The sequence below is a fragment of the Castor canadensis genome, chromosome 12 (assembly GCF_047511655.1).
Source record: "Castor canadensis chromosome 12, mCasCan1.hap1v2, whole genome shotgun sequence".
Taxonomy (NCBI): Eukaryota; Metazoa; Chordata; class Mammalia; order Rodentia; family Castoridae; genus Castor; species Castor canadensis.
The window spans coordinates 22,569,435-22,637,563 of record NC_133397.1 but is presented as its reverse complement, the minus strand read 5'-3'; the positions used below and the strand labels follow the sequence as shown (position 1 = coordinate 22,637,563).

At 50.1% G+C, this 68,129-nt stretch overlaps 1 protein-coding gene and 1 long non-coding RNA gene across 2 annotated transcripts; one reads left to right on the top strand and one right to left on the bottom strand.

The window, feature by feature from the left end:
- Positions 1-25,237: 25,237 nt before the first annotated feature.
- On the bottom strand, positions 25,238-62,287 carry Kcnk3 (potassium two pore domain channel subfamily K member 3). The gene is made up of 2 exons (XM_020155200.2): positions 61,866-62,287; positions 25,238-28,524 (listed from the first exon to the last, which is right to left on the bottom strand). Exons 1-2 carry the CDS (start codon positions 62,146-62,148, stop codon positions 27,587-27,589), a joined length of 1,221 nt encoding a protein of 406 aa, XP_020010789.1. The 5' UTR covers positions 62,149-62,287; the 3' UTR covers positions 25,238-27,586.
- LOC141414773 (uncharacterized) lies at positions 40,644-55,441 on the top strand. The gene is made up of 3 exons (XR_012439628.1): positions 40,644-41,067; positions 51,107-51,219; positions 55,291-55,441. It is a non-coding gene; the product is annotated as an uncharacterized lncRNA (long non-coding RNA).
- Positions 62,288-68,129: the final 5,842 nt, after the last annotated feature.

Sequence of the window (68,129 nt, the reverse complement as noted above, 5' to 3'; positions counted from 1 at the left end):
AGACTCAATGGAGATGGTGTTAAAAGTGGGGTCCTGGACAAAATGTAAGAGGTGACCAGATAGACAAGGGAAGGGCTTTCCTGCAGAAGGGAATGGAATGTTTGATGGCTCAGAAGCATGAGTGAATGTGGAGTGTTTCTGGGATGTGCAGACCATTTCAGAACTTTACTTCACTGAAACTTGCTCTTTTCAGTCAGCAGGGAAGTAGACCCACAGGAGGTGTCTTCTGAGTTTCTTGTCTCCAACAGCATCTCTAGTTTAATGTGATTTCAAAGGTATTCATTTATCCAGAAATGAACTGAGACCCTGGGGAAGGATGAATGAAGCACAGATTTGTCCCAAGGGACACCATGGAAGGCAGTTCCTATAAGTACCAGTGACTCACTCAGTAGGGATCTGGGCCATTTTCTCATGTTTCCAGGGCAAGGGTATTGTCGTGAAGTAAACATTACTAATGATGTTGGTGTCACCAGTCCGGCATGATGTCACTAGCATTACAGCGTGTGCCTCCATAGCCACATCATAAAATAAATTTTAATTTGTCGTGATGTTGTAACTTTTCATCAAATGGCTGTCTCTGAAGTCTAGTGCACAAGAGGATATATTGACAAACACACATGGAGCCCACTGAGTGTCAGGCCAAGAGTCAGGTATGGGGTCCCCAAGAGTAGCTAGACAAGGTCACTGCCCCCAATGAGTTCAGGATTCAGTGGAGGAGAGGGGAGAGCATGCCATTCGTCATGCATCCATGTGAGAACATGTAAGATGCAGAGAGAGTTGGAGGAAGGGATGGATTTCTCAAAGGGGCTGGGAGCCAGGAGATGACAGTGGCAGTTGGAACTGTCTTGGACTGGTGCTCAGAGCTTGACCTCTGTTTTCACAACAGCCCTGTTAACTGAATCAGGTGGATTTTTCCCACCACACAATATGACAAACACTGAAACAATGAGTTTTGCAAGAGAGAAAGTTTATTTGGAAGGTAGCCAAACATGAAACTGGAGACACAACTCTCACATCTGCCTCCCCAAAGATAGGTTTTGGTGATAATTTATGGGACAAAGAAGTAGAGTGAAAAGAATGCTTAACAAGATGGATGAGGTAACTAATATTCTCAGGCTTACATTCTAGTAGGGTGAAACAGTATACTAAAGCTTTCAAAATATAATGCTTGAATTCTTAGCCAGAGTAATATGGCAAAAGAAATAAGTAAAATGGATACAAATAGGAAGTAAAGAAGTCAAACTATGAAAAAAAAAGTAGAGTGGTCTGAGGCACGGGAAAAAGGTGATTGGAGATAAAGTAGGCAGTGGCCTGCAAGTGCCTAGTCAAACTTCATAGGTCTTCATAGAGTGCAAGTTTAAAACAGGCGAAGTTAGCATGATCTGAAGGTGGAATTTTGGGCCTCCTGACATCACAAGCTCACCCATTGAACACCTGTGTGGGCCCAACTGAAGAGCTGGTGGTTTCAACAAAAATGGCCTTCAAGTCTCTCAAAAGTAACTAGGCAGCTATTATCACCATAACACATGTATGAGAAGCATTATCTTCAGCAGAGCTAACGGGAGACTAATAATGGATGGTTTATCTGCATGAGTTCCCCAGTTAGTGATTTTTAAAGCTAACCGGAAGCTAGTAACTAAGGGAGAGCACAAGGACAGAGTGAGAGAATTAAAAAGTGCAAAGGGTTGATTAGTGTGAATGACCCAAAGCCATCTGCGTTTGTCACCTGGCAGTTATCAAAGTTCAGATTCTGTCCTCCCACGGAATCTTGGAGACTCAGTTTGTACATTGGATACAAATTTGCATCATCCTTTTGGAAGTCCCTATTTCTTAAGTAACATATCTATAACCAGTACAAATGTTCTTTCTTTCTTTCTTTCTTTCTTCCTTCCTTTCTTTCTTTCTTTCCTTTCTTTTCTCTCTCTCTCTCTCTCTCTCTCTCTCTCTCTCTCTCTCTCTCTCTCTCTCTCTCTCTCTCTCTCCCTTCTCTCCCTCCCTCCCTTTCTTTATATCTTTTGTGCTGGGGATTAAACCAAAGGCCTTGGGCGTGATAAAAATATACTCTACCACTGAGCTACACCCCTAGGCCACAGTTATTAATATTTAATTCTTGGTCTGAATCTCCACCCTACTAAATTCCTAGGAAGACCTTGTATCCTTGAAGATACTGCTAAGGAAAATCAGTGAGAACTTAAGTGGTTGGGGCCTCTTTTCTGAGCTTTAGAAAGTCAGGGTGGGGGGGCGCTTTCTTTGTGTGGGGATCTTGGACTCAGAGGGTAGTCTTCTAATTGCTTAGATTTGGCAGAAAGTTGAATAAGAACAGCCTGTATGAAGTTCCAAATTACAAAGGGAAAAAATGTAGCAGATTTTCAGCAAGGCAAGGAAGTTTACTGAGTGTTAGGGTTGCCCCTGCTACAGATTCCCCAGTGGGGAGGGGGAGTGGGAAAAGATAGAACTTTCTGCATGACCTTTAGTTACAGCTCTAGTTGGCTTTTATTCCTGCCAGGCAATAGCAGGGTAGTGGGTTTTGTCAAGTGGGAACAAGGAAACAGAATAGGAAAACAAAACAAAACAAAACAAAAAAAAAAACTGGCTAGCTTCAGGTCACTTTTCTATTAGGGTGAAAACAGAGGGAATTTATTTTGTTGACTCAGGTAGACTGAGATCTACTGTTTTCAAAGGGAGCGGGGAACTGCTCTGACTGAAGATCCATCTGCTTCCATAAAGCTTCAGTTTGACTACATGGCATTTAGCATGAGTGACTCCATTTTTGATCCAGTGTGGTCTGTTGGAAAGTAGTGCCAAAGCTCAGTTCAAAACAATGTCCTATTACAATTTTTGTTTAACAGCCTCTGAGTGACAAAATCTTCATGTGTTGAATGATATTTATTCAAGTTACCCCTGGCTAGGGAAAGAGGGAAGGCTTCAGGCTGGGTCTGCTACTTAGAGCAGTGACTTGTGTTTGGTTGTGAGACAAAATAGAGAGAGGAGGAGACGGAAATTAAAATTAATAAGCATTAAAAGGGCCAGACTCAGACATTAGAACCAGGAAGTAAAAGCTTAAAAAAGCCAGAGTAGCTCCCTTCCCCCATCTACTTCTAGAAGTTCTAGGGGGACATAGAGGGGCTATCTGCATCTGCCTTCCCCTTTGAGATGTTAAGAATTGCAAGGCTCCTTATATGGTTAGAGAGGCAGAAAAATGGAAGACAAGGGTTGCAAAAGGGAAGTTCTAAAACTCTCCCATTTTCCCTGTATTTAGGATAGGCCTAGATCCTACCACCATGTTTTAGAATAATAAACAGCACCCATCTTAGTCACCACAACCATTGTCTAATTAGGGGTTAGTATAAAACATGGCCATATGTAGTCTCCCAATTTAGAAAGTATAAAGACCACATAGAAAAACCAATGTTTCTCCCCCCATATTTCTCCTATTTTATTCTGTTATACAAATAAATCCTTGCTAAAATTTCCACCTTGGAATGCTTTACATATGTGGAACTCAAGTGCCTGTGATTGTACATGGAAACTGGGAAGCTGAGGGAACCTTTTCAGCCCTTATCCAGTAATAGTTGTTTAATTACTTAGAGACCTGCATTTTCCTATCTGTAAAATGGTAATAATATTCATGGCTTGTATAGAAAGGAAGAGAGATGTGGATATGTACTGCAAGGCATTCAGAGAGAATTAGTACAGCTGTTATTAAATCAGCATCCATTTGGTAGGAGGTACAAAGTTCTCTTGCTGCACTTTAAAAAGCACTTCTCATGCTTTTCATAAACTTAATCCAGCTTTCTGGACTGTTCTTCCAAAGTCAGGGACATTTTGAACAAATTTGCATGCTACCTTCAAAGAGCCTCTAATTTCTACAGTCAAATAAAATGCTTACTGCAAGCCCTGCTTTTGTATTCAAAGCTTACTGCCAGCCTGCCCGGGGCTTGTCTGAAAGACTGAACATTTTCCCAATCAATTTAATCACATTCGGGATTAGGAGAGCATTACTTTACTTTGGGAAGGACAGAGATAGGTGAACAAACAGCCAGGTCAGACTTGATTTTCTAAACAAGCATTTGCTGTATATTTTTGGGTCATTTTCCTCCTATGTAGCCTGCCCCCTGGCTAGCATGTGACTTCCTTCTGGGCAGAGCTGGGTGCTCTGTCAGCTCTCTCCTCAAGGTAGCATTGAAAAGCAACCATGTGAGGCTGTGGCTGAACAGGGGAGCTAGGGGCTTAGGAGGAAGAAGGTTGGGTTAGGTCCTGGGGGAGAAACTGGGACAAGTGAACCAGGCCTGACAGGGTAGGTCATGGGGGAAGGGAGTATGGACTGTCTACACAGCAGAGAAGCAGAGAGGCGTGGATATTGGCTCACTATCTCTTTCTGCCTGACTTTACAGCTGGTTTCTATGGTGACCAGAGATGATTAGATTAGAAGTCACCTGCTCCCTCCAGCTTCAGACACTCATATGGTCATTCTCAAGCTTCTACTCTCCTTTCTTATCATCTTCTTTGTCCCTCAGCCCTACCTCCTTTGCCCTTCTCAATCAGTGCTGATCACTAGCCTTGGGGCTGATCATTCTAGAAGCTGGTGTCTGGCTTGGTCTTCAGGGAGCAGAATCAAGGCAGATTCAGATAAAATGCAGACTCCCAGTTACATTTGATTTGGGATAAGCAAGAGATCATTTTATAGCATAGTGTCAATCACTTAATGACTGACACATTCTGCAATCTGTGTTATTAGGTAATCTCGTCATTGTGGTAACATCATAGACTGCTAGTAACAGGTACTTATAAGCTGCTTTCATTGAAAACCAGACTCCTCAAATGTCCAAGTTAACTAAAAGCAGGATAAAAGCTTGGCATCCCTGCTTCCATGTTGTATCTGTGTTCTTTGCTCTGAGCCATTCCCTCCAGCAGTCACTTTGCTGCTAGCTGGGAATCCAGGAAGGACAGGACTGGTGTACAAACATCCCTTGATTGGAGAAGCTCCCCCCACCAGGAAGCAGTGGCTTTCTTATTGAAACAAGGTCCGACCTGACCAATCCTGAGCTAATGAGCAAACCCACCTTTGACCACAGAGCACATCTCTGACTACTGTTTAATAATTCTGCATATCTCTCACCCCGTACTCCTAAGTGTTCCCTATTTAAACCTAAATCTCAAGTCTATACCCAAAAGATAGACTGAGGTGCTTACTTTGTCTCTTCCTGTAGTGTGGTGTGCCATGCTGAGTAATAAACCTCACTTCTCTGCCCTTCACCACTACACATCTCTTTATTTGGTATATTGGGGTGGACCTGGCATGTGGAGATTTTGGAGTTGGGCCTGTGGCCAAGAATGGTTACATACTTACACAAACTAGGATGGCTTCAGCATCACTAGGGATATAATCTGATACTAGAAGGATATTATCTTTAGTCCATCATTGACTGAAAGGTCATTATGTAGCACATAGCTGCATAAGTATGTTCCTAACACTGCTTGAGACATAATTATGGTACAAAATGATTCATTATTGATTTGAAATTTAAATGTAACTGGGCATCCTGCATTTCATTTCTCAGTCTGGCAGCCCTGCTAGCCTGGCACCCATCTCAGTGCCCCTTCTCAGAAAGGGTGAACCAAGACAGAGTCTGCCTTGAATTACCTCATCTCAGGCAAGTGTTTTCCTTTGAATATGCTATTGACTAAGTTCATGATGTTTGATTCCTTTCTGTTAAGTCTCTAAATTGACACCAGTACGTTTGGATGTGGGTCTCACCCTGGGAGCTTTGGGCTTCTGTGTTTAACATTCTTCTGGAGGGAAGGAGATAACCCACTCCTGTTGCTGGGGCCAGGCATCTTTAGGAGATTCTGAGAACCACACAGCTGGAGAAACTTCTTCTCTTTTGCATACAGGGTATTCCAGATTCAACAAAACCTATATAAATATTCCCAGGATAACTTCTCACCTAGTCTAACCCCTCACATTTCAGAGTAGGAAACCCAGGCCTGTTACCAGAGTTCTAGGCCAGAGGCTGACTCTGGGGGGTGGAGAGCAGGGTCCAAAAAAATCAGGCTGAGACACTTACCCCATGAATCAAATGGAAAAAATAATGGTGAAGAGCAGGAAAGGAACTTTGATCAATATAGCTAAGCCAGGAAGACTAGGGACCAGTGTCCTTAGTCTTGTTTTCAGAGGGACTGACATGAGCTCCCAGATTATATATGGATGGACGGAGGGAGTGGTACAAGAAATAAGCATAGTCAAGTGTCTTGGTCAAACTGTGGCCTGGTTGATCATTATCACATGATTGGTCAACAGGGGCCTTGTCCTCAATAAAAAGTTTCTTTGCTCCTGTCACAAGGTGTTTACTCATCAGACCTGTTGTTCCTGGAATTCAAGGTGACTTCAGGAGCAAAGGAGACAGGTACAAATTGGAGGCAGAGATAGATGACAAACTTTTATCCTGCTTTTAGTTACCTACTGGGCATCTGCAAGCAACTGCAGGCCCAAATGGAGACTCAGTGTTTTTAGCAAAGCAGCCTCTAAGTCCATGTTATAGACAAAGAAGGTAGGTGACCTGCCCAGGTCAGTAGGAGTGACTTGTAGCCTGGCACACACCAGTAATCCTAACACTGGGGAGGCTAAGGCAGAAGGACAGTGAGTTTGAGGATAGCCTGGACTACACAGGGTGACCCAATCTCAAAACTAACAAACACATAACAAACAAAGTGGTTAGGGATATAGCTTAGTGACAGAACACTCTAGCATGTACAAGGCCCTGGGTTCATCCCCAGCATCTACAAAAAAGGCAAAGTAAAGCAAAACAAATTAACAATAGCGAGTGACTTGTGAGCTGCTTGACTCCATGTGTTTATTTGTTTGGATTCAGTTTTATTTATTTATTTTAAACTTACTAATAAAAAATCCACTGCCCCTATAAATGGTATATTACTTCTAAAATAATACAACCTGTGAACAGAGATTTTTAGTACAAAAATAGTGCACTGCAAGAAAGCATAGAGAAAACCCTTCATGACATTGGTGTAGAGAAAGATTTTTTTGGATTAGACTCCAAAGGCACAGGCAACAAAAATTAAAATGGACAAATGAGGGTTTATATCAAACTAAGGAGATTTGCACAGCAAAGGAAACAATCAACAGAGTTGAGAGGGAAAAAAAAAGAAGAGGGCTGGGGTGTGGCTCAAGTGGTAGAGCACCTGCCTAGCAAGCATGAGATCCTGAGTTCAAACCCCAGTACACCAGAATAAAAAGAAAAAACAACCAAAAACAGAAGGGCTGGGGGTGTAGCTCAGTGGCAGAGCACTTGCCTAGCATGTGCAAGGCCCTGAGTTCCATCCCCCCAAAAATTCTGGAGTGGATGTGGAGCAAGGGGACTGTTATGCACTGTTGGTGGAAATGTCCATTAGTACAGCCACGATGGAAAAACTAAAAACAGAACTCCCATATGATCTGACAATCCAACTACCAAAGGAGATGAAATCATTATACCAGAGATACTTGCACTCCTGTGTTTATTGCAGTACTATTTGCAATAAAATAAGGAATCAACCTGGGTGTCCATTAACAGAGGAATGGATAAGGAAAATGTGGTATACATGCACAGAGGAATATTATTTAGGCACAAAAAGATGGAAATCCTGTTATTTGCAGCAACAGAGGAGGGGCTGGAGGTCATTATGTTAAGTGAAATAAATGAGACACAGAAAGACAAATCCCATATATTCCCTTTCATTAGTGGAAACTAAAAAGTCAATCTCATAGAAGACTCACTGGAGACTAAGAAGGAATTTAGGAAGAAGTTAGATATGGGGCCCCAAAACAGTTAGAGGGTGGGATTAGTTCTGGTTTTCTGTAGCACAGTAGGGTAACGCTTAGTTCCAACAATCTGTGATGTATTTCAAAATGACTAGCAAAGAAGACTATGAGGTTCCCAACACATAAAAATGATTAATGTGTGAAGAGATGGAAGTACTTATTATGCTGGTTTGATCATTAGACATTATGTACATGTGTTGGATTACCATAATGTACCCCATAAAGATGAATAAATAGCCTGTCTCAGTCTTTTACAAAAGACATTTTTGAAGTATTTGAGAGAAACTGAACATGGTCTGGGTAGTGAGTTATTGCTTATCTTATTAATTTAATCAGCTTCTTATTGCTGCTATAACAAATTACCATAATACAATAACTTAAAACAGCACAAACTTATTACCATATGCTCCTTGAGGGTAGAATCTGAAATGCAGTTACTGGACTAAAATCAAGGCCCAGGCAGAAGTGTGCTTCTTCTGCAGGCTCTAGGGAGAATCCATTTCCTTGCCTCTTCTAGCTTTTGGAGGCAGCCTGTGTTCCTTTGCTCTGGCCCATGTCACCCTGACTTTTTGCTTCTGTAGTCACAAGGTTTCAGACCCTGACCCCTTTGCTGTCAAAGAGCCTTTGCCATTATATTGGCCCTTCTTGGACAACCCAGAATACTCTTCCCATCTCAAGATCCTTAACCACATCTGCAGAGTCCCTTTTGTCACTTAAAGTAACATAGTCACAGGTTTGGGGGATTAGGACATGGATATTTTTGGGAACCCATCATTCTTCTACAGTTGTGAGAGATTACATTAAAAAAAAAAGTCCTTAGCCATTAAGAGAGTGAAGTAATTACAGGTGAAATGTTTGGCTTTAAAATACTCTAGGACTTGGGGTATAGCTCAGTGGCGTGCTTAGCACATCTACAAACATGGGGCGGGATTTAGAGAAACCCTTGTCCACTTCTGGCTGCAATAGGAAATGGTGCAACTGCTTTGGAAGTCAGTCTGACAGTTCCTCAGAAGGTTAAGCAGAGTTACTGCAAGCCCAAGTAATTCCTCTCTGATGCATCTACCTAATGATAGAACAGTAATGCTGCCATTTTGTAAATCAGAGGCCATTGTAGCCTCAGGTCTTACCTCACCTGAGGCTAAAATAGAGCCGTTCCCAATAAACAGCCCAGCCCTTTAACAAAATTTCCCGCGCTCCCAGACAAGATCCACCCAAGCTCCACCCCCATCAGGGACCCCTGCGCATGCGCCAACCTCTTACCCTCCCTCTTCTATAAAAGGCCATGCCTGGCCCGGACTCTCTCTCTTCCTGTGCCGTCTTTCCCGGGTCAGCCTGGTGGCTCGTGCCTGCCATTAAATCCTGCTCTTGGACGTGAGTTTTTCTCGTGAGCTTTCGTTGTGAGCTCACACCTAACACCTAAGAGAAATGAAAACACTGGTCTGGGCTGGGTTGCGGTTCAGAGCTGTCTAGCATGCATGAATGAAGCCCTGGGTTTGATCCCAGTGCAGCAAAACAAGCAAAATCATTCCTTCTTCCCCTCCCAAAAAGCCTTATGAGTCCACTCAAAAAAGTGTGCATAAGTTTTTGTAGCAGCATTATTTATAATAGTCAAAAAGTGAAGCAACCCAAACGCCCATCATCTGATGAAGGAATCGACAAAACGTAGCATATTTATCCAATGGACTATTACTCAGCACTAGCAAGAAGAGAAGAACTGATACATACTACATCATGGCTGAACCTTGAAACCATTATACTACGTGGAAGAAGCCAGTCACAAGGGACCACACACTGTGTGATTCCATTTATATGAAGTGTCCAGAATAGGTAGAGGTATAGGGACAGAAAGCAGATTAGTGGTTGCCTAGGCCCGGGAAGTTGAGGGGTAGAGGTGAGAGGGGGTGAGGAGTGACTGCTGATGGGTACTGAGTTCCTTTTGAGGGGGACAAAATGATCTAAAGTTAGATTGTGGGGATGGTGGCAGAACACTGTGAATACACTAAAACTACTGAGCTGTTTACTTTATGGGGGTGAATTTTATGGTATGTACCTTAGTAAAACCAACAAGAAATTCAATACAAATAAGGCTGTAAACACAAAAGCGGAAAGGCCAGTGACTATAACCAATCAACAAAAATGGAAGGACCTCTTAGGCCCATGAAAAGATGGTTTATAATAAGAGAAATAGAAGTAAAAAGCACCACGAACACCATTTCACCTGTTTAATTGGGCAATTTTAAATGGAGTGTGATTAACGTGATGCTGGCCAGGCTTTAGGGGGACTGCACACTGGTGATGGAAATCGAGGCAATGCAACCGCTGAAGAGGGCAATTTGGAAATGTCTATAAGAGTCACCGGTGCACACCCAGTGCCCCAGCATGTAGCTGCCATGTGCTCCTGTACCATCAGCCATTAGACCTGTTTTACATGAATAATGAGGCCTACACAATTCAACTGCTATCATGATGGGGTCTCTGTTATATTAGATCAAAATGAATTCTAACTGGCAATACCAGCAAGTCCACTTCCAGGAATTTATTCTAACATGTCTTCCCACAAATGTTTGTTGGAGCAATGGATATTCAAGAGTCATGTGTCCATCCAAAGCTTTGGGAGCTAATATCCATCAAAAGGAGAATGGTTAAATAAACCGTGGCACCGCTACACACTGTCACGTTATGGGGGGGCAGTGTCACTTACAAAGGACTGTGGGTGTTCTTTATGTGCTGATGTCAGTGGTGACCTTGATATGGTGTGAGGCACTGTGTATGACATGCTACTGTGTGTGTAAAAGATTACAGTATGTGCATAGGGCTAGCGGAGTGGCTCAAGTAGTAAGAGCACTTGCTTAGCAAGTGGGAGGCCCTGAGTTCATACCCCAGTCACCAAAAAATAAATAAAATAAGACAAAGTATTTGTGTATACTTGTTAATATACAGAAAATCTGACCAGACATGTAGAAATTGATAATTGGGTGGTGGCGGGCTGGGGTGAGAGACTCATTTTTAACTACATGCCTTTTTTTTGTGCTTTTGTATTTTTTGGCACCGTAAATTTACCTATTCAAAATGCTAAACAGAATAAAGGATGCAGGGCCAGGAAAACAGGGGCATCTATGAATGGGACACTTTCTCTCTTCACAACTACCAGAATCAAGAGCTGGCTCCAGATAGGCAGTTTCCCTAGAACCAGGGAAATCAGAGAAACATGGTCTTGCTGTCTAAAAGCTGGGCTGTCCCGGAGACTGGATTCTAACTTGCTGTGCACCTTGACACTGGTCACTTCCCCTCTCTGAACCTCAGCTAGACCACCTGACTTCTAAGGGCCTCCCAGATCTCAGGCTCTGGCAGTTTGGCCTCAGTGAGGGTCACTAGCAGCCACTAGATGGCGTGCTGATCCTGCCAGTAGGGGAGGGACTCAGCTGGGCCACATCCATCTTTAATAGCTGGTTGTGGGTCACTTGAGGGAATTTCAGCATCCAAAAGCTAATCCCCAGTAGCAGGCATTATAGGGTCAGGGCTTCAGGGAGATGCAGAAAAACAAAAAGTGGTGCTGAGGGTTCAGCTTCTCCAGGGATGAAATGGGGGTGAACGTTAGTTAAGTGTCCTCAAACAGGATTGGAGAGCAGTTCTGCTTAAGAGGTTGACCAGATCCCAGGCCTGGTGGGAGGTTTCAGAGTCCATGCCAGCTTGGATGCCTTCTACAGCTGAGGCAGAGATCCTTGAAGGACATGGGCCGTGGAATCAGAGGTGAGCAGATCTGTTGGTCTCCCTGAGCCTCTGTTTCCCATCTGTAAAATGGGTCTAGTAGTCATAGCTACCTACCTTATGGGGTTAATCTGTCAAATATGATATTGTGTATAGTTCTAGTAGTCTTTGTGCTTGTGATGTAGCTGTTGTGCTTCTAAATCATGGAGACAGAGATGCCATCTCTACAGAGTGTGCCCCCTCCAGGGGATGGTGCCCATGGCCCACCAGGAGACCCGACGGCTTCTGGGAGGAAGGAGCCCAGACTGAGGGCAGCAGCTTCCCACACTGCTTGCTGCTTGAGGCTCCAGAGCAAGTCCCTGGCCGGCTGATGCAGACGTTCCCCAGATTTTTCTTTTTATGGGGACATGTGAGGAAAGTAGTGCATATCTTTGCTTAAAGACAGTCTGTCCAAAAGCTATAAAATGTAAATGCTATGGAATAAAGAGGGAGAATGGCCTTTTAAAGAAGTTTTTTTTTTTTTTTCCAAAGCCTGCATTGAAACTGCTGGAAACCACTCGGACTGTTGATGTATGATGTTTAGTGACTCCGGGCAAAGTGACCTCTTCACAGCAGAGATGGGCTTTTGCTGGAGGAGGCAGGCGGGAAAGATGCGACAAGGGGATGATCTTGCCTGAGTGAGGATGACTGTGTGGGCGAGGCATCAGCTGGAAGCCTCTCTTCTGTTTCCCAGCTGAGCACAACTTCCGGGGTGTGTGCCTGGAGAAAGGGACACCTTTTCCCCCCCACACACAAAAAAGGACTGTTTGCTCCCCACTGAGGCTGTTCCTCCTGGAAGGGGTTCTTCCCAATCCCGCCAAAGGCCCACGTCAGCTTGTTTTGGGCCTGGTAGGGCAGAGTGGAAATTATTTTCCCTTCTCTAAAATCCTTTCTTGAAAGCAGGCTTTATTTCTTGAAAGAGCCTAAGTACTTTTTTTTTTTTTTTTTGAGGTACTGAGGGTTGAACTCAGAGCCTTGCACTTGCTAGGCAGGCACTCTTGAGCCACACATCCAGCCCTTTGTGCTTTGCTTATTTTTGAGGTAGGGTTTTTCTTTATGCCAGAGCTAGCCAGAACTGTGATCCTCCTATTTGTTCTTCCCACCATAGCTAGGACGACAGTGCCATTATGTCCAGCCGTTGGTTGAGATGAGGTCTTGGGAAATTTTTCCTCTGGCTGGCCTTGAACCATGATCCTTCTGATGTCCCCCTCCCCAGTAGCTAGGATTACAGGGCTGAGTCACTGCTCCCATCCAAAATCCTAGTCTTCATTTCTCCCAATCAGTGCTTCCAGAATGCTCCTGTTAAAATACAGCATCCCAGTGCCATTTCCAGGGCTCTCCCCAGCTGGGTCTGACCAGCTGGTCCTGGCAGGTGGAGGGGGTGGCTGGAGCTGCCTCAGCACTGTCTGCTGAGGCCATCCTTGTGTGAGAGGACTGGGGTAGCAGCTGCAGGGACAGTACTGAAAGACCCCAGAGCAAGGGATGGAGAGAGCCAGTTGAGGGCCCATGAGGACCCAATGTCAGGACAGGTGACTGAACAGAGGAAGGCAGACAATTCCATCCCAAAGCCAATAGCAGCAGGTAGCTCAGGTTAGAGGGAGGCAGAGGGAGTGGAACAACACCGAATTTTCAGTCTAGGCTCTGATCAGTCCCACCTGGATGACCTTAGGCAAGTATTCAACCTTCCTGAATTCTCACCTGTAAAATGGAGTCAGTGACTCCTGCCTCGCTTAGTACCTGGCTTCTGCAGTGGGACTGGTTCTCCTTGTGTTACATCATTTTGGCCTCCTTGGCCCACTGGGAACAGGCTTCAGAGAGTCCCTTATGCTGTGAAGGGATGGGGTGGGCTAAGCTTGGGTCCTTTCCATAGTGTCCTCCCTCTAGCTCCCACTAAGGGCTCCCATGGTCAATTTGTCCAGGCCGCTCCCTAATTCTTAGTCTCTTGGTTCAGAGCAGCAGGAAGCAGGCTCATGATTACCTTCTCCATCCTTCTCAGGCTCTACTTCCTGATGGGGAAATGAGGCAGGCTGAGCTGCCTCCTAACTCTAGGCCAAATCTTGTATGCTAATTGTTTCTGCCTATGGCTACAATGGAGCAGGGGATTGTGAGAGCCATGCCCTTGTCCGTGGTCCTACTGTGGAAGAGGTCTGGGGCTCACACTGACTTCCTGACAACTCTCAGGGCATACTCACCAACAGGTGGCTTTGTGTGATTGCAATAGTCAGATTTTGATCATGAACCAAGAGGCAGGAAGGGGAGAAGTCCTCTCCATACTTGTTAAGGTCAGCATGGCTTTCTGGCCCGGCTTGGCTCTGTTCCTTTTTTTTGAAGGACATGTTGCTTCAGCTTTCTGCCCTAAAGATCCTCATTCCTAATGGAGGGGTAGGATGAGGTATCTCTGTTCTGCTTTTCAGTAATAGCAGGCCCACTGAGGTGGGGACAGCTTGGTCCTTCTGAACCCCTGAAGTTCCATTCCGAATACTTTTTGGGCTCTTTTGAGACCAGCTAGGATGCTAAAGCTCCCTCTTTCTAAGCATTTTAGCAATGGACTTTAGGCAATTCCACCAGCCTGTCTGCTGTGTGGAGCACTCATTCCTAGAGCAGGCATGATTTTGATGGCCTTGATGGCTTCACAGGTTCAGAGAGTGGATGAAAGCTTCGACTGTTAAGTGCTGAGCCTGACGAATTACCCGGAACAGAATAGAGTGGGAAACAAGGCAGCTGCGGCTCATTTTTGATGTTTGAAGTGGAAAGGGCCTGACAGCAGCAGGGCCTAAGCAGGATCTGACCCCAGAATCCTGGGAGCCCCTTCGCTTGTCCATCACCCAGGGGCTGACCCCACAGGAGAGACTGGGGGAGACACTTTGGCCTTCTGAGGTTCCGTAGCTGTTAGGTGGAGGTGGGAGGAGCCAGGTGGACAGGTAGTATCTGCCTCTCCCAGCCCCAGCTCACTCAAGCTGTTCCTTCAGATTAGGTTTGTCTTCTAGAGTTTTGTAAAGTAGGAGTCCCACAGTCTATGCTCTTAAAAAAAAAGAATATATGGAAACAATTCCATTTACAATAGCCTCAAAAAAAAAATCAGATACCTAGGAGTAAACTTAACAAAGGACGTGAACGACCTCTACAAGGAGAACTACAAACCCCTGAAGAAAGAGATGGAGGAAGACTACAGAAGGTGGAAAGATCTCCTGTGCTCATGGACTGGTAGAATCAACACAGTGAAAACGGCTAGACTTCCAAAAGCAATCTACATGTTTAATGCAATTCCCATCAAAATCCCAATGACACTCATCACAGAGATTGAAAAATCTATCCTAAAGTTCATTTGGAAACACAAGAGACTGTGAATAACCAAGGCAATACTCAGCAAAAAGAACAATGCTGGAGGTATCACAATACCTGACTTCAAACTATACTACAGAGCCATAGCAATAAAACCAGCATGGTACTGGCTCAAAAACAGATATGAAAACCAGTGGAACAGAATAGAGGACCCAGATATGAATCCACATAGCTATGCCCACCTTATTTTTAACAAAGGCACCAAAAACATACGATGGAGAAAAGACAGCCTCTTCAACAAATATTGCTGGGAAAAGTGGTTATCTGCTTACAAAAACTGAAACTAGATCCATGTTTATCACCCTGTCCTAGTATCAACTCAAAATGGATCAAGGACCTTAATGTCAGACCCAAAACTCCAAATTTAGTACAGGAAAGAGCAGGGAATACTCTGGAAGTAATAGGTATAGGCAAGGACTTCCTCAGTAGAACCCCAGCAGCTCAGCAGCTAAGAGAAAGGATGGACAAATGGGACTGTGTAAAATTAAAAAGCTTCTGCACAACAAAAGAAATGGTCTCTAAACTGAAGAGACCTCCCACAGAGTGGGAGAAAATATTTGCCAGCTATACATCAGACAAAGGACTGATAACCAGAATATGCAGGGAACTTAAAAAACTAGACTCTCCCAAAATCAATGAACCAATAAAGAAATGGGCAAGTGAACTAAACAGAACTTTCTCAAAAGAAGAAATTCAAATGGCCAAAAAACACATGAAAAAATGCTCATGATGTCTGTCCATAAAGGAAAAGCAAATCAAAACCACACTAAGATTCCACCTCACCCCTGTTAGAATAGCTATCATCAAAAATACCACCACCAACAGGTGTTGGCGAGGATGTGGGGAAAAAGGAACCCTTGTACACTGCTGGTGGGAATGCAAGCTAGTGCACCCACTCTGGAAAAAAATATGGAGGCTTCTTAAAAATCTAAACGTAGATCTGCTATATGATCCAGCAATCCCACTCCTGGGGATATACCCAAAGGAATGTGACACAGGTTACTCCAGAGGCACCTGCACACCCATGTTTATTGCAGCGCTATTCACAATAGCCAAGTTATGGAAACAGCCAAGATACCCCATTACTGACAAATGGATTAAGAAAATGTGGTACTTATGCACAATGGAGTTTTACTCAGCTCTGAAGAAGAATGAAATCTTATTATTCTCAAGAACATGGATGGAACTGGAGAACATTCTGAGCAAGGTTAGCCAGGCTCAGAAGACCAAAAATCGTATGTTCTCCCTCATATGCGGACTTTAGATCAAGGGCAAATACAGCAACATTGTTGGACTTGGGTAACACGCTAAGGGGAGAGCACATGCGGGAGATATGGGGATGGGTAGGAAACCCAAAACATGAAAGTGTTTAATGTCCCCACTGCAGAGGAGCTAATACAGAAACCTTAAAGCAACAGAGGTCAATATGGGAAGGTGATCGGTGACTAGTGAAAAGGTCAGATAGAGATGAATCAATTTGGGTTGTAACACACTTGTGCATGGAAGCAATGCTAGGAATCTCTCTGTATAGCTATCCCTATCTCAACTAGCAAAAATGCTTTGTTTTTCTTATTATTGCTTATGTCTTCTCTTCAACAAAATTGGAGAAAAGGGCAGAACAGGTTCTGCCTGGAAGCGAGGAGGGGGTCGGGGAGAAAAGGAGGAAGCAGGGGGCAAGGGGTAGAAATGACCCAAACAATGTATGCACATGTGAATAAATGAATAAAAAAAACCTATTACCGTTATTATTTGGTGCTGTGAATTGAACCCAGGGCCTCATGCACTGTACCACTCACTGGACTACACCCCCAGCTCCATCCTTTTTCACTCAGGATGATGACTGAGTCCTATTCATGTTGTGTGTATTCTTTGCATGGCTGTGTAGTATTCCTGGCACACACATGCCCCGTTTGCTTATCCGTTTGCCTGTTGATGGACCTGTGGGTTGTTTCCAGTGTGACCCGTTTCAGATAACTCTGCACTGGGGCTGATATGGAGGGAACACTCTCCAGGGAGCCCCAATGTCCTGGCTCTTTCACCTTTGCTACATCTTGTCCCCTCCTCTCTCTGAGCTTCCGGTTCCCTTCTGAAACATGAAGCTATGATCTCCCATTCCTAAGGGTCCCTCTGACTCTGAGAGTCATCTACCATTATGTTTCTTTGTTGTTACCATACCCCCTGCCCTACCCCAGCCCACAAGGCTCTGTGACAGTGGGTCCAATGGCAGAGGCTAGCCTGGTCAGGACCTGGGTGTTGTGGGCACCGCCCAGCCCAAGCCTCACTCTGGAGTCTGCAGGGTGAGTCTCTGTAGTTGATCAGCTTTGGAGGGCTTAGGCTAAGGAGGGTGGAGTTAAGACAATCTTAAATGTCTCCACCTCCTGTGGCAGCCTCACCCTGGGCAGGGTGGGGTAGGACTGGGTATGTCCACCCCGACCTGTCTCCCATCAACCCACACCCACTCTCCTACCGCCCAGCAATGGCAGTACACCCTACTTAGACCCCCAGAGAGGGGCAGCCCATCTGTTCACCATGATGGGGCTGGAGATGGGGCAGCAGGCTCCAGTCTCATCTCTGGTGCCAGATTTAGAAGATTAACCCCAAAATCACTCAGTCCTCAGAACACTGGAGTGATTTCCCTATGACCTGATGTCACTCCACCAACCTGCTGTTCCTCTTGGGGGTCTGGAAGGGCTGGGCTCAGGTTTTTCTCTTACAGAGGCTGCTGAGAAGTGTTCAGGGCCTCTGATTACTAAGGATGCTAGCTGAGTGACCTTGGGCAAGTGAGGTGACCTCTCTGAGCCCGCAATTCCCTACTCTACTCTCCTGTATGGTGGAGTGAATTGTACTTCTTCCTGCAGGGAAGCGAGGAGGATTCAGAACACTCTTAGCCCAGCTCCTGTCTTCTTCAGTATTGCTTGTTCTGTATACCACAGACCCTGGCCATTGAGTTTCCTATGGCAGATATCAAACCTGAATGCTCCATGGTGGGTCCGTTGTGTCCTTTGCTCAAGAACAGACTATTTGCCTAAGAGAGGAGCCAAATCTGAGCTGGGAAGGTGCTGAGCAGAGCTGAGTCCAGCTCAGGAGTTGGGATGGGGTGTAGGTGGTGGGCTGGAAAGAACTTAAAACAGCCCAGATAAGGGGGTGGTTGGTGGTTGGTAGGGAGGTTGGGGAAGACTGAGTCAGGCGAGAAAGCACCTGCTATTTTCAGCAGGTTCAAATCCTCAGCCCAGGTCACCAACGCAATGGGGACTAGGGAGCTATCCTTACGTGACTAGAGCCCAGCCACCTGCTGCTTTGATTAAACAGACAAATTTAGAGCACAGATAAAAGGAAGTGGTGAGTAGCTGGAGCCAGCAACAATTCACTAAGAACGTACCAGAATAAATGTCACCCTTAATTATGGGCCTTCTATCTGGCCTATCCTCTTTGATATTTTCATCAAAGATTTAAGTAATGGCACAGAAGGCTGGTTTATCAAATCAGTGGGTGAGCTGGGGCTGAGAGAGGGTAGGAATCGATTTGAGGTGGAACCAGGCTTCAACACTGGAACATCCAAAGTGGGGAACATCAGCCAGTTGTGCAAGTGTACAGTCTGGCAGAGCTGCGGGGGGCATCAGATTGTCCTTCTGCGGAACAGGGATGGGAAAGAATTTTACATGGGCTCAGCACACCAGAGGGTGCCAGCACTTGGAGCCTGGCCACACAGAGGAGTTCCATTATCTTTTTTGTCCTCCCCAGCCAGCTGTAGAACAGCCAGAAAGGAAAGGCAGGAGTGGAGGAGGGATACGGTGTGCCTCTTCTCTTCCTGAGTCCCTGGGGCTCACTGCGAGCAGTGAGAATTTCACACTCAATGGATTTGAGATTGAAGTTTTCAGCGGGACTTCTTTATCCCCAAAGTGACCACAAATCTTTCGGACTGGCCCTCATTGTTATTTAAGAGACAGGAACTGGAGACCCAACCTAGGGTTTTAAAGCCCTTGGGAGAGGAAGAAAACCCCTCTCTGACTCCCTGCCACCTTTTTTGTGTGTGTGATGGTATTGGAAATTGAACTCAGGGCCTTGCACTTGCCAGGCATGTGATCTGCTACTTAAGCCACACCTCTAGCCCTTTCACCTTTAGTTTGTTTTTCAGATAATGTCTCACACTTTTGCCTGAGCTGGCCTTGGACCATGATCCTTCTACCTCTGTCTCTCAAGTAGCTGGGATCACAGGCATGTATAACTTTGCCCAGCTTGTTCTTTGAGTGGCAGGGGTGGGGGGTCCACTAACTTTTGCCTGGACTAGCCTGAAACTATGATCCTCCTGAGTAGTGGGGATTGCAGGCAGTAGCCACTGTGCTAGGCCTAAAAACCCCTTTTCTTCTTTGTGGCCTGCCAATTCAAACTGCAATCATTGTGTTTCAGGAGCCTGTGGGCCGGGCTTTCAGCTGCCAGTCACAATAAACCTACTTGGCTGTGTTACCTCTCATGCGCATGACAAGAGGTCCTGAGATCAGGGGCTCTTGGGTGTGTTCAACAGCACAGTTAAGCTCTCTGTCTCTTCTGCCATCTTCACTGAGTCCATGATGTTTTCATTCATGGTCACAAGACAGCTGCCACAGTTCCCAGTGACACCAAGACCTGGCAAGATCCAGTCAACGTGGAGAGGTATTAGCTGCCCTGTGATGTCTTTGAGCAGGAGGAAGGCCTTTCTCAGTAGCTCCCAAGAAGAAGTCCCTGAAGAGCCCCAAAATGAGATTGAAACCAAATTCAATCTTCGGAAAGATGTTGGGGTCACTGTGATCAGTTCAGTCTCTGTGCTTGGGTGTGGGGAACCCAAGTCCTCTGTCATCAGGTAGAATGATGCAGGAATGGTTCTTGCTTAGGTAACCAACAGCTTCTGCCACAGTGGTTTGTGTGACAGACTTAAGCTCAGAGTGTGGCAGCTGTCTAAAAGTCAGCTGTATGTTTGGGCCACATTACTAGGAGAATAGTATCTAGGGGAGAAAGAGGGGATGGGGCCCACCTCTGTGCTGGTGGATTTCACACATGGCATATCAAATTACAGGGACAGAGGAATGCTGATGCTCTCTCAGAGAATGGGAGCAGGCTGGTGTGCATATGTGTGTGTGTATGTGTGTGTGGGGGTGGGGAGGAGGTTCTAGAAACTCTGTCACAGAGGTGTGATGGGAGAACTGGGGCATTTAACCTGAGAAGGCTTGGAGGTACCTGTCCATACAAGGTGCCATCTTGAGTTGTTTAGCTGGTGCAGCTGCCCTCCAGTGACAGCCTTGGTGGGCAGACCAGACTAGAAGCAGCTCTTTTCTTAGTGGAAGGAAGACATTGGGGCCCTTAGAGCTGCTACTCACGAAATGAAGAGGCTGCTCAGAGAGTGGGGTCCTATAAATTGGAGTTCTTTGCCCCAAGGGGACTCTTGCCTTAGGAGAGGAAGGCTGGTGCATTTCAGGCATGGAGGCTCTGTGGAAAAGCTAAGTTTTAGTCCCAGGGTGCTAGTGTGCACACCTAAGTCCCCAGAGAAGATGGAAGGACACCAGCTGCACAGTATGCCCTGACAGCCAGGTGTCATTAGAGTACTGTTAGTACTTGGATGAAGGTAGACTTTTACTACAAAGTATGAGATTCACCCAGAGTGATTCACCCAGACTCATGCTGGGGCTCCCTGCCCCAGGGCACCTCTGTGCTCCTAGGTTGGACCTGGGCAGTCTGGAGGGATAACAGTTCTACAACCCTGATGCTGAGTCCAGGGCAAGCCAAAGGACATGTGCCTTTCTCCTGCCATTCTGATCTTGGAGTCGGACCAGAGTATCCCATGGTCAGGGTTAACCTGGTCACATGTGCGCTCTTCCTGAGAGCAAGAACTGTGGCAGAGTATAGATGTAGGGAGTTGGCCTGGTCAAAGGTGTGACCTTTCCCCAGGAGCCTTTGTCCCCTCCAGCGAGGGCAAGGGTTGTTGGCTAGACATTCCACTACCCTTGGTCCAAAGTCCAGGGTACAGGGTGAAATGGGTAAAGGGTTCCTAACTCTGTGTCTCCTTTTGCAAATGGCTTCTGGGAACCATGTCCATCTGGGCCTTTTCCCAACACAGGAGACCCATCCAGTGAGCAGTGAGGCTGTGGATGGTGGGGTGCTGGCTGGCCTAGAGTCTCTGATTCAGAGGGGTCTATGACATTGGTTGCAGAGCAAGGGCTTGGTCTTCCTTAGCTGTAGTTCTGTCATCTCTAGATTGGGGCATTAATCCTCACCTGAATCACATCATTGTCCTCATGATCAAATGAGAACATGACATGGAGAGCACTGCACTTGTAAACTGTCATTAATGTGGATTCTTGAGGATGAGGGTCACTGACCAGAGTGGGTCACAGAGATTGGTTTCAACACAGCTCTTGCCCAAGGGGTGGCTGCAGGGTGGTGCCTCCCTATAGCTGGAAGACGAAGGGAGAGTGAGTCTCCCAGTGTTTGTCCAGATGTGGATGTGGTAAATTTCCAGCATCAGAGTGACTCAACTCCAGAGATTAGCAGCTCTCCTCTGAAATCAGAATCAGATAAGCTTGGGCCCTTCATTGTGTGCGTGCGTGTGTGTGTGTGTGTGTGTGTGTGTGTGTGTGTGCACGCATGCACGCATGGAGACTAATCCTAGCTGCACCGTTATTTTGCTTCATGATCTTGAGCATATCTCTTCTCTGTGAACCCAAATCCCTGCTTGTGAAAAAGAGGAGTAGGACCAGTAATCCAAGGTGTGTATGTGTGTGTGTGTGCACACCTGGGTGTTTCTCTGCACCCTTTGCAAGGAGGGGGAGGGTGGTAGCTGGAGTGCCGTTGCTCCAACATCAGGGCCCCGCCTAGCTGAGCAAAAGGAGAGTGCTGAGTTCACCACAGACTGGAGCTTTTCACGGTCACTTCAGAAACAGTCACTCAGCCTCCTTACTGGAATGAGGCTTTGGGACAGAGAGGGAGCCTCTGTCTTCCACTACTCAGTGGTGACAGCCAGGCCAGACCTGGGCAGGGAGCTTGGCATGGTCAGTTAGTGTGGGCAGTTGCTCTTTTTTATTTTTATTTTTATTTTTGGTACTAGGGGTTGAACTCAGGGCCTTGTGCTAATGAGGCAGGTGCTCTAACCACTTGATTCATACCTCCAGCCCTTTTTGCTCTGATTTTGTGTGAGATAGGGTCTTGCTTTCTGCTCAGGCCAGCCTGGATGGGGATCCTCCTATTTTATGATTCTCGCTGGAGCTAGGATGACAGGTGTGAACCACCATGCCCAGCCATTGAGATGGGGTGTCTTGGCCAGGTGCCCATGACTCAGGCCTGTCATTATAGTTACTTGAGAGGCCGAGATCGGGAGGATTGAGGTTTGAGGCCAGACCGGGCAAATAGTTTGTGAAATCCCATCTCCAAAATAACCAGAGCAAAATGGGATGAAGGTGTGGCTCAGTCAGTAGAGTGCCTGCTTTGTGAGCATGAAGCCCTGAGTTCAAACCCCAGTCCCACCAGGAAAAAAAAGGACAAAAGAGATGGGATCTCTTGAACTTTTTCCCTGGGTTGGCCTTGAACCACAATCCTCCCGAGTAGGATTACAGGCTTGAGCACCATGCCCAGCTCAGTTGCTCTTTTTTTTTTAAATTTTGTTAGTTGCTCTTTTTTTTTTTGAGACAGGGTCTCACTAACTTTGCCAGGGCTGGCCTCAAACTCATTATCCTTCTGTTTCTGCCTCCTTTGTAACTGGAATTACAGCATGCACCACCATGCTTGGCTTATAGTTGCTGTTCCCTTTGGCCATATGTCCATCCTAACTACATCCTTCCATGGTCCTGTCCAGCCCTTCCCTTCCCTGGCTTTCTGAGATGAACTGTGAGGAGGCTTCTGGGCTTGGGGAAGGCAATGTGGAACTTGTGGGAAGAGCTAATGGGCCCTAAAGGTGGGCATGGGAGGGCCTAAGGGGAAACAGAATTTCGCCACTCCATCAAAATCTGTTATCTTTGAAGGATGGCATGTTTAGGTCACAGCCTCCCTCTTACCATGATTGTCCATAAGAGGTGGGTACATCAGAAAAATCTCTGTGACTTCTGCCAAATCATTGCTGTGAGCAGGGACCACCGTGAGACAGTATGCAGTGAGGTGGGTAAGGGTACATGCTTAGTGGATGTAGCCATCGGGCCTGGGTTCAAATCCCAGCTTCTCCACCAACTCACTTCCTGATCTTGGGTCAGTGAACTGCTCCAAGCCCTGGTTTGGTCTGACACATAACTGAGCACATCATATATATTTCATATTGTTACAGTCTTCAGTTACAGATGGACTTACACGTTAAACTTCTTTTATAATCTAGTTCAGGCTGAGAGGGAAGGAAGGATCAGATCTATCTCCATCAGTGAAGTTTTTTTTTTTTTTTTTTTTTGAGACAGTCTTTTTTTGAGACAGCTCTGTAATCCAGGCTGGCCACAATCTTCCTGCCTCAGCCTCCTGAAGAGCTGGGATTACAGGTGTGAACCACTATGTCTGGCACCTCTGTGAGATTTTGATAGCTGTGTTCTGAGAAAGACAGGATACGAAGAGAGGTCATGCAAACAGAGGATCTGGTAGTTAGAATGACTTTGGGCAGTGCTGGGTTTAGCAAAGGTAAACAGTGTCTTTGCTGCACCTTTACCAAGTTAAGACTTCTTGGGAAGCCTCACGAGTGGGTGATGCGTGCAGTGCTGCCCCAGATTCATATAACCAGGGAGCCCTTTTCCACAAGGCATGCAGGGGACATGCTTTGGATACAGTTGCTATTGCATCTCTTTCTCTTTTGGCTCACGAGAAACTTGTCTCCATTGATGCTCACTCCATTCATCATACTGGAAGGGACTTGCTACATTTACCCACACCCCCTCTGCAGGGCTGGTTTTTGATTTCTGGTTTGCTGTGTCTATCTTTCAGTGCAGGGGACCTCAGACACATGTGGGTGCAAACAGGGTGGGGCTGGTAGCATCTGGAGATGAAAAACTCATCCTACAACCTGGGCAGCTCTGAGCTCTGGGGAGTTGTGGGTAGGACTGGGGTGCAGTTCCCTGGAGTATATCTGCAAGGTCTGTTTGTGATTATTTTGCCCAGGCAATGAAGAAAAGGAGGGCAAGAGCCAGCATGCTATGTTCTGTAAGCTCTGCTTGGTTCCTTGTGCTGGTCCCTGCTAACTTCCAGAATGAGTCTGCCTCTGCTGCTGCTGCTGCATTTTGCAGCTCTAAGAAAGGCAGAGGCAGTGGACCGTGACCATGAACCTGGGTTTCAGTGAAGTGGCCTTAGGAGTGGGTGAACCAAGGGAGAGGGCCCCGATTCTGCAGTGGCCACTCTGAGGATGGTAGGCCACACTGAGAGGTTGGCTGTGTCCTGCTTCTGGAGGGGGTGCAGGTGCCACCGCGTCTTTCTACCCCCTTACGTAGGTCCCTCTTTGACTCTTTCAGTTAACCCGCAGGGGTAAGGGGGAGACTGGAAGAAAGTGTCCCTATTCCACCCCCATATTTCTCTTGTGCATTTCAATCTGCAGGGAATGACTATGGGTGGGCAGAGAACTCAGTGTCGTGGGTCATGACCAGCATTTATAACGTAAAGCAGAAGAGGACATATTGGAATGTGTTGGATGTCGTAGGCTAAGTGTTATGTAATAAAAGCCAGATTGGTGGGTGGGTAGATATGTAGATGGATCACGGTGTCAAGTGTTTCATTGTGCATTGTGCTCAATGAAGTTTGGAAGCCATTGGCTAGCTGACTGGTGCTGGTTCCAACTGTGCAGGGTTGATCTGCTCCTTGGGTCTGTCTGGACTCTGAGCCCCACTCCCAAGCCTGAGGTATCCCTCTAGGCCCTGGAAAAGGATACCTGAAGACAGGTGCTTGTGATATGGCCCTCTTTGAAGGATACATTTTTGTAGCCACCAGGCCATTGAGGCAGGGGTCCTCAATGCTCTTGGAAGGGGTCACTCCTGGCTGACAGGTGGGTATTAGCAGTTTTGGCTGTATGAGGAGGAGAACTGGGGAATCCCCAGTTATGCTTCTTATCCTAGGTTGCCACTCAGCTGTGTGACACAGGGCAAGAGACTTGCCCTCTCTGGGTCTCTCAGTTTGTTCATGTGCAAGGGAGAGGACAGGACCACAGGAACAGGTGCTAAGGTTCTGCACTCACAGTGTGTTCCAGAATGACATTAAAGAAACCTGGATCTTCTGGAAAATCCCCAAATGGAAGCCAGGGTTGCCCACCAGGTTTCTCCCCAATGCCCCCCCAAAGCAATCTAGTCGGCCCAAAGGAAATCAGCAGCAAAGGTGAATGATGACAGAGAAGCTGGAGCCTAAGCCTGGTCTCCATGGACAGCATTTATTAGGCGCCATTCTCAGTGTGAAGACAGATGGGCAGGAGGAGCTGAAGGGGCCAGGGCAGCCACAGCCTGGGGAGTTCAGGGGCTGCCCGGGGTGGGTGTGGGTGATGTCACCCACACATATTGCATATTCTGTGGCAGTGTGCCCAGGCATAAGGCATTGGGGAAGCAGAAAGGCTGCCTGCAGTGGGAGGGCGTGAGACGGGAAGTGACACTGGCCTTCTAGTTCCCTAGGAAAGACCCCACAGGAGACCAGGAGTCACCATGCTCTGCCCCAGGACCACTCTGCTCCAACTCCACCCTCTCTCTGCAACTTTGGTTGTGGCTCCCTCGGGTCTGACAGGACTTGACCCCTCGAGGGCAGGGTCACACATAGGACAGAGGCAACAGCACTGCCCCCCACTCCTAACATAAATACAGAAGGTACCCCTCTAGGTCCTCATCCTCTGCTCTCCTTGGCATGTAGGCAACCAGCTCCTCCACACTGAGACGGGACACACACAGGCCAGACTTCCTCCTTGGGGATGCCCAGGGCCTAGAGGGCATGGTTGGGGTACGGTCTGAGAATGACCACCTTGTAGGCCCCTCCCTCCAGCTTCCTTAACATTAGGGCTGGAGCTGGCCTTGCTCAGCAGTGTGAAGGAGTTGGGGAGACAGCACAGCACTAGGAGAAGTCCCTCATCACCTCACCTTTTTTTGGCAGTGTTGGGGACTGGACCGAGGGCCTTGCTCATGCTAGGAAGGCACTGTATCCCCAGACCATGCTCATTCTTGTTGCCATCCTAGCCACTATCCCGGCTCCAGCTGCATGCCTGCAACAGCAACCCTTGGGAATTGCTTCCATCTGCTGCCTTGCTCCCGGCCTTCTGGGTTGCAGGTGGGGTAGGCAGAGGGCACACCAGGTCCAGCTCCAGCCTATCTCTAGCAGCTGGGGCCATAAGTACCAACACTGGCTGAAGGGCCAGGGATAATGTCCTAGGTGGCTATGCCTGCCAGCTCTCTTGGCTGCTCCACCCAATCTCCAAATTCTTAAAAGCCCCAGTTTCTGGCCTTTCTTATGAAAGACCCGGCCATGCTCACCTCAGTTCCAAGAATGTCTCTGCTCATAAGCAGGTGCTCCAGAGAAAAAGGTCTGTTCGGAGCCCCTGCCTTGAGGCCCAGAGTAGCAGAGGCCGAGACTCAATAAGGGCCCACGCTAGGGCTTCTGTGTCTGGTTTTAGCCCCAGGTGTGTGCACATGTCAAGGTGTGCTGGGCAGGAGCTCTGTTTCCAGCTGAACTGGAAGGAAGAGCACTTGAGCTGGGAACAAGCTGATAGGTTCTTGTTCCCCTTCACCTTTTGTGACCTGCATCACCTTGAGTCACTTCACCTGTGTCCTCATCTGTAAAAGAGGGATAAGAACTCCTAGCCTGGTGACCTAACTGGTATCGTGACACTTGAATGAATGAACAGGCAGGACAAGGTTTTCTGAGGCTAAAAATTACTCTACAAATTGAAGAGTTGGTGATCAGCAGCCAGGGACAGCGATTCTAAGGGTAAAGTCTGGAGGCTGGAGTCCCCCAGGGGTGCCTGAGAATGCTGCTAGGGGCCAGGTAGCTCTCACCTACCAGTGTCACCATCCTGCAGACTTGGGGGCCACTGTCTCCCCACTCCCCTCGCTTCCTGCCTGCCCTTTCTTTCTGTCCTGCCCTCTGGGGGGCTTTAGGGACCACTGGGGTTTCCACTTTCTTCATAACTGCAAAGCCATGCAAAACAACACAGAAGGTAGTGGGAGGCAGGGAGACACAGCTGGGGATGAGGAAGGGGAGTGGGACTGAGTAGGGGTGACCTGGACAAAGACACCTTGGCTTTTGTTGCCAAGGGGAGGTGGGAGACCTGGCAGGACAGAGGTATAAATAGAGATGCAAACGTACACGGAACAGAAGTCCCCTCCGGAGGTAGGGGTCTGGGTACCCGCAGGGCCTCTGAGAACTGGGGAGCTGCTTACATTTCCAAGGGGATGGGAGGCTCCCAGCAGCTGCTTTCCCTCTGCGACGCCTCCCCCCCTCCGCCAAGTTTCACATTTCTCGGAATTTGCAGGGCTCTGGGATGGGGGTGGGGGGGCTCCAGGGGCCATCAGAGCCCAGCCTCCTGCTGGCTGGTGCGAGCAGGCACAGTTGGAGATGGGGCTGGGGGAGATTGGTGGTGGTGGTGGTGGTGGGGGTACTGAGGGCGTCCCACAGGGCGGAAGGCGTCGGGACGGGGGCCTCTGACCGAGCCCTGCTGCTCCTCCAGGCAGGAGGCCCCGCCCCACTCGCAGGTGCTCCGGGCCTCGCGCGTGCGCGCGCGATGGTTCACACGGAGCTCCTGCGCTTCATGAGGCCGCGGAAGGTGGACAGGCTGTGCAGGCCCGTGGACACCGAGCTGATGGCCGAGCGCTGCGTCCCACTGCAGAGGCAGCGGTGCGAGGGCGTGTCGCTGTAGCGGCCACCCCCTCCCGGCGACGAGTGGCTCTGCTCCACGCACGTGTCGGACGTGGACAGGTCCCGCGGGATGATCATGGGGATGGAGTACTGCAGCTTCTCGCGACTCTTGTACCAGAGGCACGAGCACATGGACTGGAAGTGCAGCACCTCGGCATAGACGTTGCGGAAGCCGCTGCCGCTGCCACCCGGGGCCGCCATGGACGAGACCGTGTCGGTGGTGAGCGCGCTGTCGCCGGTGCCCACGCCCAGGCAGCTGAGGCCACCCAGACCGCCGCCACCCGCCTGCCCGTTGTGCGTCAGCAGCGCGCGGTGCTCGGCGTCACGCTTCTCGTCCTCGGCGTTCATGGTCATGAAACGCAGCACCACGAGGTTGAGGAAGGCGCCGATGACCGTGAGGCCCGTGAGGATGTAGACGAAGCTGAAGGCCACGTACTGCGGCTGCGTCTGCAGCGCCTGGTCCTTCTGCAGCGCCACGTAGTCGCCGAAGCCGATGGTGGTGAGCGTGATGAAGCAGTAGTAGTAGGCCTGGAAGAAGGTCCAGTGCTCATAGTAGGAGAAGGCGGCGGCGCCGATGCACAGCGTGCTCATGCACGAGAAGAGGCCGATGAGCACCATGTTGGCCATGGACACGTCGGCGCGCCGCATGCCCAGCCCCTTCTTGGCACGGTGCAGCAGGTACCTCACAAAGGTGTTAATGCGCTCGCCCAGGCTCTGGAACATGACGAGCGTGAGTGGGATGCCCAGCAACGCATAGAACATGCAGAACACCTTGCCTCCATCCGTGCTGGGCGCTGCGTGGCCGTAGCCTGGGGAAAGTGGAGGGAAAAAGCACATGCTAAGGGACTGCCCTTACAGAGGCCCTCCTCCTCCGCCTGTCCCTCCACCTCCCCACCTTGCAAATTCATAGGCACATCACTGTGCTAGTCCTTTGCATCTTCGCACGCACTCTTGTAGCAATTCCAGAGGGCAAGGAAAATGCAGAAACAGGGAGGGCTATTTGGAAACAGACCAACCCAAGTTTGAACTTAAATCTGTATGGCTGCAAAAAGTAGGACTGCTGGGAACCTTGTCCAGATGCAGCTTGGAGCTCGTGAATGGCAGTAGTTGAGCCCTAGGCTCCAGTCTACCCACTGTTGGCTCTGGGCATGCTCCCTGTCCTCCCTGGGCCTCAGTTTTCTTGGTTGTGTGAGGAGGTGGTTGGACTGAATGGCTTCTGACATCCTGTGATTCAGTGTGAAGGGAGGGAAACTGAGGCATGTATGGATCCTTAATGATTTCTGTGCTGCTAGTCAAAGCTTACAGTGGGTAGGGACCACTTGGGCCCTCCAGTCTGCCTGGGAAGCTGGCCCAGCAGAGGCAGAGGAGAAAGGAGATTGACTGCCTGGGTCCCTTCCACTGGGATGAATAAGTGCTGCAGGGTCTGGAGCCTCTGAGGTTGATCCAAAGTAGGCTGTGTCCTAATGGGATGGGATATTGTTATCCTTGGCAAAGAAGGAGCCCTGAGTGTCCTTCCAGGTGCGTTACTATCACCATTTAGATAATCTCTGTGCCGTCCCCACCTACCAAGTCTTCAGTGAACCAACCATCAAATGGCCATCAAGAATTCTGGAGGGAAAAATGTTCCTGGATGAGAACTCAGAAGCCATAGGTACAGGTTCCTGCCCTGTCACTAGTGGCTTTGTGACCTTGAGTAAATTACTCCCCCTCTCTGATCATGTTTCTCCACTTGTAAAATGAGATCTACTGGTTTGGCCTTGTTTCTTTCACCAGACTGTTGAGAATAAATATCTCAACTTTTATTAAGAGAATTATAATAATGAGTTAATGCTGGCAGCCTTTCCAATTTTTCTTCTTTTCCAAGCCCTACACAATTTTAACCAAATGCTGCTTCTTCCATACAGTCTTCCTGGTTTCCTCACAGCTAAAAGTGATCTCTGCCTTCTTTGAGTGGCACTGAGAATATTCAGCTTTGAACTCCAGGACCCCCAACTGCATCCAGCTAAACACTGGCTTGGGGACACTGCTGGGCCTGTCATGTTCCCCTCTGACTTCCACCTCCATGTTGCCAGCTGCTTCCACGGGGCCCAAAATACACTTAATGACTAAATTGCAGGCCAGGATACTGTGTACTTTGTGTCTGATCTGAGTTCAAATCCTGCTGTGACCTGGCTTAGCTGTGTGTGTGTGTAAACTCTCTGAGCATTAATTTCTACATCTGTGAAATGGGGCTAATAAGTCACCTGCCTCACAGGGTTTTTGGGAGGAGTACGTGAGAAAATGTATGTGATGCACTTAGCCTAGAGCCTGGTACATATCAAGTGCCCAATAATGGCTGACTGATTAGTATGAACAAAGTGCCAGATTACTCTCACATTTCCAAGAGAGTGCTGGGCTTGGGGGGCAGCTGAGTTCCAGTAAAGCTGGCATTTCTGCCGGCCTAGGGTCATTTAAATCTTCAAGCACAGAGAGGCCTGGGGACAGCTGTCCAGGGCGTGGAGACCTCAGGGCTGTCCTTAGATTGGGCTCTTGCTGCCCCCCTTCCCCTCTGCGGCATCCAGCCAGTCACTGTCCCCTTTGCCAGGGGCTGTGCAGCTGAGCTGTTGAGCGGAGGTGCCTGGCCCATCCATACCCCAGCAGGGTGAGAACAGATTGTGCCCGCCAGCTCAGCCCAGTAGCCAGACCACAACTCACCTCGACAGCTGAGCAGGCCCCCAGCCAGGGCTTCTTCTTATCCTGCTCTTTCCTGTCCCCCAGACCGGCACTGCACGGTGTATGGGCAGAGGGCAGGGGGCATATGGCACTGGGGACAGTGCTCCACAGAGAATGCCAAGTGTGGACCTGGCTCAGTTGTGTGACCTTGGACAAATCCCTTCCTCTCTCTGGGCTCACTTCCCTTTTTTACAATGGGCAGCGGGGGGAGGGTCGTATGTGTGAGCTAAAACTGATAATCCCTGCCCTGGTCACCCACCAGAGCTGCCTGGGGAGGGAAAGACCAGTGGGTGTGAAAGTCCTTGGGAGCCTTTGGTCATGGAGTCTTATGGGGAAAGCCCTGAGAGCAAAGTCCAGGGAGTAGGGCCATCTGTGGGGCCAGGAAATGACAGTCCACTGTCAGGTGTCTTCTACCACCCCCACCATCCCCACCAACTTGCCCTGCGTAATGTTATGGACTGTGACTTCTCTGAGCCCACTGCCTCTCAGGAAAACTCAGTGCTTGCTTGCCTGTCAGCCTCTGCCTGCACGGGCTGCCCCCAAATCCCTCAGGCCTTTCCTGATCTGATTCCAGCTCACTGTTTTCTCCCTCCTTGTCAGTACCCCTCAGCAGCCACCTGGCTCTTCACCCCACACCCAGATATGCTGACCCCCTCCCCCTAGTGCTTTTCCTACTGCCCTCCTCCCCCTGCTCCTGCCTGGCCCAGGTGCCCTCAGGGCCCAGCTTTAACTACAAGTGACACCCCTCCTCCCAACTGCTCCACTGAACTTGGTGACTCTCAGAGAAAGTGACTCATCCAGGCCTGACCACAGGCTCCTAGTGGGGCGGAGCCTCTGCCCATCCTGGCCACAGCCTTGCCCAGGGAAGCCTGGCTTGGACATTTCCCATCCTTGGGGACAGATGCTCCAGGCTTACTCTCACTCCCACCATAAGCCGGGACTCACTAATCAGAAAGCCCTTACCCTTCAGGTGCATTTTTAACTTAACCCTCAAAACAGTCACTGTTGTGACTGTCTCCACTTTTCTGCTAGGGCCAGTAAGTCTGCGGAGGCCTTGTGAGTCAGCCATGGTCACTTTGCCTTTCTGATTCAGCATTCACGTCAGTGCATTACAGCCAATGTATCAGTCCAGGAAGGGCAACCAAGAAGGGAAACCAAGGCCCAGGGGTAGAATATTCCATGGCATTGCCCCAACCAGAGACGAGGCGCAGTGGGCATGGAGATTGATGCTTAGGAGACAGATGCTTCTCTAGCATGGGGCCCAGGGTGTGTGCCCGCCCCTTTGTCCTGTGTCACTGGGTGAAAGGCCAAGGGACCTGCTGACGTGGACCAGCTTGGAGGACTGCCAGCTAGGGTGGAGCCCGTCCCAGGGGACCCCAGACTTCTGGGAAGTCAATGGGAGTTTGGCAAGTTCCGTCTCCCTGCAGTGGGCCGCTGCCTGCTTGGGCCCTGCCGTGTAAGGCTTGGCTTTGCGCCTTCTACCCAGCCGTGCAAGTGTCTGGGTGAGGGGCTCTGTCTGTCTCTCTGTGACACCAACACACACATGGGCTATTCTTTTGACTGATTCTCTGGGGACCCTACTGATCTGATGAGCCAGAACTTGTACCCACCATGGGATACTACTAGCTGCACTTTCAGAGCACAGTGGCTGTCCCCACCTCCTCCGTCTCCCTGCCCCCCTTTTCCAAATCCACCATAGATTTAAAGGTTCTGAGCAATCATTTGGCCTAGTCCATATATCATACAGATGAGGAAATAGAAGATCGGAGAGGGAAAGCAACCTGCTCAAGGCCACACAGCTGGCAAAACCCAGGATTTAACACCTGAAGGGTAAGAAGCAGGGCTATAGCCCAGAATACCTGATTCCCAAAACCAGTGTTCTGTCTACTGCTATACTTGTTCAGGTATGACCCAAGCTATACCTGTTCATTCAACTAGGGTCAATAGCTCCTACTTGGGAGCAACTTTGCCAAGAGATGGTTCTGGAGGCACAAAAGTTACCTGAGGAAGCCAGATGGCTGGATATAAAAATTATGGGACTGGACATGGATATTATTAGTATAAATATTTTAGGTAGCAGGAGAAGTTCTTTCTTTTTCCTCTTGGCTCTACCAAGGAGCTCAGACACTGGCTGTAGCTCTGCCTTCCAGGGACCTTCAGAGCTTACAGAGGTCAGGTCTGGCCCTCACTGTCTGTCTCTCCATGTGGCCTGTTTCCTTCTAGTCAAAGCATGACTAGCTACTCTATGTGCTTGGTAATGGCCTTAGCTGCCCTAGGCTCAGCCATGTACTCTCCACTGGCCTCCTGTGCCTGTTAGCCTACCAGCCTGACCTCATACCCTTGGCCTAACTGGCCAGGAGGCCAGGCCACTGGTCACAGCCATGGGTGGAGGAAAGTGCGTAGGGCTTTGAGTCTGACTTCACCCTGACCCTGACCAGCATTGAGTCTTGGCCAGACCCTTCCCTTCTCTGGTTTCCTCACCTCAGTGATACGGGTAGATAGGGCAAGATATGATGTTCTCACCTTTTTTCACTGCTATGCCTTGTGTTATTTTCTCTGTTCACCCACCCACTCATCGGATCAAAATTTTGAAAGAGTTCACTTATGAAGTTTGATGTGTTGATTAGTACAGTGTATTTACTACATAAGAGCAGGCACTGAATAGATTATTATTAAAGTCATAACTCATTTATTTCCTCATCAAAATTAATTAAGCACACATCTGCCAATCAGAACTTCTGAGATGAGATAATTGATTCTATGAAACTGAATTAATTTATCCTTATATGTTGAAATACTGAAAATGGGTAGGGAGTCTCTGCCATTTAATGGAGTAGATAGAGCACAGGCTCTGGTGCAAACAGCTTTTGTCCTTGGCCAGATTACTTAATCCTCTGTGCCTCAGTTTCTTCACCTGTAAATAGGGATAATGATGTATGTACCTCAGAGTTGCTGTGGGAATTTGAAATTTTAACAGACTTAAAATGCTTAGGGCATTGGGTTGATCACTGGTGGCTCATGCCTGTAATCCTAGCTACTTGGGAGGCTGAGATTAAAATCATGGTTTGAGGCTAGCCTGAGCAAATAGTTTGTGAGACCCCATCTCAACCAACAGCTAGTGTGGTGTTGCACACCTGTCATCCCAGCACCAGCAGGTAATGTAACATAGGAGTGTTGTGGTTCAAGCCAGCCTATAGAAAGTGAGGCCCTATCTCCAAAATAAGCAGAGCAAAAAAGACTGGAGACATGGCTCAAGTGGTAGAGCACCTGCCTCACAAGCATGAAGCTGAGTTCAAATACCAATATTTCCTCCCCCAAAAGAAGGAGGAAAAAAATTGGTTAAGGCATTGGGATAAATGCATGATAGTTATTAATATGACTATTTGAGGGAACCCCAAGATTAGATGGTCTTTAGTTTCTTTCAGCACCAACATTCTATACTCAGTGTTTTCCAAGGTTGATTCCTGGAATATCTGCTCCATGTAATATTAATAATTGTTGAGTGTGAAAAGGGTTGTTTGATTCAATTAAATTGGGGCAAAGCTGGATTAAACAGGATTTGATTTTTTTATTTAGGTGTAGGCTTTCTTAGGGACATACCTGTGTTTATGTTCAAGGCCAGTCAAAGTTAGGAGAAGGTGTCAGGTTTGACCGTGAAACATTTTTCTCACAGTGCATATGGCTGGACAAGTGTTCCTCGGAGCACAGTTTGGGAAATACTCTTCGGTTGCATCAAGAACCTTTGAGGTCCTTTATGTAGGTCTCTGACTTTGAGACCCTCTGATCTCTGCCTCTGGATGAGTTAGAAACCCAGAGTCCTTGGCTTTGCATGGCTGTATCCTGTCTCCCTGCAGACCTACTTATCTAAAGTAAATACGGCCCTGCCTGTGCTAATGCTTGTCCGGAGGGAGAATAGATGAGGTGACCTGTGGCCTGAGACACTCAAAGGCTGTGAACTCTGGGCTGATGCAGGAAATGAGGGGAGAGCCTGACTGCGGATGCTGCCTGGGCCTTGTGCAGCAGCCAGAGAGGAATGTGGGCTCCCAGTAGAGGTGGCTCTGGGGACTGGCAGGCCTGGCTCATCTGTGGGTGGAAGGTGGCAATTAGGCCTAAGTGAAGGGCAAGAGCCCAAGATCTGCCTCCTCAAGGCTGGAGGTCTGGAGACGGCAGCAGTGTGGGGCCAGGAACTGAGTGGACCAGATGAGGCGAAGGCAGCTGGCAGTGGTGCCCATGTCTTCCTCTGAAGGTAGAGATGTTGCTGGCCTGGCGGACATGGGAGGAGAACATAGGTGTGCTCCTTCCCTCCTAGGAGATCTGCTTAGACAACCTTTTCTAAGAACCTTCTAGGACCTTCCTCCTGGCTCTGGGGGCACCCTTCTCTGCCTCTCTTATGCCCTGTTTTTTTGTGCACTCACTGCACAGAGGAGACTTGCCGGGCTCTAGCCGTTGGAGGGTAGGTGAGTCCCCTTGGTGTACTACACAGGGCCTGGTGGGAGCAGCTACTCAGCAACTGCTGTTTTACCCAGAAGGCCAAGGTTGTTCCACTCAAAGGCTGAGATTCTTGAGGACTATAACCCATGATGTCAAAGAGAGAGCCCTCCACTGGACTCCTTTCTATAGGGGAAGGGGCTACCTGCAGGAGGCCTCTGGTGACTCAGCTCTTGTCCTCACTGGGGCCTCCTGGGCCCTTCAAAATGAGCTCAAATCCAGGCCCCAGAAGGAATCCCCCTGTGCTTGCTTGGTGGTAGAGCCCAGAGATAGGCCTGGGAAACCACCAAGACGGAGGGGAGCAGGGTGGGGGTGGGGACAAGTGCAGAACTAGGTCTGGAGTTTGTCGCCCTCCTGGCTGGGACTACAACTTGGGAAAGGACAGCTCTGAAGCACAGCACCATCTCTTTACCCCCCCCCACCCCCCCCTCCCGCACCTCACCCCCCCCCCCCCCGCCCCTGCTGTGTCCCTTCCAAAGGCTTCTCTTCTCACCATCTCTCCATCTCCTCTTTCAGCTCCTCCTCCACTATGTACCAGCAGGTCTTCCTCTCTCCTTAGCTGTCTCCCACCCACAGGTGCCCCTCTTGCTGCCTAGGGCCCTCTGGAGCAGGACAGACCCAGCGCCCCCTTCCCCCACCCTCCCAGGCTGGCGTGGCATGGGGGGAGCCAAGAGGGAGGGTGCTGGTGTCATGGAAAATCCCTGCAGCAGCCAAGGTCAGTGTTTGCAGACAGAGCCTGGCCTGGAGCCAGGCCTGCCTCCCAGCCAGCTCCCTTGGGCCATCCCAGAGGCCGGCTCTGTGCAGGGCCCCTCATAGGCACCTCAAGGGTGCCTGGGGCAGGGGCCTCACGAGTGATCAGTGCTGCATTGTGAGATACTTGTAGCTCAACTTGCCCATTTTATAGATAGGTAAATCAAGCCCTGGAGAGAGAGCAGGGACTAGGTCTAGGTCCCAGCAAGTTGGAACAAGCACTGGAAGGCGGGGCTCTTTCCTCGCCCATCCTCTTTGATTGCCCTGAGTTGCTGAGGGGAGTGCTCTTCAGACCAAGGAATGGTGAAGGCCAGTTAAAAATGTTCATCAGATCAAGGTTAGCTTGTGGTTGGGCCAGACTTGCAATTGGTGACACGGCCAGAAGAAACAGAACACAGGATTAAACCGAGGTCCCTGACCTCAAGACACTTTCTGTCCAGAAGTAAATCAGATGAAACCTCTCAATGGAAGCCCTTTCAAAGTTCAATGTCCCACCCAAAGCAGAGGCTATTGCTACACACAGTATCCAAATGCATGGCTGAGTTGGCCAGTGTTTTGGGAGGGATTTAAGACTGGGACAAAAGGAGGGCCAGAGGTGGAGAACATTGGCTGGGGTGTTAGGCAGGGCTTCCAGAGGAGGTGGTGTCTACCCTGATCTCTGCAGGGTGGATGGGAAATGCAGAGTTCTGACAAGAGCAATCTCTAGGAAGAAACATGGTGAGTTATGGGCCAAGAAAATAGGCTTGGTGTCATTCTCAGACATGAAGGTGGGTAGGGACTTGCAGACTCTCTCAGAAAGGCAGCTTCATACATACACAGCAAGACCCTTAGAAATTCATCTACCCTGGGACCCCTGTGGTCCCACTTCTAGGAATCTGCTAGGAAGATAACCAGAGATTAGAACAAAGATTTATGAACAAGGATGTTTATAGCAGCATTTTCATTGTGAAAAATTATAAACAGTTCAAATGTTCACCAATAGAGTTTGGTTAAACATATTAAGGTATATTTATGGGGCAGAATATTGTGTAGCTCTTAAACTGCTGTACTTGAGGAGTCTTAATTACAGAGAAAACCATCCTATCACATTGAAAATGGTAGATACAATGTTTTCTGTATGGTGAGATCCCATTTTGAGTATATAAATACAAAAAATGTATATATAGGAAGAAATAAAAGCTAGAAATATACTAGAAAACTCTCATTTTATCCCTGAATAATGGGCTCATGATTGATTTTAATTTTCTTTTTATACATTTTATATGGTCTGGAGACATCCATTATTTTTATAAGTAGAAAATGATGAATATTATAAACCTAACAACCACAAAAATCCTCCTGCTGTTCTTGGAGCAGGAAGTTCAGATGGAAAGTGAGGGTTATTGAGGTGGGCTAAAATTTGAGGAGCTATGAAGGTTAGGTCCATAATAAAAACTGTCACTGGAAGGCAATGGAGAGCAAAGGAGAGCCATTGGCAGCTCCTGAGTAGAGGAGGAATGCACCTAGAGAGGTACTGAGATGAACTGTCTGGCATCCCAGGGTGGAGGGGGAAGTGGGAAAAGGGAGGAAAAGGGTGTGGCAGTGGGAGACTGGAGGCAGGAGGCCTCCAGGGGGCTTTGGCATGGTCCATTTGTCAAGTGCTCACGTATGAGTTAGAGGGAAGCACAAAATTCAAGAGATGAAGACAGGAGAGGAGAAGAGAGGACAGCAGAGGGGAGGGGCGGGGAGAGGACAAGGGAAGAAAGAAGAAAAGGAGGAAGGGGAGGAAGGGAAAACGGGCAAGGGTGGATATTGTAGGTGAGACATCCTTGCATTTGTGGGCAAAAGTGTAAGCTTGCAGAGGGCAGGAGTTTTGTCTCTTTTGTGTACTATGATGTCCTCCACACCTAGGAGGGAGCTTGGAACAAAGCTGGCAACTTAATAAATCTCTGTGGAATGCTTGAACAGGGTGGACACAGGGAGGATGGACAGAGTATGAGGCCCTGGAGGGCAGTGACACATCAAAGAGCAGTAACCCCAGGGGTCCTGGGAAAGGCCAGCCACTGCACCAGGTGCCCTGACCCAGGCCTGGGGCCTGTCTGTCCGGCGGATGGGATGTAGTGGGGTTTTAATGAAATGAACCCACAGTGACAGCCTGGCTCTGAGAAAGGAGTTCTGTAGCCTGGTTTAAAGTGAGCTTGGCTTTTCCTGCAGATGACCAGAAGTGCCAGGCCCCACGCTGCGCCTCACCCCAGCACCCGGATGGCCGAGTTGTCCCCCTTTATACTCCCTGGCTTTTCCCGGTTTGCCCTCAGAGAAGAAGCAGAGGCATGCTGGCATCTCCTCGTTACATTTGCCAAAGGGAAAAACTGCTTCCAACTGGAAGCCGTGCTAGGTCTTGGGGGCCACAGTCGTGAGCCCAGGTGTGAGCCTAGAGCCTGGGTGGCCAAATTCTCAACCTGGGACAGTGTTACGGATGGGGCAGGGCCCAGGAAAGGGGAGAGGATGCACAGGAGTGGAAGAACACCCAGCTGGGAGTCCATAAGCCCGGCACCCATCCTGGCTCTGCCACTGCCTGACTGTAGGACAGAGGTCAGCAACTTTTTTTTTTTTTTGCAGTACTGGGATTAAACCCAAAGTTTCAAGCATGCTAGGCAAATGCTCTACCGCTTGAGCCATGCTTCCAGCCCAAACTTTTTAAAAATAATGGGTCACATAGTAAATGTTGAGGTTTCCCACTCCTACAGTAGTTTCTTGTAATTACTCAACTCTGCCATGGAATCAAGGAAGCAGCCCCAGACAATATGCAAACAAACGGGTGTGACTGTGTTCCAATAAAACTTTATTGATAAAAACAGGTAGTGGCTCAGATTTAACCCATGTGGCCCTAGTTTCCTGAGCCTGCTGTAGGGCCTTTATAAGCCTGTCAGTACCCTGACACTCAGCTTTCTTACTTATCAAATGGGACATTAGATAAGAAGTTCTCTGAGGTCTCTTCTCTGGAAAGCTGTCTTCCTGCGTTAGGAGGAGGCCATGTACCACCAGGGAGGGGCCATTTCTGCATTCTGGACACACATGATCTTTTTCCTGCCTGATGGGTTTTCTAGTCCTCCATCAAAGTCCATTTCAAAAGTCACTGCCTCTGGAAAGCCTTCCCCGATTTCACCCACCTAAACAAATCAATGCCCTTTGTTCACTATTCATCATCCTTCAAACATTCGTCCATTCAACCGGCAGGTGTTCTTGAGTCCTTAAGAGGTTCTGTGCTTTACACTCTAGAATAATAATTTGTGCAGGGCTGTATTACTTAAAAAGCAATCTGTATATGTGTTGTTGTTTGAGCTTGCATAGCAGTTCTATAGAGGACGTGTTATTGTTATTGTTATCCTATTTTGCAGATGGGGAAACTGAGGCCCAGAGAGACAACATTTTATCTCAGGCTGTAAATGCTACAACCAAACTTGAAATTTAAAGACAGTTCTCTTTCCACTGTTCTTGGCTGCCCCAGGACTGGAATGGAAGTCAGAAGACCTGGGATTGGGTTCTAGCTGTGCTAATATGTGGTCACAGACAAGACCCTGTACCTCTCTAGGCCTCAGGTGCCTCCCCTGGGACATGAAGAGGCTGCAGATGTTCTTGGAGGAGCCTCTTCAGCATTCTAGGGTTCTGGGCCCTTATAGGAGCCATAGTTACCTTTCACAAACAGCAGAGAGAGCAGTGGGCCCAGTGGGAGGGGTTGGCCCAGGGTCACGGGGCTCTTGGTGCACATTAGGCGACAGTCCTAGTCAGCACCAATCAGATGCCAGCTCAGTCTGGGCTGGTCAGCACATGGCTGAGTGGTAACAGCCCCCCACTTGAAGCAGAGGGGGAGTTGGAGCCCCCAATCCCTGCTCCCATCCCAAACACAGACAGCTTCCCTGCACACTCACGTTGAATTGGGGAGGAGGCAGCTGCTTGTCCTTGCCTGAGACTCCCACAGCCACACCAGGCCAAGGCACTGGGGGAGACTTGTCTGTCCCTACCACCTGTGGAACCCTGGGCGGCCCAAACACCCCCTCCTTCTAGTCCTGGAACCTTTCTCCTGAGGATTTAAGTCTGTTTTCTTTCTCTTCTTAGCTTGGTCTCATTTTTCGCTCCTTTAGCGTCAGGTTCCTGAGAGTGGGGGCAGTAACCTGTACATCCCAGTAGCACAGTGTGCAGCACCCAGTAGCAGTAGTGGTGGTGCTGGTGGTAGTGGTAACAGTTCTAAATAATAAAGTCCACATTTAATGATCATTCATATGCCAGGCACTGTACTAAAGGCTTTACCTATATTATTTATTTAATCTCAGAAATTTGATAATAGGAATCATCTCCATTTTACAGATTAGGAAACAGGCACAAAAACTCATTCACATCTACATAGCTAGTGAAGTGTGGAGTCAGGGACCATGTTCAGGCCTAACCAAGGAGCAGAGTAGATGCTAAATTACAGAAAGCAGTGAAGGAGACTGAGCTGAGGGGCAAGGTGATTTGTACAAGGCTGCACAGATATGTGGCAGACCTGGATCTTTCTAGGCCAAATCCTATTCTTTTTCTTGCTTCAGTGGCCTCCTGTGCCTCTGGATGGTGGTCAGAGATGGAGGTCCGTGGCCCATCTGAGCAGGACCTTCACAAATCACACCTCTTATGGTTATTCTGACACAATGATAGGGAGGGCAGGTAGACAGGTGTTCCCTCCAGCTCTAATCCCTCCTAGTTCCCCTCCAGTCCAGCTGTGGGCCCAGGAGGGCACTGGGTCTCCACACAGGACCCCCTCCACTGGCCTGTGCCAGATGGCATAGGTGGTATGGCAGATGAGGCTGCTGCAGGATGTTGGGGAGCTCATGGCTGCCCTGGAAGAAGACATCAACCTCTGGCAGAGGGGCTGAGATACCAGGGAAGCTGAGCAGGAAGCAGGGGCCCCAGGAGGTTGCAGCATTTGGCTGGGCTCAAGAATATCAGATGGAAAAATCAGGGAGGCAAACATGGCTTCATTCCCTCTTAGCTTGCCTTAATTACTTAATCGAACCAGCATTTCTTAAGCACTGACTCCTTTGTGCCGGACACTAGGTAAAGTGCTGAGAGAGGAGGCAGAGACAAGGCAGCTGGGTCTAGCCTTTTGGGAACAGAGACCAGCCAGCAGGTCATGGGAGGAGACCAGTGGTGATGATTCACCCCAGGGTGCTCTGAGTCTGTGCTGAGGGACCCGTGCAACGAAGGTGGCCCTGTGAAACACGACAGGGAGTCAGAAGACACAGCAATCTCGCAAACCTTCTGTGGCTGGGTGTGGAGCATTTTCTGCTCCTGATAGTCTCCGGAGTTGGCCCTGGCCGCCTGCGAGCATTATCCTGGGCCACTGCGGACTCCTGGCTGGTGTGCAGGGCTGCTTGACCCCGGTGAAGGTCAGTGTTTGAGTTAATACTCTTTTCCCCTTCTTCGTTTGGTTTGGGGTTTTGTTGTTTTGATTGGGTTTGACCATCTACTATTTTTAAAAAGAAACTTAGTTTTAGATCAACAGAACTGCTGTGAAGACTGCCTTTCCTTTTCCGAACACTTAGCAGCTCTCCTAGCTTGATGCAGAGCTGGCTGCTGTGTGTCTCTCCCTCCCCTTTGACTTTTCCTAAGCAGCATTCCTCCTGCTCTGGGCCTCTGAGCATCCCCTTCTCCCAGCTCCACCCTCACCCTGAGGTATCCATCTTTGCCATGCATTTGGCCTCTCTTGGTGATGCTGGCCTGCATAGTTAGCCCCTCCTTATGCACAGCAATGCGTCTACGAGCGAAACTCTTTTTAGTCCACTCTGCCTGTGCAGTTACAGATTGCAAGCAGTCACCAGCATAGGACGGTGCTGGACGAGGCCTTGGAGAGGTGGTCAGGGCCCAGCCCAGGCCTGATCCTCTGGGAGATTCCTGCCTCCTGGCTGCCCCTTTGTGTGACTGCGTCTGGGGCTGCAGGTGGGAATACAGAGGAGGAGGTGGAAGGAGGAAGGGAGGAAGAAGGGAGGACATCCACCCACCAGAACAGAGCTCAGGCTTCTCTGTTCTTCCTGCCTCTATTAATAATGGCAACGACATCAGGCAAGTCACATGCCCTACGTCAATCATCCTACTCCTCACCATGACCCTCTGGCTGGGCATGGCTAGCTCCATTTGATGAGGAAACTAAGGCTTGGAGAGATGAAATACACTAGTCCAAGGTCAGCAGATAACAATTGACAAAAGTTGGGATTTAGCCTGCATCTTTTAGCTTTCAAAGTCCAGGCGCTTTCAGGTGTCTGACCATCCAGAGTGCTCCCAGGGCATTAGCCTTGTCAACAGAGTGTGGCTAGCAGGTCCAGCAGACCATTATCCCAAGACCACCATGGGCCCCTTAGAGCAAGAACTGGTCTTATAGCCTTGGTGACCTTGGGACTTAAACTATGTGAGGATGGAGGAAACCGTCCTGGTCAAAGACCCTCTCCCTGATCCTAGTCTCTGCTCTCTACAGGCTGATGGACCCAGAGGTCGGGAGGCCAGTCCTTACTGTCTGGGGAGCAGCCACTGAAGGATCTTTTTGGAGACCCCTGGAAGGCCTCAGTATGGCCCTGTACCAGATAGCAGGAGGTGAGGAGAGGGAGGATGAAAGGCACCATCCAGGGTTCTGAAGAGGGTGTCTGTAGGGGTCATGGGTGGGGTGCTCTCCCTTTCTACCTCTTTGGAATGGTCCTTCCCGCAACAACCCCAGTTTAGGAAAGACCTAGACAGCCCCTTGGTACCTTGTCATCCTGACCCAGTGGATTGGACCAGGGTTGGCTTCCCAGCTGCTGGCTGGGCTGAGTTGTTCAGGAATTAAGCTGAGGGGCTGAGGGACTAGGTCAGGTTTGGTGGGCTGAGCTGCAGGGTCACAAAGAGATGAGTCCTACCTGAAACCAGGGTCAACCAAAGCCATATGCCAGCCAGTTATGGGAAAGAGAAGGTGAAGAATGACCCAGCAAAGCAGAGACAGGAATAGTGTAACCCAAATTCTGGAGGGAAAGGCCTGGCCCCTGCTGCCGGTCTTTGACCCAGGCTAAGTGGTACTGTTTCCTTTCAGAAGTCCCCTTACTTGCTCTAATCCAAAGGAGCACTGTGCCCTGGCTAAGCCCCAGCTCTCCAGAAGGAGGGCCCAGCCTCGTGCCCTGCATTCCAGGGTTCTCCACATGCAAGCAGCGCAGCAAAAGGGCCTCATTGGGTTGCAGGAGACCCACATGGGCACAGCACTCTAAAGTCAGGAACATTCCTGTTGCATCTTCACAGTATCCCCATGCAGCCCATTGGGCACAGGGGACATGAAGCCTGCAAAGGTTGGCTCTTGCTCACCACTGTAGCTCCAGAGCTAGGCCTGGGTCTCCTGTTGCAGGCCTGCTGCTCCTCTGGTCCCATTTATTACTAGGCAGTGAAGTGACCTTGGAGTTGCAAAGACAGTATGTAAAATGCTAGTCCAAGGCCTGGCACTCGAGTGTGTGTGTGGTCTTAGGAAGTAAGAAGCTGTTATTACTGTATCTCTAAATTTTTTTTCAGCACAGCTCTGAGCTACCACTCACCACTCAGAAACCTTCCTTAGTTTCTTGAATCCACACAATACAGTTGGGGGTTCCCATTCTAGCACGTAGGCGGTGTACCTATAAACTCTGCCCATCCCTGGCCCACTCATCTTGTAACTCTCCCAGCTGTGCCAAGGGTTCCTTGCACCTGAGCCAGTTTTGCCTCTGAGCACCCCTTCCTCGAGCACTCCTTCTGAGCACTTTCCCCTCTGAGGGCTTCCTCCTCCAAGCACTTCCTCCTCTGAGCATTCCCTCCTCTGAGCCCTCCCTCTCTGAGCACTTCCTCCCCTGAACACTTCCTCTTCTGAGCACTCCCTCTTCTGAGCATTCCCTGTGAGCACTCTCCCCTCTGAGCACTCCCTCCTCTGAGAACCTCCTCTGAGCACTCCCTCCTCTGAGCATTCCTACTCTGAGCACTCCCTCCTCTGAGCACTCCCTCTTCTGAGCATTCCCTGTGAGCACTCTCCCCTCTGAGCACTCCCTCCTCTGAGCATTCCTACTCTGAGCATTTGCTCATGGAGTGGCTTAGAGTCCCCACCTACATCTCCTCTACTCCCCCAAGACCAGTTGCAGGGCTTCCTCTGGCACAGTTCCCCATCCCTTACCACTCTCTGCCAGTCATTGGATTATGGGTGGAGGTGGGTCCCTCCCCTGCTGGTCCTCCTTGCCCAGTGCTTACAGCAGAACTTGAGCAGATGTGTGCCAGTCTTGATTGATGGCCTGGGTATGGGAAGAGGCCTTGGGGCACCCTGTCTCCATCACCTGCTCCCCATTCTTCTTCCTGGTCATGGCTAGTGGCCCAGACAGTGCTGGGCTGGCAGGGAGTTTGGAAGCAGATGCCAGGAGCTGTGAAGGGAGGCTTTTCTTAGGCTCGGCACCCTCCCCAGGGCTCAGGAGCTCAGATGGTGGAGGCTGGCATAGTGCCTGGGAGAAGAGGGACTCCAGGCAACAGGGACTTCAGCCTGGAGGCAGCTGCTGAGACCTTCTCTCCTCTGAGCCAGCCTGTAGATGTGGGGTCCCCATCCCCAACACTCACACATGCATGCATGTATGTATGCACACCCCAACGCCTGCCTACATCCATGGTGGCCTCTTGGCACAACTCCATTCACCATCCAGGGCAAAGTGCAAGAACCAGCAGAGAAACGGTAAAGTATGCCCTGAAATAAGGGAGAGAGAACTCCCAGGACCTACCTCTGGGACCTCCTGTTTCCTCAAGTTCCAGGTCCTGAGGATCTGGGCCCTCCTCCCCCAGTCCAAGGAGTCCCAGACTCATCTTAGAGGCTAAAACTCCACCATTCTCCATGGAAACACACTTTACTTAACTCTATGCCCTATTGGAAATACTCCTTTTGTAGAATGAAATGATAGGGCTTTGGCCATTCCTTCACAGCCTGTCCTCAGGGACACTCCCCTTCACATAGAATGGCAGACCCTAACCCCAGCCTCACTCACCCAGGCTTGCCACTCTTTCTGACCTCTGGTTTCCTAGTTTTCTCAATGACCTCCACCAGTCACCCACCTTTCTGGCTCTCTATGTGCACGGATGTTCACAACCCAGAACCAGGGTCTAATAGGAGAGTGACTTCCTGGCTCTCATGGTCTATACAGGATGCCTATTTATGCATTGGTGTCTGAGTTTGCTTTTTATGGTGCCAAGAGCTCCAAGCTGGACAACCTCCCCAGGACTCAGGCAGCCTCCCCAGGACCCTGGCAGCCTCCCCAGGACCTGACCCTCTCAAGCTACTGTTTACAATACTGTCTACCTCTTTCCCCAGCCCCAATGTGGAATTCAGGCAAGTGGCTTTCTCTGCACTTGACTTCATTCAAATGATTAAATGCTTGTCACCATTTCTCCTCCCCAATTCAAAACAATAACTCGCTAACATTTATACAGCATTTACTACGTGCCAGATGTCGCTCTGAGTGAGCTGACATAGGTACCTTGTTTAATCCTCAAACAACTCTATTCAGTAGGGACTATTATTATCCCCATTTAAAGATGTAGGGACTGAGCCTCAGAGAGGTCAAGTTCTCACTCAAGGTCATATAGCAAGTACACGGCAGAACTGAGAACTGAGCTCTCCCCTGTACTGTCACCGACTGTCTCTGCCAGTGGGAAATGTGAAGGCAGGTCTCTGGGCAGGTGGGTGAGGAATGAATGAAAGCAGATGAACTCTCACAGATGGGATGTCACTCCTTCAGGGAGAGAGACAGGGCTGGGGGGGGGTCCAGTGGGAGCGTGCTGGTGGGGGAGGGCGCCTGTTTGTATGAGAGTTAGTAGCAACAGCGATAATATTCCCTTATGCTTGTGCACCATTTTCATTTGTGACTCACTCTTGAGTATTTTGACAGCAAGTGAATAAAGTGTCACTATTGGTCATCCAGCTGAGATATGAGGAGGCTGAGCTCTGATGGTGAGGTGACTTGGTCAAGGTCATGCCATGCCTGATGTGGGAGCTTCCAGGATCTTTTGCTTCTGGCCCATCTGCTGCCCAGAGTGGGGCCCAGGTTTCAGTGAGGCAGAAATCTTTAAGGAGTCACCCAGCGAGGGCTTGGTTAACTCAGTGGGAGACCCTGAGGGAATGGACCCATCTTGCCCTGTTCCATTCCTGGCCCAAATTGGCACAGGCACCTGGGAAGGGCAGCCGGCCAGCCACGTGCCAGTGTTACTTTAAAAATAAACCAGGGAAGAACGAGGCTTAAAAATAACCCCAGGGACGTGTGAGGAGCTAATTACTACCACAGCCCCCTGTCAGGGCTGTGGGGAGTGCGGCTGGGACTCTGTAGCGTCTGGGTGTTGGGTCTTCTCTGTTCATCTCTTCTACTACCGCCAGGTCCTACTCCCTAGCAGAGCAGCTGGGGCAGTCAGGGCCTCACAGGCCTAAGGGTCAGAGTTAGAAGCATCTTGTGGCATCCTGGTTACTTCTCACATCTCAGAGACCAGGATGGGAGTCAAGGTAGGGAGGGAGGATGTGCCCAGGCCTGGAAGTCATGTTCAGGGCTTTGGAGAGTTCAGGGCACCAGATCTTGCCAGGAATTCTCTCTTGAGGCCATATTGTCTCTGGGGGTCAGCCCCGACTTCCCACTAGAATCACCCTGGTTCTAAAAGGAGCTTTGAGGTCCTGAGCCTATCCTTTCTTCTCTAAGATGAAAGATCCATGGTTGGTTGGTGGCAGCCAGGTGGCTGGTTTCAACCAATAACTGGCTCCTTATTAGGACTCCTGATGACCCCTTCTCATTGTCACCATTCTCGTGAGAAAGCCTTTTGAGGTTCTTCCTGCCCACCTAGGGAAGAATTCAGGACCCTCTGGCTGCTCACTCCTGGCTGCCTCCAGGGACAACCTGGACCCTCAGTGCTGAGCTGGAGCTGAACTAAACCTGGCCAGCCTGTCAGGCTATGTCTTTCCCAGAGTGTAGGCAGAGAGGCAAGGAGGCAGGGCCACACTCCTTTCCCGAAGGCCCACGTTCCCCCAAGGCTCTTGGAAGCTCTTGCAGCCCCCGCCCCCACCTTTGGCAGAGGGTGCGGGAACATCTTGCAGTGGCAGGGAGGGAAGGACATGGGGCCCAGCTGAGGACACAGCTGAGGACAGACATGCAGGAATCAAAGAGAAAAAACAGCTTTCCCAGAGGAGGCAAGGAGAGGCCAAGATTGCTGGGAGCTGACAGGAGTGATCAAAGGACGAGGATGACTTGGAGGTGGGAGAGGGGCAGAACTGGCAGGTTGGTGAGGTTGGGGTGGGGGGCTACTGTAGAAAGATCAGGGCTTCAAGTCACACAGATCTAGACTCTGGCTCCATGCCCTAAACCTATAATCTTGCTGGGTCTTGGGCATTATTTGCATAATGGATCCAATGATTACCACCTTCTGGGCCAATACAGGGGGAGGTTTGCAAAGCATTTGTGGCAAGACCTTTGAACAGGAGGAGCTGTGATATTGTGGTTTCTCTGCCCTGCCTCTAGAATCTAAGTGTTCCAACTCAGGCTCCACAGGTACAGAAGACTACCATATAACCCGCCCCTTCCCTTGCGCCTGGAACAAGCTATGGAACATAACACCTTTTTCATGGTTAATGTCTCTGTTGACCACCATTTTGCCAAATCCCCTGGCTGTTCCTCAATGGTATCATCTGATTTGGCCACCCAGCAGCTGCTGGCACAGTTGACTGCTCCTTCTCTTGGAACATTCCTCCTGGCATTTGGAACACCCCTGTCCCCAGGTGCCTTCCTGTCTCCTTTCTTGCTTGACCTCCCACTGGTGGAAGGGTAGGTCATTCTGTTGTTCTTGACAACTTTCTCCTCTCATCTAGCACATGACTTTCGGTATTATTTATTATTTTTTTTTTTTGTGGTGCTGAACTCAGGGCCTGCGATTGCTAGGCAAGCACATTACCATTTGGGCCACGCCCCCAGCCCTTTGCTTTCAGTTTATTTTTCAGACAAGGTCTCACACTAACTTTGCATGGCTGGTCTTGAGCCTTGATCTTCCTACATCTGTCTTCCAAGTAGTTGGGATTACAGGTATGCACCATCATGCCAGACTTTCAGTCTAACTCCCAGGTCGATATCTCAGTTTTGCCTTCTCTCCTGAGCTACAGACTTGTCTGTTTAATGACTTTCATGGATTTGTTATGAGCATCTGGACAAAATTAACCTGGATGTCTATGACAGAAGTCTTGAACACCTTCACAAAACCTGCTACTCTCCAGGCTTCATTTTCCATCTAGTAAATGCTTACCCTCTGCCCAGTTGCTCAGGTCAAAGACCCAGGACCATGCTTGATTATTCTCTTCCCCTGACTCCCACAGGCCTGTCCCTCCCTCCTCTGCCCCAATATGGCATCTTACCCATAAGCAAGTTCTGTCCACTCTGCTTCTCAAATAGCCTTAATCTTCCCACATGCTACACCTTCCCTGACATTACCTGGTCCAACCCACATCTGTTCTTTTGTTAGTTACACACTGCGGACTGGTGCAGCCTGGTGCTTGCCCTCTTGTGTTATAGCCACCTGACCTCCACTGAGCAGCCAGAGGGATCTGGTAAAGATTTAAGTCAGATCATTTTGCAACCCTTCCAGTGAGGCCCTGTCTGAATATGTCCCCCAAGTCCCTAAATTCCTATGTTGCACCTTAATTCACCAGTGTGATGGTGTCAGGAGGTGAGTCCCTTGGGAGGTAGAGTGCAATTAGTGCCCTTATAAAAGAGGCTCTAGGGGGCTGCCTTCCCTTTCCGCCATGTGAGGACACAGCTAGAAAGTGTCACCTATGAACAAGAAGGCTGACCCTCAGCAGACACCAGAACTTGCTGGCATCTTGATTTGATTCCCTAGTCTTCAGAACTGGAGAAAGTCATTTCCATGGTTTTAACTGTCCAGTTTATGGTGTTTTGGCATAGCAGCTTGAGCATGCTAAGACAAGTCACTTCTACTGAACTTATAATAAAATTCATAATCTCTGAAGCTCTGGCGATCTGGCCCTTCCTCCTCTGCAGCTCTTGGCTTTTACTGTCCCCCTGCCTGGAAGGCTCTTCACCATCTCTGCCTCACAGGGGAGGCACCATTCCAGGTCACTCTACTGACAGTAGCTGTCCATCTCTGCTCTCCTTTTCTCCCTACCACAACATCCCCTTGCTTTCCTGCCTCCCCCATGCTCCTTACCACTGAGATTATCTTTGTCACATGATTAAGTTTACAGGCTTTTCCCTTCCCCTGAAATGTAGACACCAGGAGAGCAGGGGCTACTGCTTTTCCTGCTGAGCCTCCAAGGTCTATAACAGTGTCTGCCACATGGAAAAGACTCACAACAACCAGGTGGATGGGGGAATGACTGTGTGCAGCCTGAGATAGGTGTTGAGCGTCAGAGGGCCTGGCTTTGTTTTGAGTTGCTGTGTAGCTGGGGCAGCCACTCCACCATCTCCTCTTGCATCTTGCTCTGGTCTCATCCCCTCATTTGAAAAAAGAGAAGGGTGGCATGGCATCAGTGGTTATCAAGGAATCTGAGGGACCCAAGGAATTGCTGTGATGCCATCCACTGTCCAGCTGAGCCCTTCTTCTTCAGGCGTGGTCAGTGTCAGTCTCCCAAATACACCCTGTCCTAGTGCAAGGCTAAGTAAGGTGTTGGTAGGCTCTGCAGGCTACTACATAATGCCCCATAAAAGTATTTTGAGACAGCAAACCAGGAGGGGGACCCCAAGGGTAGCCACTGGCCCTTCAGCGTGTCAGTGGGTCACTGGTCTAGGTGGAATGTTGGAGACTGGCCCATCAGGAGCATGTTAGCCACTGGCAGGCCTGGCCCTCAGTGTATACCCTGTGTTGGCTGGATCTGAGAAGGCGCTGTCTGTGGTCAGCCTGCTCTCAGCACAGCTATACTTTCTCCCGCACACTGCCAGCCCGTAGCCCGTAGTGCCTCCCCTTCCCTTTCTGGGTGGGAGGCTCCAGCATTCCAGTGGTCCCAGAGGCTCGGGCAGTGACCTCATTCTGCTGATAAGCAGGACCTTGGCCACAGTCAGAAACGCTCTCTTTCCAGAAAGGGGTGACTTGGAGGTCCCGGACAGAGCTCTATTCTTGGGACTAGCTGCAGAGGAAGTCCCTCTAGGGCCTGGACAGCATGGGGTGAAGTGGGGACAAGAGTAATCCCAGATAGAGCTTCTCAGGAGGCGTTGGGAGGCGAGGCCAGCCAGAGTAGGTACAGCAGAGACTGAGCTTCAGGGACTTTCAGCTCTACCAGCCCAACCCCCACAGGCAAGGCCAGAGTCAGTTGTGCCTTGTTCCAGGTCTCAGAGCCAGGTAGGAGCAGAGAAACAGTGGAGGAGACCACCCTACTCTCAAGGACCCTTTCTCACTTGAGATGACCTTATCCTGCATTTTCTGTGTTCCTTAGCTCAGCTGCACTAAGCTCAGCGCTCACGGACTACCTCCCAGCCAACCTGTGAGGGCAGGTAGGGGACAGCAGGAAGATGAGTGCTCAGGACTCTGGGACATTGAGCTGGGCATGACATTCAAGGGGAGGAAGGCTGCACCTAAGTTTAGTTCTCTCTCTTTCCCTCCCTCCCTCCCTTCCTCCTTCCCTTTCTCCGTCCCTTTCTCTCTCGTGCACGTTGCACACACCTGGAAGAGGACAGAGGATAAGAGAAGTCCCTGCTCCAGAACCCTGAGCTTACTCTGTCTGACTCTCACAGGTGGGAAACCCATAACTCACAGTCATGCCAAAGAGGGCTCAGCCTGGCCCCAACTCCCCTGTTGAGGGGGCCTCCCTGGGATTGATCCTGTGGTCTGGGGTTATTGAGAGCAGGCTGAGAGCTATAGCCATGAATGGGGAGACACAGTCTTTCCCTAGGGCCTCCATGGAGACCCTGAATATCCCTTTCTCTTCTGGGGGGTGGGCAAACATGACTCCTTGGGGCCCTCCACTAACTCCTGCTGACTTTGCCACCTGGCTCACCCCAGAAGCTTTGGCCTTGAATTAGCAAAGATTCTTCTTCAGCCACCCTGTGAATGTTTCTGAGATGCCAAGGAAACCCAGAAAGCAAATGCCAGTGGCTGGCAGGGTGCCAAGCCTCCCAAGGACAGAACACTGCTCTTAACAAGCTCTCTTCTACCCTGGTTCCCACCCAGCTGCAGCTTTCCATCACCTGGGTCTTCAAACTTGAACCTCTGGGGCTCACCCCTGTCATAGGGAATTAACTCCTGGGGGCAGGACCAAACAGCCAGCACAACCTTCCTACCCAGTATAACATGCTCCTCTTTCTTCCTCCTCCCCTAAGGAGCAAGTGAGTTGCCCAAGTCACTTCCAAGAAGGCTCCCACTCTGTTCAGCGGGACGGTGCTGACAAATGTGTATCCAAGACAGCTGTCCCCTGTAACACTGCCTTTTTACCCTCCATAGGCTGATGTGCACCTCTGCAAGGTCCTTGCATCCATACTGTGGGAAGGACCCACCTTCAGCCACTGCCCAGGGGCAAGGGCACTGTTGTTCTGGGAGAAGAGTCCAGATTTAAGGTAGAAAGTCCTTTTTTCTTGTTGTTGGTTTTTTGTTTGTTTGTTTTTGGTACTGGGGATTGAACTCAGAGCCTTTCACAAGTACTCTTTTTTTTTTTTTTTTCCAGATAGGGTCTTGTAATAACTTTGCCCAGTCTGGCCTTGAACCTTGGTCTTCCTGTTTCTGTCTTCTGAGTAACTGAGATTCTATAGATATGAGCCACTACACCCAGCCTGGAAGGTCTAGATTTTTCCTTTGGCCCCAACATTTACTTACTTTGGAGCCCAGAGTAGCCTTCTTATCTAAAGTTCAAGTTCTCTGTTGGCAAAGTAGGAATAATGATGCCTACACTTTGGGGTTGACAAGAGGCTCAGAAGAGATACTATATGACTGAGTGCTGTGCATGCAGCAGATAGCAGTGTTCGGCCACTTGCTGGTAGCAGTGACTTTGGATGTCCCTGACCCCAGAAACCCGGGGTTTCTGCGGGGACAACCCCAGGTGCCAACTCTCAGTCTCCTTTCCCCTACCACAAGCCCTCCAGTCGACACTTCTGGACCCCAAGCATCCTCTGCTTGATTTCAGCTCCAAGCCCTGAAGCTTGGAGAATGGGATTATGTAGTGCCTCCCTCTTGGGATGGCTGCAAGATTGATAAGGAAGCAAACACAAAGAACCCGGCCCAGGGTAACCTCCCACGGAACAGCAGCCTTGGTTTCCATGACTGGGGAAACTGAGATAGACTGTGGGAGTGGCTGCTTCACGTCAGATCTAAGATCTGAAAGGAACAGCCCAAGGGTGAGTCATCTTAGCATTGATGAGAAGCTGTCTGTCCTCTGCTGCCCCCCACCCTCGCAGGCTCCAGGAAAGCCCTCTGCAGGGACAGGAGGACTAGGGTCCACCAGGAGGAGAGGGCCACTCCTGTCTGCAAGTCTGACATCATTCTCTTCAGGCTGCCCCAGGGGGTCTGAGAGTTCAGCTCTATGGAGAAGGCCCCCCCAGGTGGTGCTGTGAACAGCAGGCTGGAATGTGACTCTTCGGATGTGTCTGAGATGGCCATTTCTGAATCAGCTGTGGCCAGGAGAGGCCCTGTACATTCCTGTAAAGGTACACTGAGTCCATGCCAAGCTTCAGGGCTTGGAGCAGAAATCAAGCAGAGGATGCTCGGGGTCCAGAAGTGTCAACTGGAGGGCTTGTGGTAGGGGAAAGGAGACTGAGAGTTGGCACCTGGGGTTGTCCCTGCAGAAAATACCCTCATGGTTTTGGGTGACAACATCATGTCCTGCAGTCCAGTGCTGTCCCAGGGCCTCTGGTGCACCACTGATGAGGCTGAGCTTGATCTGAGCTCCAGAGTGGTCAGGGCCAGTAAAGGGACTGTACAGGGAGAGGGAATAGGAGTGCTTCCTGCAGGTTGGCTGAGGGCTGCTGGGTACCAGGGTAAAGTGAATGGAGGCAATCAGGGCACAGATCACCATCACCCCCTAGGTCACCTAGGTTCAAAGGGCATCCCCTGATCAGGTCCAGGCAGGAGCACACACACCTGTCATGCCCCACCTCCAATGCTTGTCAACTCAAGTCTATGCTTCATCCTGTCTCATGCTTTGCCCTCCTCCCAGAAGCCTGCACTGCCAACCTTCATCCTGGAACTCACTCACCTTTTAAGCCTTCCACAGAAAATGTTCTCAGACACTTCTGTGCTGGTTTCACTTGGATTTAACATGCACAAATTCAACTTATACCTTTCAGGACTCTACTAGGTCCAAGGCTCCTTGGGGAAAGATCTAGGTCTTCTTGTCTGGTCTCTTGGTACCTAGTACAAAGCCTGGCACACAGATGATCTCAGATCACAACAATTTTTGGTAAACTGGTTTGATATGAAGGCAAAAACCAATACTATTTGGAAAGCCACCTAGAGGACTCAAGGACACTCTGGGCTCCATGCTGGGTGCTCCCACTCCTCAGGCTGCCCCCTGAAGGTCAAGAACTCAAAGCATCCCAGGGTGGCTTAAAAAAACTGATTATTGTGCCCTCTAGTGGGATCCATGCTTGGCTAGGTTAAGGCCCCTTATTATTCAAACATGGATCTAGGGATTGCTCTGAAGGCATTTTGCAGAGGTGATTAAAGTCCATAATCAGCTGACTTTCAGTAAGGGAGCCCAGGCTGATCCAAGATTATGCAGATAATCTGCACAGGCCTTTACGGACCAGCTGAACCTGTGGACAGCAGCTTTAGCACAAGCTAGGGAGAGTCCCAGACTGCCCTTCTTGACCTCCTGTCCTGTGGAGCTGGAATCCACCTAGCCTGCCATACAATCCTATAAGCCAGTTCCTTGCAGTACATCTCCTACTGGTCCTACTTCTCTGCCTGACACAGGTGACCTCTGCAGCCCGTTCATCCAATGTCTGCTTGTGTGCTTCCTATGGTGGGGAGCTCACCACCTCTTAAGGCAGTAGCACAGACCACCTTTGGCTAACTTCAATTTTAACAAGTCCTGCCTTACACTGGGCTGAATTAAGACTTTCTGTGAACTCCACCTGCTGGTGCTGCTTAACCCCATGAACCACTCGGAACAGAACCGGTCCTTCTTACCTCACAGTAGCCCAGCAGGAATCTAAAGGGGGTACTCCTTGCTTTCCATGTCCCGCCAAATGTCCCTCACTTAACATGCTGCTCCCCTCCTCTGGCTGCCAACACCCAGTTGTTAATGTCCCTTTTAAAGTCTGCACACACAGGTGGCCTGATGGGTTCAGAAGAGGCCTTGGGCTGCCATGGGCATTCCACACTATAGCCTAAACCAGGCTGAATGTCTCAGGGAGCCACAGGCCCATGGGCCTGGGTCCTCCAGGGGTCTTTCCTGCCTCAACCCAGCCCACTGGAAGCAGGGGTCCTTCTGGAGGGAACAAATGATCCTGAGCCTCTTGTTTTAATGGGGATGGGGCCATACTGCCCTCGAGACCTTGGGGCAGTGCTAATGACTGCATGTGTTTGTCTCCCCAGATTCACATGTTCAAACCTAATTCCCAGGGTGTTGGGTGTTAGGAGGGGACACCTAGGTCATGTGGATGGGCCCTCCTGAGTGGGATTAGTGCCTTTATACAAAGAGGCAGGAGTTCCCTCTCTCCCTCCATCTACTCTTCTCTCTCTCTACCTCTGCCACCTGCAGAAGATGGCTACCTACAAACCAGAAGGCAGGCCCTCATCAGACACCTGCTCTGGGCACCTTGGTATGGGAGTACAGTCTCCAGTACTGTGAGAAATAACTGTGTGTATGCAAGCCACCCAGTCACCCAGTCTGCGGTCATTTGTTCTAGCAGCCCAAACAGACTAAAATGGGCAGAGACCACAGGGAGGAGCCTGTCTCCCATTCTGCTGTTAGTCTCTGGGCACCTGTTCTCCATTTATCTAAAGAGTTTCCCTGGAAAACAGTGGGGGAAAAGATACCAGCTGAGGACTAGTGGCCTCCTAGTCCATCATCCCCACGGAGCAAGCCCTTCCCCACTTCTCTCCTCACTTTCCACCTACCCTCTCCACTTCCCTCCACTTCCTCTCCTCACCCCACAGTGCTGCTATTGCACATGTTGCCCAGGATCCATGGCTGGCCCCAGTAGAGCAAGACCAGCTTCACTGAGCCTCAGGGAAGGGTATGCAGCTCTGATGTCCCACCACCAGAGTCCCGGAGGGTTTTTCCAGCTCTAAATGTTCTTTTTTTGAAGACCATAGTCCACATGGCTGCTCCCAGAAGTCAGGCCTCCAGGTTCTTTAGGTCCTTGCTACTCAAAGTATAGGCCACGCCAAGGACAGAGAGAGGCAAGCCCATGCCTCCTTCTGGTGCTCATTTGGTCACTCACCCACTTTTTTTTTTTTTTTTTTACAAAGTAGGGGCTATAGCTTTGTCTTCTCTCTCTCTCTCTCTCAAATGTCAGTAAGTGTGTAAATTTGATGAGGGGAGAGGAGGGCAAAGGGCTGCTCAGTTGTCCCATTCCCCCAATATGGGGGCTGAGCCTGGAGCCAGAACCCCTCTTTTGGCTCATGACCTTCTCCACTTGTAATCACCCCAAGTTCAACGAATTTCATCTGATGTTTCTCTCTTCCAGACAAGATGCCGTTCAGAGCTATAAGATTCTGACTACCTCGCTTCATCATGCTGTATTCAAAAATTGAAGATGTAAGGATTTACAGCCTACTTTGGTTTTCTCTGTGGGAGTTCACTCTATACAGATGGGAAGACTAAGGCTCACCAGGGAAGTGTCTGTTCCCATTGTGATCATGGGAGGTGTGGGGGAGGGGAAGAGTAGAGGACACAGGAGAGGGTAGCAGGGATGGTAAAGAATGGCTTTTCTGAAGTATGAGGGTGGGAGGTCAGTCCCAGCATGGCAGGGAGCCCAGGAGGCCCAGCCACAGAATGGCCATTGGATCAGGAGACCTCGCCTGCTCCAGGCCAAGCTGAGGCAGCTCTGGAAAATGAGCAAGAGAAGGCGTGCTTTGCAGCAGTAGCCAGGGGCAGGGTAGCTCCTAGTGAGGAGTAGATTCCAGGCACCCTGCAGCAGCTGTCCAAGCACCAGCAGTTTCTGGACAGCACAGAGACTTGGAGGCGGCAGCTGGGCACTTGACTGCTCTCTCTGCGGCCACCACAGGCATTTGTCATGTGGCTCTCTAAGGACCAGAGGCTATTGGAGGGTCAGAGAACAGGGCACCAAGCCCAGCTCTGATAACTGTAAGAGTGATCGTTAGTGCCTCTTCTGCGGTCCTGTGTACATGGAGAGGAAGAGAGATAATTCCTCCTCAGGCTGATTGCTCCCTGCACAGTCCCTGTGCCCTGAGTGCCCACTCTCCATCATTTGCTGTGCTCATGTAGAAGGATTATGGAGGCCGTGTGGGGAGCAGAGTGACATGGCTCCAGGAAAAGTTACCCTTTGAGGTCTGGGTGTAACTCCTGTTGCTGGCATTTATAACTGCAGAGTCCTGCACAAATCTCAAAACCTCTCTGAACAGTGCAGCGTGGAAATGCTGGTGCTGATGCAGGTCAGTCCTCTGTGTTCGAGGTGGGGATTCAGGATGAGGTGGGGAAGGGAGCACCCATCCCTGCTGAGGGACTCTGCTGAAGTTTGCCTGGATGGATGGACAATGATCTTGGCCAGAGCTTGGCTTCTCCCTTTGCCGCTGGCTGCAGGGAAATCATTTTTACATTTTTTAAATTACAAAATCAACTCACAGATCCACCGTTTGTGCTGCCAGCTGAAAGCTGTTTATAGTGGTGATTTGCACTACATTCATCTGTGCTTGTTTATGTTTTCTTTGAAACTACTTATTGTGTTTGTCCTGTCCCCACTGTGGCCAGTTGTGTGGCTTCTATTTTTGTTCTATTCTCACCCCTACTCCTTCCATGCTTCCATCCCCCAGGCATGATGTGTGGGAACTGGACTTGCAGGCAGGTGGCATGGCAGAGCAAGAAGGACCTTTGGCCAAATATACCCACTTTGTAGATGAGAAAACTGAGGATCGAAGAGGCCCAGCAGCTGAGCTCACAAAAACTCCAAGCCAGGGCAGGTTTTGCTACCTCAGGGACCTCATTCTTCCTGACTAGATTTCACTGACCTTTAATCTGGATGGCAGGCAGACTTCAGTATGGGAGAGGAGATGGAAAACCTGAGGCGGAAGAGTAGGATTGGGAAGATAAGACAGCTTCCTGGCCCTCAACCCCACTGTCCCCACCTGTTAGGAAGGTGCAGAAGTTTAACACTGGGGAGGCAGAGCAGTTCTCTCAGAGGGGAGGTAATAATACGTGACCAATATTAATAATAGTAGTAATTACAGATACCATTTATTAAGTGCTTGCTCTCTACCACCTGACACTTTCTTTGCCTGATCTCATTTAATCCTGGGAGGCGGACATTATTATCCCCCATTTTATAACTGACAAAACAAGCTCTGAGAGATTAAATAACTTGTCCAAGGTCATCCCGTCAGGGGAGGGCAGGGGTGGGTGATGAGGACTGGGCTGAGATGAAGCCAGGCACTCTGGCTTCCATTCAGGGCCTGAGTTCCTCCACCACTCTGCAGAAAAGGCTTGTGGGCTCAAAGGAGAAAGGCTAGCTTTTAGGAAGGAGAAAGGAAATCCTGAGAGAGTCCAGGGACTATCCCAGCCTGGGCTGCCCCTCCTTCCTCCAGGGAGGTGGAGAGAGGACTACAGAACAGGGGGCACCCAAAGCCTCAGTGCTGAGAGATGGTGGAGCATGGGTATATGTGTGGGTGTGGTTGGGGAGACAGGGAATTTGCCCCAAAAGACCTGCGTCTAATTAATCCCTCTACTTGCTGTGTGACTTTGGGCAGGTTGGTTATTCACCTCTCTGAGTGGATGATTGCTAAGCTCTCCTCTTATTACAGGGCTCTGTAATTATGAGGGTGTCAGGTCACTTCTGGACTTTCCTCTTTCTTGAAAAGATATTAAAAAGTATAGGTTCCCTCAGGAGCCACATGTGTGAATTCAGCCTCAGGATTCCCAGACCAAGTGGCCAGCGATGGGAGGCTATGCTCAGCTGAGGACAGGCTGGCAGCTGAGGGAGGAGCAGAAAAGGTTTCTTGCCCTAGCTCCATGAGCTGATCAGTCACCTGGTCTCCTGTTGCCTTAGAGCTACAAGGATTCCCGGATCTGCCGTGAGAGAACCAGCACATGTAAGCCTGTGGCAGCCTCAGGAATTGCTAGGCACAGCTTGGGGCTCACGGTCTGCTTTGGTCAGACGCCAGGCTATGGGGGAACAGTAGGCTGGCTGTAGGGTGCTGGAGCAAGGGAACAATCAACTGGGCTGCTTAGTACCTTAGAAACAAGGATCTGGACTGGATTCTTGAAGTGGAAAACAAACTGGTAAAAAATCCAGGGGGGACCCCCTGAATCTGGGCAGGTGCCTTACTTTTGCGACCTGAGGCTGTGGAGGAATTCCTCACCTGAAACATGGGGGTCATGATGCTCATTTTGAAGGCTTGGTGAGAATTCAGTGAGGGGGTACAAATGACAGAGCCCGCCACCGTGTAGATAATAAAAGGTATCTGCTATTATTATTATTGCTGCTGCAGCTGTTAATAAAAATAACAGAGGCTGGGAGTGTAGCTCAGTGGTAGAGCACCTGAGTAGCATGCGTGAGGCCTGGGTTCCACTCCAGCATCTCACAGAAAGTAAATAAATAGCAGACTAAAGAGGCATCATGGACAAGTGGAAGGAGCAGGGGCCTGGGAGACAGGTTTTGCTCCCCCACTCCCCACTGTGTGACTCCTGTCACCTCTCTGGTTCCTCATCTGTAGGAGGAGGGGGTGGTACCAGCTGATCCCCAGGCCCCTTCCTGCTCTGACAGCCTTGGGCTATGAATAGAGGGGGCTGGGGCCTGGAGGAGTTGATGACTCAACAGCTAGGGAGGGTTAGGTTTCCTAAGGAAAGTTTCCATTTGTGTTTGCTCAACTTAGGCAACAACAAAGGAAGGGTTCCCTGGCTGGGAGACCAGGGATGAGGGAGTAGGTGGATCCTTGAAGCCAGTGGAGACTGTGACTAACCAGGTGAATGACTAAGTCAGACCCTGCTGACCTTCAGCCAATCAGGACTGCCTGTGAGTGCCCTGCAAGCTGGCATCACTGAGCACTTGGTGGCTTTTGCCAGGCCTGGCTGGGTCTGGGCTTCACAACATATGGAGGTAGAGGAAGCAGCCAACAGACCAGCAGGGAAAGAACACTGGGCTTGGAGTCAGAAGACCCGGCTTCCCATTCTGACTTTGCTGTTCACCAGCTGGGTGGTACTGGGCAGGGGCTCTTCCCTTCCCTGACCTGTCCCCCCAGCCCCCAACTTCATCCACACAACAGAGCTAACAATACCTAACTTGGCAACTTCACTGAGTTGTGAAGGCTGAGAACCAACCATGACATAAAAGCTTTGTGGTCACTAAGGTACCAAACAAATGGGAAGTTCTGTCACTAAGGTACCAAACAAATGGGTCAGGAATAGTTTAAGCAATGTTTTCTTTTTTCCCTTCTTCCTTTCCTTTTCCTTCCTTCCTCCCTTCCTCCCTTCTTCCCTTCCTTCCTTACTGGCTCTCACCAGGCAAGTGCTCTATCGCTTGAGCCACGCCCCTCAGTCCTTTTCCTTTTAGTTTGTTTTTCAGGTAGGGTCTGGCACTTTTGTCCTTAATCCTCTTGCTTCTACCTCTGAAGCAGCTGGAATTACAGGTGTGTACCACGATGCCTGGCTCGGGAAGTATTTTCTTAAAGCTGAGCCACCAACTTCCAGCTAGGTGGCATAGCCAGAGAGAGAGGTGACAAAAAGTTAGGTTGGATGGTGCCAGCCTGGGGACCCTCAGAACTGGCATGGTAATCTGATGGCATCTTTCTTCTGTTTAGCACTATATAAATAAATAATCACCAGAAAGTCACTCTGCCTCTAGCCCCAGCTTTTAGCATCTCTCTAGGTGAGGACCACAAGCACTTTGGGAAGCCACAGCAGGGTTAGAGGGTCAGGGCAATGCCCTATCATTTCTACACACAGTCAACCCATCAATAGCATTCTTCAAGTGCTCATAGCCGCTGGGTACCATGCTGGCACCGGGAACACAGCAACGGGACCTATAGGGCTCTGTCCACCAGGAGATTAATTACAGTGTGGTTAAAGAGACAAAACACATCCCCTAAAATGTAAACAACCATTCAAAAGTGCCTGCACTGGGTCACCTATGTCGTCTTGACAGTAAGTAAATCCTGAAATCATCCAAAGCAGTGGCCTGGGAGCCTTTGAGGACGGGGTGGGATTTGAGCTAGACCTAGAGGGTTGGATTGGACAAGATAAATAGAAGATGGAGAAAAAGACATGCTGGACATGCACACTAAACACGTTCTCAGGGGACAGCTTGGCTGCCATGGAGAAGGTTCATGTAAGTAAGAAGTGAGAAATGCAAGTCAGACGTAGAGGTTGGAGTCAGGTATAAAGGTCCTTAAAATCTGGGATAAGAAACATGGCCCTGATTCTGTGGCAGTTGGGAAACCAGGGGGGCTTCCAAGGAGGGAACTGGAACTAGGAGCTGGGCTTTGGCAGCATTGGCTGGGCTGGGGAGGGGGAGGAGATGTGATTTGCTGGAGGAATGAGGCTGGAGGCAAGGAGGTTGGTTGGGAGATGACTGTGGAGTCCCCAGGGGACTGAGAAAGAGAGGGACAATAAGCAAGGACTTGGTGTTGGGAGAGGGAGGATCTAAGGGTGCTCACTTTTTTCTAAATTCTCCGGACAGCTAAACCACTACCAAAATGCAGGCAGGTGGCAGTGGGGTGTGAGAGGGTGGGACCGCAGACCAAACCTTGTCTGCTGCTTTTGAGATTCCCCTTTGGACAGGTTTTGGGTCCCCAGAGATCTGCAGAGCTCTGGAACAGAGTCCTGCAGTGGACAGTGTCCAGCTCTACCTTGTACCCTCTCAACTCCTATTGACTCCCAGGAAAGCACTGCCATCTTGTCATAGGCTATGCCAAATGGCAATAAGCCCTTGGGAGCTCAGCCAATGCAAGGAGGGGGTCAGGGAGAGAAGGAGGAGGAAAAGATTTTGGAGACAGCTCCTGGAGGCATCCCAATGGCTTTGGGGGAAGGTGGGTTTCCAATCTCAGAATCTAAGCACGTCAGGTCTGGGAAGAGCCCTTGAGATCATTTTGGCCAACCTCTCCCTGTCTGGACATGAGCCCGTGTTCCAGGCAGGGGAAGGGACTTGTCCAAGGTCATACAGTGGGGTAGTGATGGACCTGCACTGGAATCACAGAGTCCTGGGAGTGGGTAAGGTGTTTAATCCTATCTGGACACTTGAGCAACACTGTCAGAGGCCTAGTTGAAGGGAGCTTTCTCTTTTGGGCATCCACTGGTGTGAATACATGTGTGTGTGCTCAGTGTGTGCTCTGTGTGTACCTGTGCTGTCAGAGGACCTGAGTATGCCTGGCTTGGGAGAGAACTAGAGCGATTCTTGAGGTGACTTTTGTGCTGGGACAGTGTGGAAGAAGGCTGACAGGGCTGAATCTGGCTCCCAGAACCAGCTCTGCTGCCCTAAAAGAATTACAGGCAGTGGCCAGTGGTGACCAAACTCCCGGAGGTGGGGACACACACACACACACACACACACACACACACACACACACACCTCAAGCAACTGCAGTTAGAGGGTGTTTCAGGCCCCCAGAGTGGCCCTGAGTGCTAGGGAGTGCCGGGAGCCAGCATCTACATGTCTCTCCGAAGCCCCGCAGGTGTGTACGCCGGGTGCTGAAGCTCATCCGCAGGGACACGGAGCGGTCGCGCGCTCCCGCTGCTCACACTCGGCGCCCAGCTCCAGGGCCTAGCCCGACCACACCCCTCCTCCCAAGCCTCCGCTAGCGGCCGTTCCTGCCCCTCTCACACACTTGAATCCCCCGGGGTCATCGCGCAGCCTGTCAGGGCCAAGTTAGGGCCGGCCCGACGCGGAGATTGAGGACCGGAGCCAGGAATCGACGCCTCCCCGGAGTCCCATCCCCGCAGAGCAGACACACCGGCTGCGCTCCGGTGGCTGGGAGTGCGGGCTTGGCGCCCAGCTCCTCTCCGCGGGGAGCCCCCAACCGCAGCGGGCTCCTGCTGGCCCCTGTCCCCGCCCTTCGCCCCCTGCAGCCCCCACCCCGCGCGGCGAGTAATTACCGATGGTGGTGATGACCGTGATGGCGAAGTAGAAGGAGCCGGCGAAGCGCCACTGCACGCCGGCCTTGTGCGGCTTGAGGCGCAGCACGACGCGCTCGAGCTCCTCGTAGCCGCCCTCGCTGAGGTTGTAGCGCGCCCGCAGCTCCTGCTGTCGCAGCTCCAGCCGCTGTCGCTCGATCAGCTCGGGCTCCGACTCGAGCGCGTCGAAGACCGCGGCGCCCACCAGCAGGTAGGTGAAGGTGCACACGATGAGCGACAGCGTGCGCACATTCTGCCGCTTCATCGTCGTCCCCGGGCCACCGTCGGCCCCCCGGCGCCCCCGGCCAGCGCCCCGGCCGCCGCTGCTACTGCCCCGGAGGCGGCCTGGGGCATGGCTGCGCTCGCAGCTCTCCGCGCCGGGCACCCGCTCCGCACCCCGGGCCGCCGCCGCTACCGCTACCGCCGCCGCGGAGCTGTCCCTTCAGCACCACCCACCGCCCTCCTCCGCCCGGCCCCGCGCCCGCCCCCGCGCCCGCCCCTTGTCCGCCGGCCACCGCCTCCCGCCAGCCCTCCCGCCCAGCCAAATAAGGACTGGGGAGCCGCGCCGAGGGAGGGGGGCTGGCCGAGGGGAGGGAAGGGGGAGCGAGCGGGAGAGCCCGGGCAGGACGGAGGGGGGAGAGAGGGAGGGAGGGAGAGATGAAGATGGAGAGGGAGAGAGATTCAGCGCGCCAGGCCCAGAGAGGGAGAAAACTAGATAGGGAAGCACTGATAACTACGGAGAGAGGGAATAGGGCTGAGGGCAGGGGTGTGTGTGATGGAGGAGACAAAACCAGAGGCAGACACACAGACCTAGGAAAAGAAGAGGCAGGCAGGAAAATACCAAAGGATGGAAACAGCAGCGGACTGAGTCAGAGGGACCTGGAGAGCTGGAGATAAACTGGTGGCCCAGAAAAAGACAGAAAACCAATGAAGGGGAAAGGACAGAGTGAGCTTCCTCCTCTCTCCACCCTCCCACCCAATCACATCATACCACAGCTGGAGCAGGACACTGGACCTTGGTATCCTGACCCTTATCACATGGGTGAGGAAACTGAGGAACAGGGCACACAGTGTGTTGGTGACAGCACTGAGACTCAGCCAAGCTTTTCTTCCTCCCCAGGCCACACTCCTCCCCTACTCTAGGCTCCCACTGTCTTAGAAGCAAGCAGGGCCCAGCTGTGGCCCTGGACATACATGAACTGACACCCAAGGGAAAGCCTTGCTCTCATGAAATGGGTCCCTCCCCAGGTCAGCACAGTGCCTGGAACTGGCTGAGAAAGCACAGTCGGTAATCCCAGCCTCCTGCTCTCTTCCCCAGGGACTTTTAGGCTGGCCTGACAGCCTCAGCTCTTGCCCTGTACCAGCGTGCTTGGCAAGAGTTAGGCCTGCCTGCCAGAGACAGAGCTAGATGCTGCCTTGGGGCATACAAGCAGGACTAGGACATTGCTGAAGCTGGACAGGTGGCACTCACATACAGAGGCTCACTGACAGACTAGAAAACTGGTGTAGGAGCTCCCTCTACTTCAGTTTCTTCATTTGTCAAGATGCCAGTTGTGTGGCAAGAAGAAGGGCTAGGCAGTGGGACTTCAGGCAAGGTGTCACTGCTCTTCTCAGCGCTCATGTCCTTATCTCTTCCATAAGGTGTCATGGCAGATGATCCCACAGACCTTATTCAGCTCCAAACAGCTCTGGTCTTGGATGGGCTGAGAGCACAGAATGACTGGAATGCAAATCCCAGTGCCAAGGAGGGTCAAACAGTCCTTCACGGGACCCTGGCTTAGGCCACGCAGAGAGACATGGAAGAGACCCAAGGATCCTGACAGAGGACAGGCTCAAGAGGCAGCCAGCCAGGCTGGGGGCACCATCTGCCACATCCTGGGCTGGCCTGTCACTGCCAGACACCACATTCCTTCTCCAGTGGCACCCTGGAAGCATCACCAACCCATTCATTCCTCCACCATTCATCCACAAATATTTATCAAGCATCTTTTATTTGTTTGCTGGGTGCATTGCATTCATTATCTTTAGTCCTTACCACAGTCTTGAAAGGTAGAGCTGCTTATACTTAGGACCATTTTATAGATGGAGAAACTGAGGTCAAAAGCAATACAGATAATTGCCAAGGTCAAAGCTTCAGTGTGTTTGCCTCCAAGTCCATGTTTTTTTCCATGACTTCTTGTGTCTCACTTTTTCCATCTGAAAAGTGGGTTAGATCATTATTCTACCTCTACGGACTTCCTCTTCCTCGACGCAGTTGATGTTAAGGGGCAAAAGGAAACCACATGTATGCGAATGAGACAATATGAGGCTCTCGGATGGCTTTTGATCCCCTCGGATTCAGGTTTCCAGATCCAGAGCCTGGCTGAGAGGACTTGAATTCATAGTACTTGTCCCCCTCATTCCCCCCGCTCCCCCCCAACTCCCCACTCCACAAAGGAAGGCCTTTGATTCTTTGCGGACACAGACTGCCTGGTCTTGCCCTCTGGTCATGAACTCAGGCAATGGAGGCTTTCTCCCCTAGCATCTCCTGGCTCTCTGGAAGAGCCCTGCTTTTCCCAGCTTCCCAGGGTGGGGTACAAGTTAGGTCCTGTGCCCTTCTGATGTGTTGGCTCCTGGTCACAATCACTCCAGAAGTCAGTTCCCCTAAAGTCTGTCTAGGGGCACAAGTGGATTGCTAGGCCTGGTTTTTAGGGTGAGAATGCTGTCTGTGTTCAGGGTGTGCTCACTTCTGGCTGCCAAGCCAGACGGCTGTACAGATGAAAGGCGATATGAACGAAAAAGCTTTGGAAAAGGGAGAAAGCTCTTTTTGGGGGCAGGGCATTTATTATTAATTAGGACAAAGCTTGTACTCACAGCACTTCAGAACTGGAAGGACCATTAGAGACCACGAAGTCCAACCTTCTCATGTTACAGGTAAGGAAACTGAGGCCCAGAGAGCAGGAAGGTGCTGCTGAAGATTGCCCAGAGAGTGCATGGGTGTAGGGCTCATATTCCATGACATGTAGTGACCGTTATGTATGAGATCAAGGCACTGTTAGCACATAACACAGAACCCTGGAGCCCAGGAGGTCAGCAGGGTGTCCTCCTCATCCTGTCTCTGTGGAGGGAGAGTTGGGATAGAGGACATGCGCTGGCACAGACTAGGTTTTGAGTAGTCCCTGCCTGGGTAGACTGTGCCAAAGACCTAGAAGTCTACCCCACTTCCTTCACGCAGGACTCCTTGGACCCGCCTGCACCTGCCTGAGGTAGGCCTGTCTCTGCCTCATATTTGTTATGGCATTTGGGGTCAGCCTCTCCTTCTCCCAGTGCCTTGGTTAGCATTCCCACAAGTGGAGAATTTGGATCAGGAAATATCTACACTTCCTTCACTTACAACATCCCCAACCTCCCTGGCCTGCTGTTTTTCTAGTTCTCCTAAGAACTAGGCAAAAAAAGGGAAGAGCCATTGCTTTTCTCTAGTTTGTGAGAAAAGGGACACTAGCAGAGTTAGGATAAATTGCACAGAACTTATCATTAGTTGATGTATTTTATTATCCACTAAGCATTATACACAATTATTTCCCAGCTTTATCTTCCACTCCATTCTCTTTAAGCTCTAAACACATCTGAGTGCTTTCATGCTTCATGTGACCCAGGTAGCTTCCAAAAGCTAGGGTGCTGGTAACTTCTTGTCTCTCCCACCTTCTGTCTGTCAACCTCCTATTCAGACTTCAAGACCCAGCTCAAAGTCCACTCTCTCTAAAAAGCATTCCCTAGTTGCTTCCATCAGAACCACTGGCTCCTTTGCCCTTTCAGACTTCTGTCTGAGCTTCAATTCAGCTGGTTACTCCTCTTGCCTACTGGATTACTTGGCTCTTTCATATGTCTTCCCCCCGGCTTGATATTTTCTCCAGGGTGGAGACCCTTTTTACACTCGTTATCCTTCCCACAGTGCTTTGTACATCAGTGCTGGCCCACATATTTCCTTAGGTTTTCAGGACACAAATGAAGGCCTTGAAGAATCCTGTCCCAGCAGCATTGGTGGCAGAGGGGCACAGCTGGCCCAGTCCCAGGCAGAAGGACCTGTCACCTTCTTCTGTAATTGCAGACAGACACTTCTGAAGCTGGAGGGAAGAGGAGGACAAAGACAGATTCAGGTGTCCAAGGCCCAAGGAAGCAGTGAGAGAGCATTGAACTTTGAGTCTAAAGGCCTGGAGTTTAGTGCCAGTGCTGCTGGGTGGATTGGCCTCTCTGTGCCTCAGTTTCCTTTTCTGCAAGACGAAAGCACTGGCTGTGTCAAAAGGCCCCTTCCCACTTTGATGCTCTGAGATAAACATCAAATGAGAGCTGTGGTCCTTTGATTAGCTGTGTTCATTCACAGGTTCAGACTGTGGCTGACGGTTAGCAGCAGAGAGACCCCTCTGTCCGTCATGTCTGAGTCCTGCTGTCTGGGCAGTTTGGTTAGAAACTGGGGCAGGACCAGTACAGAAGGGAGTGGAGGAGCTGGCTCTGAGTCAGACAAGCTGGATTCACGTCTTGATCCTGTTAGGTATGAGCTGGACCAGAGCCCCAGGTGAAATTCTTGCCCATCCTGCCTAGAGCAGACCATAAGCTACTGTGGGGCAGGGATAGGCCTCACTCAACTCCACAGCCTTAGCATGGCAGCCAGGGCAGAGAGGGCTCTGCAAACCCTCCTCCAGCCTTTCCCACCGGCCTGGTTGACAGGCAGTTGGCAAGGCCTAGATCCTTGGCCCTCTCATCAGTAAGGGGCAGGTCCGAGAAGGGGGTCCAGAACTAGGAACTGCAGAGGAAGACAGGGAATGGCTGGCACAGATTGCTGTGCTAATAGTTATGGACTCAAATGGCAGGCTGGTCAGATTTAGGGTGCTCTGGGTATGCTCTATGGGTTTTTTGGTGTGTCTCTGGAGGGAGTGAAGTTGGGGATTATCTTGGCTTTACAGAGCATAACCGGTCCCACTGCAGCGGTTTGCGGCTTGCGTTTGTCAAGAGCAACTGTTTGTTTAACATCTCAAGCCCAAGTCAAACACAAAAGGCAACTGTTAGCAAAGCCAGGCTTTGTGAGCTGATAGGAGAGAGCCGGGATGGGAAACTGGACACCTGGTCCTCTTTGTCCTGGTCCCAGTCAAGCTTTGTGATCCTTCTCTGGGATCACACTCAAAGATGTGTGAGGCTAGCCCTGGCCCAAGATTGAACTTGGCTCTCCTAATAGTAAGAACAAGGAACAACGGGTCTTCATGACATGACGTTGTTGTGAAGTCAGGCTTCCTCCCGACTGTCATTTGCATATAATCTGAATCCTCACTCCCAAACTATGTCTCACATCTGACAAACCCCTTCCCCTAGATGGCTCTTCAGTGGCTTCCTCTCTCTGACATGAATTCTGCCCTGTAATGAGCATCCTCATGAGTGTGTGCTTAAGGATTTGTAGGGAACTGTGGCTGGGATCCATACATGTTTTCATACAGCCAGCATCCTCCTCTTTCTTTCTTCTTCAAAACCTCCTTGTCCACACTTGGAGCATGGACACTGGACAGACCCAGCCATTGCTGGGGTCTCAGAGAGGCCTGCAGGTGATAAGACGGTGAGACCTAGAGAAAATAAGCTGCTGTTCTCAACCCTGGGGTGAGTATGCACCTGTTGTTTGTGGGTGCGTGTGCATGTGTGCACAGGAGGCTGTGACTTTAGCGTTTCAGTTGCAGTCTTGGTCTCATTTTCTCCCCTTCCTCTATCTTCCAAGCTTTCATGTTTCCCCTCTACTCACACTCTTCTTTGTGTTTTCCTAAAGTTCACAGGCTAATTAAAGCTAGAGGAAGCCTTAGACCCCTATTGTCCATAAGTAAACTGAGGCCTGGTGAGGGGAGTAAGCACCTACAGTCCTAACAGCACATGGGGCCAGAGCTGATACTCAGGCTTGGCTCCCCTGACTCCCCAGCCCATAGCTACACGATAAGTTTTCCTCAAACTTGTCCTTCCTGTTGCTGGAATCAAATCCTTTAAGATTGTCCTCTGCAGAGATCCTGGAGTGACCCTGGCCTGTCTTTTCTGACAAACATGTTGCAGCTAAAGAGAAAGGAGAGCCCAGAGATGTCATCAACAGCTCACAAATCTTGAGATCCTTCTTTGCAGGTTTATGGCTTCTGAGAAGTGAGCCCAGGCAGCCTGTTCTCAGCACCAAACACAATAATTATAATAGCACTCGCAATGATTAATCAGCCAGCGAGTCCTGAGTGGTGCTGAGCGCGCACG

What these genes read in the sequence shown, in the direction of transcription:
- Kcnk3 (XM_020155200.2), bottom strand. Translation starts at nt 62,148, where the DNA reads ATGAAGCGGCAGAATGTGCGCACGCTGTCGCTCATCGTGTGCACCTTC. An exon ending in CACGGTCATCACCACCATCG is followed by an intron (nt 28,525 to 61,865) that starts GTAATTACTCGC and finishes CACTTTCCCCAG; the next exon opens with GCTACGGCCACGCAGCGCCC.